The following is a 72,089-nucleotide window of genomic DNA, read 5'->3' as shown; positions in this document are numbered from 1 at the left end:
TAAGAAATCTTTTTAAAAGGGCGGTAAGATATTTCAGGTAGCTGATCGGAAGGCAGTTCTATTCCATAGTGGAAGAAATGTCTCTGTTCACAACCAGTTTGAAGGCGAGTATGCATTCGGGCTTTAAAATAAATTCGCCTTGCAAAACTGCGACAAAATAATTTATAGTGGATTATTTCAAAATCTAGAGACTGAACAGCTTTGTGCCTGCAATGTCAGTTCAGTACACATGAAGAGGCAGATACAAGAATCATTCTGCCATCTATATTTGCCAAAGAACAGATGTTAAATAGAAATTCCAATGGTTGTTATGTATTAACGTAATCAGATACTGCTGTTTTATCTGTCAAATGTTTGAACATGCCTGATGAAGGTAAAAAGCGCCTCTGACGCACGAAATTAGCAGTGTTATTTTCCTTTACCGATGTTAAAAATTCATAAATCAATTAGATAGACAAATGAAGGTAACAGACCCCAAAACTGAGGAAATCGAACTCTAAAAGGCGCAAGACCAGGTGTGTTGATTGGTAACTAAAGCCTATTCTGATATGTGTATCATACACCATGCGAATCCACACACCGTTAATATGTCACAATCCCGAATAGGTCACGATCGAAAAAAATGTCGATTACAGTAGATAACTATTCTTGTATTTAAAGACATAAGACTGCGAAAACATGTCGCTAGTGAGTTGAGAAACAGTTTAGTTGGAGCATTTTTGTGCATTAAGCACACCTCTGGTAATGTCCAGATAGTGAGAAAATGCAGGAGAATAACATATCAACTGTCGTATGTAAAGGCCATACGATGGGACAAAGGGTATGCTGCTGCTGAGAAATAGGGAGAGACGATTGGAGAGTTAAAAATAATCACGTTTGTCATAGATTCTAGTTTAAAGTCGTCCATCCGTGCCGATATCAAATAAAAGATGAAGATATGAAGCCAACCTTATATAATAAGTAGTATCCTTAACATCAAGTTCACGGGGATATATGAATTACAAGCACTCACGGAAATGTGGGTTATAAGCCCGGTGACCAGAGTGAACATTTTTAAAATTTAATCGTCAAAAATAGTACACGGCTGTATCATATATAATTCGATTCGAAAATATGTGTACTTTAAAATTAATTTGGTCGTCAAAACTAGATATGGTGCAGTTTTTCAGAAATTAAGATCAAAGATCAACCACCATTTTCATACAAAATTGCAATGGATATTTGATAACAACTAAAATACCATTATCGCAAAAAAAATAAGCAAATCAGCATGGATTCTGTTTTCTCGTTCAATTTTTCATCCAAAAAGTTAAAATTCATCATAAAATGAATTGTACCGATAAAGTGAAACATTTTTTTTTAAAAAAAGGAGGGTGGTTTTCATCATAAAAAGATGTACTTTTTTAAAACAATAAGTATTACGAGCATCAAAAACATAATAAATGAATAGAAAAGTACGAAAAAATATGTATGTCTTAAGATAAATATCTTTTATTGCCCAATATTAGTTGAACATTTTAGTTTTGTACACTTAGGGTATTACTAGGGTTGGTACACGCAAAAGTGGCAATACAACTTTCTAAACACAGACTGATATGTGCTTTAAAAAACTGTTTGTATGTAATAACATGCATTACAAGGAACGCAAGTCAGTACAGCACATACAAAAACTGTAAAAAGTATTTCGGAGTACTAGAACCGCATTTAACTGTGTGAAACTTTGAGATTTTTAATAAAGGTCTTAGTGATACAATATCAGGAATGCACATTCAATTTGCAAATCGCACCAAAAGCTTTACTGACAAATATAATTTAGTTTTCAAACCTCTTCTGTAAGGGCATGCGTATAAACGTTCTTGCAGGATTCTGATCCTTGGCAAGAACATAAGTCGGTACATGCAAGATTTTGGTCGACACAAACACAAGATTTTTTACATTGTGATTTTCCCTTACACGAGCACACGAGATCATGAAGAAAATCTGCTGACATGTTTCCTTCAAAGTAGACAGGATCTAAGAATCTTTGAATGATCTCCATCTGTATTCCAATGGTGAAGGCAAGGGTGGTTTTGCAAGACAGGAAGCATGCCAAATTTTGGTCTGAAATGAGGCACGAGGATATGCTGTCGAAGCGCCGCTTCAGAGGGTGGCAATCTGATCAGACTTGAATCTCTGCTTGTAGCAAGCTTAACTCGCAGTTTGTTAATGTCCTGATGGCAGGATGCATAATTCTTCTTTTGATCGTAAAGCCTTGCCACAAACCGTCTAGAGCATGATATGGCAGTCTCTCTGTCGGAATCTCCTACATTGTCCAAATCACTGAAATCCAGTACTGCATCTTTCAACACTTTATACACTGACTTTTTACCAATTCCAAATAAGGAAGATGTAGTGTCACACCCAGAGAGAGCATGTACGGCAGGAAGAACTCTGCAAATGATTTCAGGGAGAGAAGAGCACAGTTTGGGAATTGGCAAATACCTCCGATGATCTTTTATAGTACCAATATTTCCCATTTGGACCCAAAATTCACTCGTGTTTGTCATCTGCTTGAAAAAATGAATACAGAGAACAATTCCTTCAGTCTTCTGTCTGTAAAGCCTGAAGGATCATGCGGGTGTCTGCCTCTTCCTGAGTACAATTCAGGACATTCAACGACTTCCTGGTCAGAAATAACTTTAGCAATTTCAGGATCTTCAAAAGAACCTGCCATATAATAAGTATGTCCAGAGAGCACTAATAGAGGGTTGTTTTTAATGAACTTGACCAGGAAGTCACCAAAAAATTTAATGAGAGCCTGCTTGTTTTCTTTAACAGAAAGCAATTTCTTCCAGTCGGGGACATTTCTTCCTTCTATTACTTGAAAAACCTTTGCATCAGCAGTGACTTTGGTACGACGCTCTCTTTCAGCTGACTTGATGGAGTGTTTTACATCATATCGATCAAAAACATCGGCTACTGTGTGTGCTTTTGTAAAACAACTTGCTAAATAATTGCAATAGTCAAGTGCAAGATCTCCAAAGGTTTTTTGTTTCTTAGCACCCATCACTACTGGACGAAAAAACAACTGTCCATACCAGTAACAGTCGTTCTAAGACTGATAATGTTTGTTAAAGTTGTAACAGTTGTTAAATTTCACTGCTGCAGTTATTTTGTAACTGTCACAACTTTAAAAGTGTTTGTCTATAACATAATTCGACTGTAACAACGCTAGAAATAACTGTCACAGTCATTAAAGGACTGATACAACTATGTAAAAGTTGTAACAGTTGATTTACAACTGTCCCAACTCGAAAAACGTTGCAACAGTCATAAATAAACTGATTAAACGCCTAAAAGGTTGTCACAGTCATAATAAGACTGCTGCAACCATTTGAAAGTTGTAACAGTTATTTAATAACTGTCCCAACACGGAAAACGTTGAAACAGTCATAAATTAACTGTTTAAACGCTGAAAAGGTTGTAACAGTAAAAATATGATTGCTACAACCATTACATAGTCAAAGCTAATTTATAAGTGTAGCAACTTCCAAACATCGATCGTCATTAAGACTTTAAAGTCACGGATACAAAATTTCTGACAGTTAGGGATAGGTTAAATTATTTGTAAAACAATTTTACCGTGTGCAATATAAAGTTGTGACAAAGAGACACAACTATTACACCCATTTAATACATTAATTTTAGATAGAAATTGATTTAAAAAAAATAGTATTTTGAAATATTTGCCGCTTAACATTTTGTTATTCCCCGCTTATTTAGTTAATGTGCTAAATTTATATAATTATTTAACACTCCCTCGCCTCTCATCTCATCGAACAAAATCGGAACCAGCACTAGATACCTGCAATTTCACACAGGACGGTTTTATTCGCATTTAAAACTACTTACAGATAAATTGAAAAAGGTTGCCCAATATATTTGTAACCAAATGTATCGTTAACTGTATTAACAGTTGACAATTTTCAATATCATCTAAATAAAAACTTTTTAATTTTTTTAAATTAGTGAGGTGTGAAATCATTCATGCATACAATGTTGTCTTCAATACCCAGTTTTACGAATCACATTACTTCATAATAACGGTCAATATACATGATATATACTGTAAACCTAGCGGGGAACTCCGAATATACACACTTGTCAAACTTATCCCCATATTAAACTGCTTAATTTTTCCCCCGAGGGCTTATTTCACACACTTATTTTGAGATTTTATTTGGGGCTACATTTTTTTTTCTTGCAAAATTATAAATATTGCCGTATTAACCATTTTGATTTCTATACATATAAAAAAAATCAAAGCAATGATGAACATTTAACGCATCTTTTGCAGCAATGGAAAAAAAATACTCTTAAATCTATCTAAATTTAATTTATTTTACTGTATTTTAATTTTGAATAGTTCAATATTGACTCGACTTTGTACTGTATATTGTAACGAGTGGTCTATTTGAATTTCAAATGTCCTTGATAAATAGCACTTCGGCATTCATTCATGATTGATTGAGGTAAAAATATTATCACTCGAGATCATTCATATTTTCACCGGATTTTTCTCAACCAATTTACCAAAAGTATTTATAAATAGATGGACGTACTGTAAGACCGACAAAATAACTAGCGCCAGTGAAAGTTGAAATGTTCAAAACAAGAAAACTCGCATTGTTTCAGACAAGGAAATCAAATCTTCTTTTATTTATTCACATAACGGTTTTAAAAGAACTTGTTGTATTCTTTAGAATCCGGTCTTGTTAAATTCTACGGACTGACATCAGATTTCCTTTTGTGGTTTCAGTTGATCAGATGTCGTACTAACCATGCTAACGTTTATCCAATATTAAATATTATTTCCATTTTTTAAATTCAATTTATTAAATCATATAAATGCTTGTCCAATATTGATATATTATTCTGACAACCAGTAAAGAAAACTAACAATTTTACTAGATGTAATGGAATTTTTTAAAATGGTCACATTTATAAATTAGGCAAATGGGTCCATTATTCTAATTATATTCATCCTCAATCAGTGATGAAGACAGTACATATGTATTACCCGCAGAACTTATTTGGGCGCCCCTTAGAAAAAAAAATCATTGATTAATTAAATCATACAATTTTTTTGACTCGCTTTAATAGAAGGATGGACTGAAAATAAGTATTCTGGCCCTGGTCTGAGTGAAAATATATAATCTGGCTGCCTATATGTTGGAAATTAATATTCTGACCTTATCAAATTTGCCAATTCAGTTGCTAACTTCTATGTCATTGGGTTTTCGGTGAAAAATTGTCTTATTCTTAAACAAGTACCACATCATTTTATTTGTTAAATAATGATCTTATTAAAAAATTGCAGTTCTATTTAACATTGTTGTGTCGATATTTTGAGCAATTATGATTTCAGCCGTGTATCACCATCAATGATCACTTGTTCTCCAATGGATGAATCTGTCGTAAAGTTTTCACGTGTTTACGTAGACGTATAGATATGTGTTGACCTCTAGATTGTTATTAAGTTGTTGCTGGGTTGATGTCATATAGTAGCAGTTTACTCAATTTCACCAGTATATTATCATATGTTTTAGTCTATTTGTCATGTTTGTATTACATAGGCTTTTCACATCATGCTATATATATATGTATAATGTACAAACATAGTCGATACATTAATTCTAATTGTACAGCCACAAAAAAAATGTCCAATTCTCATCCCTTTCTTAAAACCACTTTTTGTATATTTTTTTTTCATTTCAGGTTGGTTTTTTTCTTTTGTTAAAAGTTTTTAAAATCATAGCAAATTAAAACCCCCAAAATATGCTTCCACATATAAATATTATAATTAAATTATAACAAACAGCTCACTAATAGTGCATAATACATGTATGCCTTTGAAATGCTTATTGTGTATATAGAAAATGTTGCTAATCATCTTGGGATATATATTTAGAAGGCATTTATTCAAAAGCAGATAGATTGGATTTGTAGAAAAACATGAATAAGGACAGAAGCCTGTTAATATTGGATCACCTATAAGTCTTTGGTAAACCATAATACATTTGTCATCACTCATGTTTCAATGGGTCTGTAGGTAAACATAATAAAAATGGGAGACATCAGAAATGATCATCCAGGAACTATTTTTTCAAATTCTAAACATGCTTAACTGTAATTTTGAGGCCCTATATAGCTTGCTGTTCGGTGTGAGCCAATGCTCTGTGTTGAAGACTGTACTTTGACCTATAATGGTCTACTTTTTCAAAATTTTTGACTTGGATGGAAAGTTGTCTCATTGGCAATCATACCACATCTTCTTATATCTATTAACTAACCCAATTTTATCGCCAACTGATTGTTTGTTGCTTTTGTATATAAATCAAACTTGGGTTTCTTATCTAAACTTGTTTACTTTGTGTTACATCATCCAATATGGCTAGGCTTGTTATAGGTTTCTCATTATCATGATTATGTGGTACTGATTTTGCTCATTGTTGAAGGATGTGCAGTTACTAACAATTACATCACTTGGTCTAGGGTTGAAGGTTGTCTCATTGAAAATCATACCACATCTCCTTATTCTGGTTATTGTACATTCATGACATTATACATGTTATCATGGTTATACAAGACTACAATATTATCAAATAAATTATAACAATTGTTAATAATTGTCCGACTTTTGTTAACAAAAAGCAGCTATAATCAACATGGGAGACATGCAGTCAGGGGTACTACTTGTACAAGTAATTTTTATTTACTTGAAGAAGTAATATTAATATACTTATATAAGTAAATTTGTAGGATACTTATACAAGTGTATTTTATTTACTTGGTACAGGTAAAAAAAAATTGGCTTAGTTATGTCCCTTAGACATTCAGATTTTTTTACTTATATAAGTGAAAAAGTCATCCTATCTTCTTTTCTTGAATTCTTAGGACTTCTTTGCTCTAATAGAATTTTAATTAGTCTGTCCTTTGCAGATGTCTTAACTAATCATTTAAGTGTAATTTCATGGACAATGAAAATATCATTTGTCTGTTATCTTCAGAACACTGCTCATTTACAAGCCCCCAAGGAGCAATTTTTGAAGGCCTTGCCCAAGTACTTAAGATCTTTGCCCAATCAGTTTCTTTGTTGAATTAATGAGATGAAACATTGAACTCAAATAAAAAATTATGAGCTAACCTGGGAAAAATCATTAAAGGCATGTTTTTACATCTCAAAACTTGAAAATTTTTGTGGGATTGTAAAAAAAATTTACTTATACAAGTGAATTTTTGAGAAAATTAAGGGGAGATTATTCAAATATTATAATTAACTTATATAAGTATATTTTTTTTTTACTTCTTCAAGTAAATAAAGATTACTTGTACAAGTAGTACCCCTGACTGACATGATCAATGTTGATGTAACAAGAGTGACTGTGCACATGCTGAAATGTCATATCTGCTTTACCTACATGTAAAATTGAATTTATGTTGAATGTAAAAAATTAAATACATGTATGAAGGTTTTACTATATGTACAAGTATCACATAAACTTTCCATTATCAATTACCTTTGAAAATGAAGTCATGGTCAAATTAACCATGCCAGACAGATGATGTACACCCTACAAACTGACATTCCATACCCAAAATTTAGTGGTTTATAGTATCTGTGAAATAGACTTAACATCCAAACCATGAAAACTAAACATTGCCCAATGAAACATGAAAATGAGGTCATGGTCAGATTTAAAACCTCCCAATCAACATGATCAAACTTGTACAATTTACAAAAATATCCAATACGCCAAAAATAGTGATCCTATACATGTCATGCATGTACATGTAGTTTATAGCATCTGAGAAACATTGGGAAATAGACCAAACCACAAAAACTAAACATTGTTCAATGAACCAATTTACCATGACATTTTCATTGAGGTCAAAGTCTGATGCAAGTCTTGCAGTCAGATATATTCACCTTACAATCATTTCATACACCAAATATAGTTGACCTACCATTCCTACAGCTTGTAGTATCTGAGAAACAAACTTGACAAAGTAACTGAAATAACCTTAATCACTGATCCATGAAATGAAGTCAAGGTCAGGTTAACCCTGCCTGACAGACAATGAGACATGTAGACCTTTTAAGATACCTATATATACATGATATATATATACCATATAAATTTATCCAATTACTCATTATACATGTTATACATGTAAGAGAGTATTTCACTGTATGACTGTTCAAACAGCAATATTTTTTTTTCAAACAGTCAGTGAACCATGAAAACAAGGTAAAGTGCAACGGACAAGTTACTAACAGAAACTTCATAACGTAAAGAAGTATCCAGGTCTTTAAGCTTCTAAAATGTACCTAGTGAAGCTTTAGACAAATATGTTGTGCTGTAGCCGCTGCCAGACTGTAATACCTATTTCTTGCATACTTCAACTTTTGTTGCAAGCGGGACAATAAAATTATACTTTGAAGTACATGGTTTATTTGTTTAATATGCTTGGGCACTAATTTAGATTTTTATTTAATTCTAATTCAGACTTAAAGTACAGCAAGCAGTCATTTGACACTAAACAATTGTGACGGACTACGAGAGACCCTCATGGGTGGTTAAGGTCTTTTTACACACCCTGGTGGTAGTTAACAATTGCAATGCCAACATACACTTCAGATGCGGTATACATGCACTGTTTCATAAATTTCACTGAAACTAGAAATTCACATTATCCAAATTGTTATTATATTAAAATGATTGATTATCCACTATGAATTCAGATATGATGCACTATTATTATTAATATTCACTGAAACTATGAATTTTCATTATTCCAAATGGCTATTTCAAATGAATAATTATCCAAGGTATTCATGGAATTCAGATACAATGTATGATTGCACTATAATATGCACTGAAACTATGAAATCTTGTTCATGTTGTTATTCCAAATTCATTATTGATATACCAAATGAATAATTATCATGATTATCCAAGTTGTTTAGTCATCCAGTACTGTGGTCCTCCTTTAATACAATTTGTAAGTTTCCTATTTGTACAATGCACAATTTTTTTCTTGTCCAATTTAATCCTAACATCACAAGTCACAAGTCATCATCACCATCATGGAATAATGCTGCAAGTGCTATTCATTATTTCCAAAAACAATAAATAACTAGCACAAAATAATGAATTAATCCACTGTTTCACAATTTGCAGCTATAAGAGTGACTCAGTGACATCTATATTTCCTATGCATCAAAGTGCACATGTAGCAGGCTTCATATTTTAAGTGGGAATCTTGAAAGCCAATATGAATCTACAAAAAAAATTATACATTGAGACTAAAGTACAGTAAAATTTTAACTGACATAATACTATATATATTGTACAGTACTTAGAAGAAAGTCAATTACAATAACTGTATTTACCTAGATGAAAACTAGCAATCCTCATTTGATTGACAAAAAAATTCTAGGACTTATACAATTATATTTTTAAGTCCCAATTTTAAACAAGAAGAATACATCTTTTTAGGGGGTCTAAATTCTATATATGGTGTTGTCTTTCTTCCTACATTAATGATTTTTTATGTGTGACTGTGTACTTTCATTGATGGGTTACTGTTTTATTGAGTCTCACACCATACTTTATTTCATCAATTCTTTAAAGTCAGACATCATGGACATAGTTATTCCTCTCTAAAACACAACAGGTTATTGCTTTTGTTCATGTTAATATGAAAAAGATTGATACTACAGAGAAAAGTTTAAAGAATGAAAAAAAAAAATTAAATAAATAAATGCACTGTTACTATATAGATGCTATTGACTTTCCCTTTGTCAAGTGCATATAATGAATAAACCTTTGTGATGTAAATGTAGAATCTTTGTCCTACGGTTAATCAGGATAATATATATACTATTACCTGTTAATGTTTTAAATCCTTGAGTTTAATTTTGTGTGTTACCCTGTATACTTTTTACTTATTACAGCTTGTATTAAATAATGCTTTGCAGCTCAGACAACACTTTCTTTATTGTATTTTAGTTATTTACCCAATTTTATTTTGATAAATCAATACTCAGATAACTTTTAAAATATGCATTTTTTTGTATCCAAAATAATATTATATCCTGCTGTTTCATATTATCAAAATTTTGAAGAGGACAATTATAATTTGTGAACATCATTATAAAATCATCTTCAATATATACCCATGAGTTTAAAATTCCTCCCAAAGGCAATAAACTATTGTGTGTCTTAATCTGTATATTAGCTATAGCATGTATATAAGAATTCCTGATTATTACCTATCCAGTGTTAACATCCTGATTATTACCTATATCCAGTGTTAACATCCTGATTATTACCTATTTTAATGTCACATTTGCATGGTCATGAATCATGTGAATTCATGTTCAGTAAATGCATATATTTTAATTATTTATTTTGAATTTGAATAAAAGGTATTTTTAAACTAAATTATTAGACATATTATGCAGTTAACACAGTAAATGTTATGACAACTTACTTGATAATACAATATCTATAAAAAAAAATTTGAGCTTCATAAAATACTTTAATAAAGTTTATACCATGTTTAGATAAAAAAAAATATGCTTACAGATAGATTTTTTGTTATGTTTTCCCCACATATTGAATATTAAACATAAAATAATTATGTAGAAAAGGCAAAACATCTGCAGTCAGATGTGAATGCACATGATGAAAGGAGATGTGGGATATAATTATATATCAATGATGCATCAACCCAACAGTAAGGCAACAATAAAGTAACCAAAACACAATTTAACACACAAATTTGACTCATGAAAAGTCCTTTAATCATTTTAATGGTGGAATAAATAAAAAGACCCTTGAATGTTACTACTAGATAACATTTATGGCATAAATGAATTTTGACTAACCATGCTACAGGGCACAATTTATATAAAAATTTCACATGAAAATATATAGTTTAGGTACAAAGTATTTACAAATGTATAGTGATTTAATATTCTATGTTAAATCTAAAAAGAATATAATTATGATGCTAACTTTGCTCTTTTAATATGTTTTTTATTTCTTTTTAACTTAAAACTATGTACATGTAGCAATTAACATGATGAAATATTTATGGATATTTTATTCATTGTAATTATTCATTTTGATAAAAGATGCAACAACCTCCACAACCCTTGTTCAATATGAATCCTTAAGTACATGATAAAAATTACTAATTGAATTAGCACATTTTGTTTAATCAACTGTGTTTAAATGGCAACTGTTATGACCATAATGACTCTGTGCATGGTTTCAGGAACATTAATTTAATAATATTGTTTTATTTTGATGATTAATGTTATTTTGAACCATCTAATACATATTCATTTTCAATGCCTTATATTATCAAATATATTCATGTTTTGTTGTCCATGATTTGGGAATTATTTAAAAATTGAATGAAAATGCATACTTGCTAAATAAGTTACTAAAATGAATAATTTTCATAAAATTTTATGGTCATATTAATTTGTACTACGCATGTTTTTTCAATGGAAATTCAATGTGACGTCACAATGCATTCTTAATAGAACGAAAACTATCAGCTGATAAAGCAAAACCAGGGAAATACTTGTAATCCAGCATTAGTAACACAATTATATGGATATGTACATGTAAAGATTGGTTGGTTGTTGGTTATAAAAAGTCCAGTGACAAGTATTTCATGCAAATTTAAGACCAGAGAGTTAACAATACATTAACATACAATATGTACATGACGTATAGTAGTCCAAATAATTATGACGTCTTGCAAGGCTATTTTAATTTTTTTCTGTGACGCCTTCCTACTTGCAAGACGTCATAATTATTTGGACTAGATGTATAGGTCCTGTAAAAGGCCATCCCGCACAACAAAAGTTAACCAATGCCCCACATTTTAGAGTTTAACAGTAAGACGATGAAGATCAAGAGTAACCTTTTTTTATTCCCTTGACCTTGTCACCCTTAGGGTGATGTATGCAAAGTAAATAAGGGATTAAATGACATACACATGATAAAAGGGGGAGGGGGAATGGTGTCATACATGAATTTCAAGGATGCACAACTTTTCCAAGCCCAAATCCTAACTTTGCCTTGGAACATGCAACTATGCACGAGTGTGGTGATACATATCGTCGATTCATGAGGGTAGTAATGCCCTTTACCGTCAGGCGTCAAACGGTCATTTTCGGCTAACGTTAGCTTCAAATTGGTTAAAATTTTACCGTGATTCGTAAAAATATCCTTATCGTGATTCGTCAGAGGTCTCAAATAATTATCGTTACCGTTATTTTTGGAAAAAATTTAACGTGATTCGTCAAAATCAGTCTATTTTTTTACCGTCTAAAAGAAAGTGTACATTTTATCGTCATGCACCAAAAATTACTGTTAACGTCATTTGGCAAGATTTTTTTATCGTTATTCGTCATGAAGGTACCCCCATTACGACCCTCATTCATAGCCTGTCTAGGAAGAACAAATGGGCACATTTTCCCTTCAAAATCTTGGATCCATGATTATTCGATAGACATGCTTTAAAATATTGTTCATTTCTACTCACCGATTGTAATTTCCAGCTCAGCTTATATTGTACATGTGGTCTAACATCTGTAGTTTCCTGTGTAAAATATAGTTTGCCGACCTGCAGGTCCAGTTTGCCGACAAGAAAATAAAGAGGGTAAATCGTTCACGGTGAAGAATTGTTTTCCGTTTTTAATGAAACTTGACAGATTTAATTAATTATTTTAATCATCATCGGAAATATCCCTCATGGACAGTAATTCAAATTAAAACTGTTTTATTATGCTGTACAATATTGGTCACTTAGTAATATTCTTTAAATTTACTTCAGGTACACCGACGGTACCGATTTTCTATTTCTCAGAATTTATCAAAACTTTTTCAAATATAAATTTGAATGAATTCATTAGCATCTTCTGCAATAATATTAAAACTCCATTTTTAAACGAAGGCTTCTGGTATGTAAAACCAGTTATGAACGAATCTGAATAGATAAAATAAAAAGTAAAGATACCTAAAGGAAAGTCAAACGCACATGTCAAAAATGAACGGACAATGCTATGGCAATAAACGGAAAACGACAAAAGACAAACAACGATCGCAAAATAAATAAATAAAAAAAAAAAAAAAACAAGTCAACAACCGCACAATAGATGATAATAGTATAAATTATGGGCTATTTCACAACTATATCAAATCTTGAGAGCCGGGTGAAACGTAATTTTTTTCTTACACTGAGTTGCTACCGTGACGCTAAAATGTTTGTCGACTGCAACAACCTATGAAATGTTTGTTTTAAACATTTAACGACTGTAGCAACCTATGAAATGTTTGTTTTAAACATTTAACGACTGTAGCAACCTTTTAAAATTTGTAATAAACATTTTATGACTGTAACAACCTTTTAAAAGTTGTAACAAACATTTTACAACTGTCCCAACTCTAAAAACGTTGTAACAAACATTTTTTGACTGCATCAACGTCTGAAAAGTTGACACAAACAAATTTCAACTGTCCCAACTATTAAAAGGTTGGGACAAACATTATACAACTGCCACAACTTTTGGAAAGACTGTAATACATAGTATTTGACTGTGACAACCCCGTAAACCACTGCAACAGTCCTTAAATGACTGTTGATAACATTTTTTGATTTTCACAACCCATAAAAGTGTTGGGACAGACATTAATCAACTGTATCAGTTTCTTTGACAGTCATCTTCAGTCTTCCACAGACTAAGACAGTCGTACAACAACTGTTACTGGTATGGACAGTTGTTTTTTCGTCCAGTAGTGCATGCACTGAACTATAGCCATACCGTCTCTAATGTAAGTTGTCAACGAAGGGTCAAAATCTGGCAAAGAAAGAACCGGCGATACTTCATATTCAAACTGTTTTACTAGATCTGATTCACAAGATTTCCTCATTTTTCCATCTTCATGGAACAAAGAAACCGGGAAAAGCCCAAGTGGAATTGAGAGAATACTGTCAATCGTGACATCATCTCTGCTGTTAGCCAAAACCAGAGCACACCTGAAAACAATTTCTTGATTGATTAAGCCGGTTATGATTTCGCAAGATTTACACTTAAGGGATGTCTTGGCGTTCATGTGTTCAAATGTTTTCAGTTTGGACTTGGTAATAGGGCTATAGAAGCTCCAGGAATGGTCTAAAGAAAGCGCACTGTTAACAACTTTTCGGCAAATATTTTCCCCTTCGTTGACAGCAGAAAGCAAAGAATCCTGTACTTCTCTAGTAGCATGCATGCCTGTAGAGATATTAATGAGACAAGGAGGGTGGGCATCTATATCAAAGGGATCAGTCATGGTTTGGTTCAAATGGTTAACTATTGCTTGTACTTGTTCTTCGTCTCGCTTCAAAGCTGTTTGTTTAATTTCTTCATGCGAATTGTCACTTTTGTTTGTAATACCTCCTCTGTCATTCATTGCATTACTGAATGACGCTAAGAAATGACGAGTCAGAGTCCACCTTACCAGAGCAGATTTCCGATTTGTTATTCCAACGATACCACCTGACCCTTTGAATCTTTTATGATGGATTTTTTTAGTGCCCATATCACTCCAAATACCATTGAATGTGCCTAGTTTGTGTCTGATAGAAAACTCTCCTTGTTTAAAAGATGATTCGATCTCTGCTGGTAGTTCGAGCATATCAAGAATATATACAGGCTTCCATTTAGAGTAATTTGTACGGTTGGTAATAAAAAATAGGGCAGTTTTTTTTATGAAGACATCAAATGTGCCAACCAATTACCTTTTCGTTCTAGTCGTACATTCGATAACATAATTTGGACGGCAACCAGGAACATGTCCCAATATTTGAAAGTAGGTGATGTATCGTGTCCCCATTCTCTAAACCTACCGATTAGAGGCTGTAAATGGTCTTCAAACAATTTTTCCAGTCTAGTTATAATTACTGAGGCTTCGTCCGTTTGATCACAGATACTTGTATGGAACTCTAACAACACATCCCAGAACGCAGATGGTATCTGATCGAAGTAATTAAAGGTCCTACACCAGTGTATGAATGCCGAGATAAAAAGAACTTCTAGGGCTTCAAACACAAGTGTGAACACTCTGGCAGCCCTGTTAAACTCTTTACTATTTAACATAAGTTCAGCTTTATTTCCAGCATATACACCAGAATCCACCAACATATCGCGAAGACCGCCATCGTCCCAAAGTTTCCCGATAGAGGATAAGAAACACGACAAGCCTGATAATATGGCGATTAAAAATATCCGGCTTCGACCATTTGACTTGTTGTGCAATTGCATAGAGTTGCTGGTCGAACGTTTGAATAGCGTAATCCTGTCCAGCATCATTAGACATGTCAAGACATTTCTTCATGGCAGTATACACTGTGGCCATATCATTCGGTTTAGCATCTATAATTGGAGGATATGCTACAACTGTAACATCGACACCCTTTTTTGACAAAAGACAATTGTACCCGGTTCAAAAAGGAATCTTTTGTTCAGTTGCTTTCATATCCATTGGGAGCTCTATAACATCCCTTGACAAAAGTCTGGAGAAAATCCATATCTGGTCAACATCATTACTCTTTTTATGATCACATAATTGAAGTTTATCGAAAGCATCCGATCGTCGTGATGGTTCTGATCTACATTTTGGTTTAAAGTAAGGAATCGCATCGGTCAATGATGCTGTGGTATCATCAATAGCCAAAGATCGCCCAATTCCTCGCTTGATTCATTCTGAACCATAGTCATAAACGCCAGCTGATTTAGTTTGAAATACAGCCCTAGCAAGAGAATGGAAGGTGTTTTTTCCATCTAATGTCTCGGCGTTAATGTCAATATTATCGGAACCCTCTTGAATCAACCGACCTCCTTCTGAAATGGATTGAATACCCCCTGGGATGTATCGATCGCCACTGATACGACTGATTTCATGGTTTGCAACACTGGTAAGGTATCTGCGCAATTCAGTGTATGTAACGCAAAACCCATGCGCATTCAGAATTTCAATAAGGCGCTTCGACCCAAACTCGTGGTAAACTTGAATTGCAAGACTAAGATGAAAAGGTGTAAGGATACTACGACTAGTTGCAACAATACATTCCGTTAAAGCCAACTTTTCCTCACACTTTCTGTTTTGATATTAGAAGGAACAGTGCAAGTGCTAAAAGCCTTTTCGTCCGTAATCCAACTAAGTAGTTTGACCAAAGAATCGGGCATTGACTGTAACGAATTTTCGAATGATACCTCCGTTGAAGTTGGGTAGTGTTCTTTAAAGAATCATACTTTGTCAATGTCTCTCCGAATTATACTTGCTACTGAATAAAGGAGTTGGTCATCCGTTTGTTCGCTATACATACGACTCATTTGTTTTTCTTTGGACCATTTTAACTCTGCTTTCAAATTACTGGCTGCCTTGATTGCATCCCCTAGTGTTATATTACTACTCATAATAATGTTGGACTTACCCTGTCCTTGTTGCGATTGAATGACAATAGAATCGCCATAATGATTTTCCAAATGTCGCTGCAGTTTCCACGTTGTAAAGCTTTTAGGCATATTTTCGGGTAGGTATGAAACAAACTTCTCAATTAAAGTGGATAATAGAAATGCTTTTTTATTTTTTAATAAATCATCATTTATATTAGTAATTAATTTGGAAAAAGCAGCTGTATTTATTGATTCGGATTTGAAGTTGAGTTAGCACTGACCTCAATATCTTTTTTTAAATACAGTAGATATTATATTATACACTGGTTATGGTAAAAAGCTTGTTCTTTAAAATTGTCTTGATTAATTTTATGTAGCAAGTTTGAATCACCATTATGGTTTGCAGCGTTTGTAAGGCGAGTAACCCTTTCATCTGATTCAATTTTCAAACGTTTTTTTTGTCTTGCTTGTAGCTCTTTTTATTGCAAAATATACAAGCACTCCAATTGGTAGGAGAAGACATAGATCGAGTTAAGATACTCGTGACTTGACTGTCCTGGTTTGAACAGTCCGCTAATTCATCATCTTGTCTCTTAGTAAACACCGCAATGTCATGTTCACTTGTATAAGATTTGTAGCAACTTTTATGATATACAATTTCCAAACTTTCCTTCGGTATATCTTTGAATGAATCATATTCACTTATCAATTTCAAGTAAATATCATCTTTACGCCTACCAACTGCAGCAAAAAAACCGCGATTTACTGTTATCAGTAAATAAAACAACTGTTTCATTACTGCTTCTCTGGCAAATTACACATTTTTTTCTAAGATTAAACTCGGTTTCAGCCGCTTTGCAGTACTAGGACTAAGTTTCAACGGACTTCCCAGTTGTGCCATCTTTTGGGATTTTGTCAGATCTCAATTTCTAAAAATAACTTCCAACTAAAAAAAATATTTTCTTCTTAAATTAATAAAACCTTATCAACACAACCTCAAAATGGAACAAACAACAAACAAAAGAATCAAAGAAACCAAGAACCTTGAACCAATACAAGTAAAATTAATTGATGATTGCTATATATTAATCGAACATGTGGTGCACTCGAAGTTCAAAATCAATAAGGTTAATAATATTCAGATCAGCCGGAGACCTGACAAGATTTTCCAGAAAATTAAGTAAGATTGTAATTTAATAGTGAATAATTATTTTAAGTCTTTTGAGAAATTTTGTAAGATCAAAAATTATGTTACTGAAAAGAGTTTTTGCTGAATTTTCACGTTGTATAAAACCAGGTTCAATCCACCATTTTCTACATTTGAAAATGCCTGTACCAAGTCAGGAATATGACAGTTGTTGTCCATTCGTTTGATGTGTTTTGTCATTTGATTTTGCCATGTGATTAGGGACTTTCCGATTGAATTTTCCTCGGAGTTAAGTATTTTTGTGATTTTACTTTTTAATTAATAATTTATAGATTAGTGCGTTCTTGCAAAGTATTAAAATCCGGTGAAGCGACAAAATGTTACAAGTTTCAGTGCTTTGTATCTTCAAATTTTTTTAACAAAAGACTTGTGATGTTAGTGTTTTTGCTTAATGGATACCATATTATATGTGATAATTGAATCCAGTACGAGTTACATATATTTGGCAGCAATTTTTAAATAACTGGTCAAAATTACATGCCTCGTAGAGTCCACATTTCAAGTCAGTTTTGCTAAACAAACGTCAAATTAAAAAAAAAAACTGCGCCATACGACTTTTTGACGACCAGTCTAAAATAAAAGTGAAATCATTTCTCTAGATGTATACCAATTTTTAGCCGTGTATTATAAAGTGAAATTGAACTCTGTTAATAATCGCCTTTTTACTAATCCGTCACCGCACTATATTGATTGAAAGGACATCATCAATATATCTGAAAGTTAAATCAAAGATTTTTTCCAAATGTTTTTTGTTCTTTTAGAAATTTTGCATGCACTCTTCTTTATATGGGTACAACATAAGTAAGCTAGTTGCTATTGGAAAACCGACTGTCTGTTGAAATGTCAATCAATCTAACTCAACAAAAATGTTGTCGATCAAACATTTCAGCATTGTGATGATATGGCGTATTTTTTTTTAATCAGTGCGGTTCTTCACCTGAAACACGAAATTTATGTTTAAGAATACCATTTTTGTAGGAAAACTCTGTTTAATTAGACTATATATTCAGAGGATTGTAGTAAATTTTAAAAAAAATATTGTTATGGGCCTTTTCTGCTGGAAAAAAAACTATGTTGTGTTTTATACCTGTTCATGAACTATGGAAATATTTTGGGCCAGTGGTGTACATACTACTACCAGTGCCGCACTGAAAAGGTGTGAAAAGACGTCTTTTTTCTTCGCTTTTGGCAAACAGGTAAAATTGAGAATGGAAATGGGGAATGTGTCAAAGAGACAACAACCCGATCATAGAGCAGACAACAGACGAAGGCCACCAATGGGTCTTCAATGCAGCGAGCAAGAAACTCCCGCACCCGGAGGCGTCCTTCAGCTGGCCCCTAAACAAATATGTATACTAGTTCAGTGATTAATGGATGTCATACTAAACTCAAAATTATACACAAGAAACTAAAATTAAAAATGATACAAGACCAACAAAGGCAAGAGGCTCCTGACTTGGGACAGGCGCAAAAATGCGGCGGGGTTAAACATGTTTTTTGAGATCCCAACCCTCCCCCTATACCTCTAGCCAATGTAGAAAAAACAAACGTACAACAGTACGCACAGTAAAACTCAGTTTAAGAGAAGTCCGAGTCCGATGTCAGAATAGGAAACAAAAGAAAATAAACAAAATGACAATAATACATAAATAACAACAGACTACTAGCAGTTATTGACATGCCAGCTCCAGACCTCAATTAAACTGATTGAAAGATTATGTCTTCATCATATGTGTTGATAATACGTAAGATCAAAAACAACAACGGTATCAGCATTTGTCAAATCTCGCTGGTTCAGATATTGACACAATTTGACAAGATCTGTATGACCAAAACGTAAGTTATATGGCGATCCTAATAACTTCAAAGCAAAGTTGGCATTGCATCAAGACTGTTATCATAGTTTCCATTTTCTTTTGTGTTTGAATGCTGCTACATCATTTTTCATTGGTACTTGGAACGGTTGTTATATTACTGTTCCCCTTCCCTCTTGTACATGTAATTCATTGGATGCTTACCAAACCATTTTTTTCAAAATTGTCTATAGTCGCCTTCAAGTACAATAGAAGCGGTTTTTGGTCAAATATTATCAAACAATCAATCATGTTTATACTAGATATATTTTTTCAATTAGCGGGACATAAAATATTTCCTTAAAAACCACTACTGTCCTACCTTTTATTGTGATTGCACTGTAGAATATGAACATTCCCATTATCCTAGACGATTTTTAATGGTGGAATTTGGCAATGTTTTCACCGGAAGTGTTGCCATGAATTTTCACATTCAATTTATTTACATATTTTTCGGACCCACTCGGATCTTTTGCTCAATTTCAAGGTGAGTCCAGAGAAATATTATGAAGCAGGCAACAAGCTACTAATACGCGGGAAACTGTACCACAACAATTACACGAACATTACCGGAAAGCAACGAATATTTCAATTACCTCATCGTGTCGAATCATAGTAAACTAAAAAAAAGCAAACAAATATCAAAACTTTCGTCACTAATATAACCGAATGAGTTATTTGAAGTTTGTCGGAAGTGCTCTGGGTGAATCAAATATACTTGACAGAAATTTTACGATTCAGAGGAAGTAAATAAATGGGAGAAAATAAAGTTGAACGCAAACAAATTTGTTGATTTTTTCGAACTTGCTAGATTTACATTATTTTCACAAATTGTGACTTGGATGGAGAGTTGTCTCATTGGCACTCATACCACATCTTCTTATATCTATCTACTTGCCTGCTAAGATATTTGAATAATAATATTTGCCTTGCTTTGGACGCGAACGATGCATGATTGTCATATAAATCAGGGACAGACCTGCCATTTCACCTATTTTAATGCATCCTTGTCAATTGAATGTAACTATAACCAATACAAAGTCCTAAGATAGCCGTCAATTGTTACTACCAACCTTAGCCAATATTAGTTAATAAATGATAAATGAGGACATTCATGCCATAGTATACAATATATAAAAGTATTTACCATTTATGTTAATATACTTTGATCATTATAATCTCAAAAGAGGGACGAAAGATACCAGAGGGACAGTCAAACTCATAGATCGAAAACAAACTGACAACGCCATGGCCAAAAATAAAAATACAAATAGACAAATAATAGTACAGACGACACAACATAGAAAACTAAAGACTAAGCAACACGAACCCCACCAAAAACGTGGGGTGATCTCAGGTGCTCGGGATGGGTAAGCAGATCCTGCTCCACATGTGGCACCCGTTGTTTTGCTCATGTACAAACCCGGTGATAAGTCTAATTCGGTGTTGCTTATGTAATTACAAATCCGGCTCAACATATTTATTCTATACAATATACATGTGTGTATTTATAAGAAGCTTAAATGTGAAGTATGATCATCTTCGGGCATCCAAATACCAGCGTCTATTTAATAAAGTCCTGCAAAAACAAAACAAAAATAATATGAATAATTGATATTATATATCAAATTGATAAGCAAAATGATAAAGATAAGAAACAACAATTAGGCGAAAAACGGCGTTGAACGTTGACATTGCACCAGTTATCTCATTTTAAGAAAATATCCATGTATTCAGTGATCATCGACTTAATTGTATTGATATAGTCCTTCACTTGCCAATGCATGTTGTTTTAACACCATTTAATTTTTAGGATATAAAAAGCAATATTTTTGGGAGTGCTTTGCTACAAATCATCTGAAAATTTTAAAATGTGAGAAGAAACGATATAAGAACTGCTGAGATCATAAGCTTTGAAAAAAAACCAGCGGAAACTTCTCGTAGCTATACAATTATTTCTGATATATGTTTATTTCTATTATTTATTTACTTTTGCTTTTCAGAGGTTGTCACAATGCATGGTATGGCATTGCTCCTGATTATAGTATTGACGGCTATTTTTTTCCAAATGAAAGCAAATGAAAAATACTATTAGTATGAAGTTTTGTAGCCTTTAGAAAACCAGTTCATGTATTAATATTAATCAAACACCTACTGTTAATATAGAAAACAACTCATTTTATCGAAAAGACATTCCATCGTCCATTTAATAGATGTTTCTTATTTATCTATCTGTTTACTTATGAGTTTGAATGTCCTTTTGTTATCTTTCGCCTGTATTTTACTTATTCATCAACTAATGTATACCAATCAGAATATTCTCGTAAAAAAGAAACTTGAAACGAGATTTCATAAAAAGAAACAAAAAAAAAAAACACAAGTAGTTATTAAAATTCTACAAATAATTATGTAGCTTATAATTTTGTACGCCAGGCACGCGTCTCCTATACACAAGACTCATCAGTGACGCTCAAATCAAAACAGTTCAAAGGCCAAACCAAGTACGAAGTTGGAGAGCATCTGAATCATTCTATTAACGTTATCATTCAACAATACTGTTATTGGGTTTCAAAATAAGTTTTGTTAAATGTCACTGTAAATTTGTTCGTGTCAAAAATTGATAATCCAGAGAGATATACTGCTGCAGTCAGCAGTCATTTTAACAATCTCTCAATACTTGCTAATCTGTCATATTTCTGTTGTTAATTTAAGTTTTACTATTCTCGAATTCAAAAACAGCTTTTCATTTACAATTGATATTTTATATTAACCTTTTCGACCATATCCGGAACCAACGCCCTATCCACCATAATTTTTGTATCCAGAACCAATACCATAACCATATCCGGAACCACTGCCATACCCATATCCAGAACCACTGCCATACCCATATCCGGAACCAATGCCATACCCATATCCGGAACCAATGCCATACCCACCATATCCAACATTTCTATACCCTCCGTATCCAGAACCAATACCATAACCATATCCGACACCGCCGATTCTGCCCCCAGATCCACCACCACCATTGAATCTGTGATAGGAATTACAGTCGCCAGAGAACCCACACTCTAACCACAATCCTCTACCTTCTATTGATCCATAATGTTTCAGATTGTGTCTTGGACTATATCCTCTTTGTCCTTTTTCAGCATAAATAAGTCCAAAGAGGACAAACAACAGACACAATGTAACCTTCATTCTGGAATAGTATCATGAAAAATGAAAATATAGGCCTCAAATATGATGTTTTGTAATAATTTAAAATCTCTAAATCTAAAATAAAAAAACTTGCTTAACGATTGTCTGCTAATGATTTTTATTTTGCTCAATTGATTGAAATTATATACAGACTGATAGGTGCTAGATGACACACCAACAAATCAATACAGATTAAAAGCATTGACTTTGAGAAAATTAGATCACATCAGTGGAATTTTTTTCCTAATAGATTTATATTTTACTTATATCTATCAAAAATTATAAATAAATTTTATGCCCAAAGCATATCTGTTATTGTTTGGTTCTTTAAACAGCGTTGCATGCTCAATCCGAAATATTCTTCAAATATCTCGACAATGTATATTAGTTGTTTATATCAAAATGTATTATTATTTTTTATTTGTTTAATTGAAAGAATTTAACCCAAATATGTGAAATCCGAAAATACATAACAACTTTTATGCTCGAGAAAGTATACAACCAAACTATACAAAGAATAGATATTTTGTTTAGATGGAGCGGCCAACATGAAAAACATGCGATAGATGAAAACCGGAATTTTGGTAAGTATTTCATAAACGTCATGGTTTTCTTGTCTGATTAGTTAATTTATTTTTTCTTTTTGTGTATGAAGGTATATATTCGTCGTTGAATCTTTTGTTATTTGTTCACCTATCTCTGTAGCGCGTGCTGCTTTGTTTTGCCACGTTTCGATTTTTCTAGGGTCTTTGATTCTAGTTACATTATTTCTACATTTCGTGGCCGAGACTTTAACCTAAGGTGTCACCTCGGACCGAAAATAAATTGAACATTTTACTTGTGATAGAAGTTAACTAAATAAACAATTTGAGAACAATATTAAGACTGTTGGGCAAGTATTTTATCATAACTTGTATAAGTAATTGTCAAGGTTAACATGACCTTCATGTCAAAATATTGCAAAAATGTTTGAATATTTGTTAAATACTAATTTTCATTTATGATCACTTTGATCGATGTGAACACTTATTTGAATTCTACAATATAGTATTCTAAAAGTATTTAATGGTATACCTATAGTTTAAAATCATCATGGCGTCAAAACTTCAATGTTCAAATGACGCTAAAAGGTTTAGATACATTATGATATTGCTAACGCACTGTTTACAGGATACAACAAAGGAAAAAGAACTTGATAAGAATTAGTATTTAGCTTATTGCTGCATATATTGTAAGAACCTTAGCTGTGCAAAATCATCAAATGCGCAGCACGTTTGATCTGTCGGCGCACCCGATGTGACTGCATCGATTCCCACACTTTATTTTACTTGGTTTGTATTTCCTGAATTGTTTGATAAAAATATTTGAAAATCAGAAAACAACTGCTCCCTCTTATTAACCTTGAATGGATTACAATAAAACTAGTATTAGAGGAACCCCGAGAAACTTCTTATTCGACAGCTTTTTCCTTCATATATACGCAAATTTAAAAACAATGAAAAAGGTGTCTAGTCTAGAGTTTAAGGAAATCATTCTGGAATCCCTTCTGTAAACAATGAACATATGAACAACAATGAAACGGATGGTATTATTATTAATAATAACGGACAAGTTACTATACTTTTGAAATACGCGGCAATACTTAATTAGATTTCGGCACAGCACAGATTCTCTAAACGTTTGAAAATAATCAAATCATATTGTTTATAATATATTTAAATGATGATCTGATGATGGAAAGTTACCCCTGGGGTTCATTTTATGCAACTCTGCAAACGAAGAAAGCACATTTGAAATATGATATTCGAAAACAAACATGTCAACAATTAAAGAAACCAAATAACCAGTTACTTTGTAATACAACCATCTGGTTCTATCTTTCCAATTACAATGTAGATTTATTGGTCATAGTTTTAAATCAAAAGGTTTAAAAAGTTATATATAATGTTAGTTTTTTTTTTTTTTTTTTTTTTTTGTGAAAGACTGTGCATTGCCTAAGCAAAAGAATTCAAAAAAGATTATTTCTGTGGTTTGAATATTTTTTTTAATGGTTAAAATGTATTGTTACGCAAGTTAAAGTAAACATCTGGCCAAGAGTTCTGCCCAACCCGTGATAGAGTCCGTCTTGCACTTGCAGTGAGGGAAAAGAATGTTACTCCATCCTGCAGATCTCACTGTAAAGAAGTAGGTTCAGTAAGACCCCTTTTTGGCCCCAAAATATATCAGTTTTACAAAGTTGTTATAATGTAAACTTTTAGCTATTTATTGGAAAGTAGAATACTTCTGCTACATAAATATGGGCTGTTTTTGACAATACAATGCACATATATCTGAAACTAGCATCATTAAGTCATGCTAAATTACTGAAATCTTCACAATTTTAGCATTTGAGTTAAATTTTAGACGGTTTTCGTCTTAAATGGAAGTGGCCGCATTCGTGTTCATTCTTAATATTTAAATGTAAGTTGTATTTGATGATAATACATAACATATATAAAGGTTGAGGGTGAACACGGATGCAGCCACTTTCATTTTTGACAAAAACTATCTGAAAAGTGACATATTACGGCATATTTGAAAGATTTTTCATATTTAAGCTTGAATATGAGCGTCTGAAATGACTTAATCAGTTCAAATCTTTCACACAAACTAATTGAATCGACTGAAATAGACACTTAAGTATTGAAAAAGTTTACAAAATCTTTCATCAGATGAACCTGAAATTTGAGGCCAAAATAGACCCTTACCGGACCTACTCCTTTGAGATGAAGAATGGCGATATAAACGCTGTTTCTTCTCTTTATTAGCTTTTTTAATGTGCACGTTGTGATTTTGTGTGATGAATTGATACCCTTATCCTTTCTTTTCTAATACGGTCAAGTCATGACTTAGTTGGTATTTTCGTAAAATCTGTTTTACAGATGACAACGAACATTTTCTATTCTTTTTTATCGAATGGCTTCTGAAAACAAATCAGTAAATTTGATTTATTGTTACTTTTTCAGCCAAAAAACATATAAAGTTTTTTTTTTGTCAAATCAATCAAAAGACTGCGACAGATTATGACGAGTCGAAAGTTTTCATTTTCTGAGTAACGCCAAAATTATACATTGTGTGATGATTAAGAAGTTAGCGAGTTAAGTTTTATAAAGTATTATTTGTTATAAATTGTATTTTTTTCAATTCAAAATATAATTAAATCAAGTGAAGCCCAAACATACATGTTGAGAAATGAACTTTTAGCTTTAATTTTAATTTTATTCTATTTGTGTTTTGAGCAAACAAAACTTATGCAATCAATATACTAGTGTTCAAATAACTTAAAGTAATTTTGCATACGCGTCATCTGAAACTGATGTTATAAAAATGCATGGACACTTACTTGTATTCTGCTGTAACGACTGCTTAAGTGGTAATGAAAGTTAAATGTTCCGATTCTTTTATATCCCGCCTTAAACAATGAATATATTTTATGTTAATAAAGATGCATTGCCACCACACATCAAAACATGACAAATCGTTTGGTAGTATGTCATCATTGGAAATGAAAAGGAAAAAGCCTTTAACAAGGTAGAATCATAGTTTACAACGTGATGGATGGGTGAAAAAAAATTAATGTTCGAATGTGGTTATATATATCATTTTCTCAAGCATTTCTGGGGTAAAACAATCTTTATAACTTTTGACCACAAAAAAAAAAAGAAAAAAAAAAAAAAAAGTATTGGAAGAAAAACCAGACCATATGTATCATGTTAATAGACAAGGACATGTTTAATTATTCATCAAATATTGCATCATACTTTCATAGCTGAAAAAAACTGCTTTACGTGATACTCAAATCGTATTTTAGGTGGTATATTAACCAAATGAAGTTTTATTTGACGTTGTGGAAAAAGGGCAGTAGAGAGGTGATAGACAACTTGTATTCTTGCGTCTATGGAAAGAGGAGTATCAATATATATCATCAGAAAAAAGTTATTACATTAATCTGCAGCAATTTTGTTATATTTAAAAATCTTTGGAATAAGTTTAACCCTTGTAAAATGCAGAGTTGTCTGAATTTTCAAGGAAGTGTTCTGATATTCTGACGACAACGTTATTTTAAACTGAAAGCTGTAATTTCAACTATTCATCAGGAGAGTACTGGCTGATCAATTTTTCGATCTAATATGGTAAAACCTTCTTTAAGTGAAATATGACAAAAAAAAAACTTATCCTTGACATTTTTATAGAAACATGTTTTACAAATTATGATGATGTTTTACCTGTCATTATAAAATAAATAATTCAATGTTTCTATCAATGGCAAACATGCGACAGGGTTAAACTTTTTCAAATGTATATTTGTATGTTCTTGATTTCGATTGTCTCCGAACATTGTATACTGTGGATTCATTATTATTTGTGGGAAAATAATGTAACTGGAATTCGTGGGTATTGGTTAACAACAAATTTAAATGTTCCACAAAGTACGAATGTTCTGTTTGTATTCAAACTTTGTCAAAAACGAAATCAAATATCCACGGAAGTACAAGTTTTCCTCAATCCACGAAAATGGGTACCCCTTAAAATGAATAAATCCATCGTATACGTTAATAACCTACACTGTTCAACCAAACACTTTTCGTTGTAAAAGTGATCTCTCCTAACACTGCTTTTTCTTCTTATAACTATTCCTTTGACATTTTACATATTGCTTTCTTTTTAAATTGCTTGTTACATCCTAAGGATGTCGCAATCAATTTTTAACGATACGATTTGGTTACGCCTTATTTGAATTATTCATCTCTCTGTATTTTACATAACTGAGATACAAGTGTACCTCATAAACCGTAAATGAAAGAGACATAGGATGTATTAGATTTGAAATCGTTCTTCCACTTTAGATACAATTGAGGTCAAGAACATGTCAAGGGCATGTTTTTTTTTCCTTTACATGTATATTACTTCTCCTCAATGACCGTAAAATATATCGAAAACAGATTTATCTCTCAATTTTAAGTTGCAGTATTTACTAATTACAATGCATTCGATCGAAGTGTTCTGCTGACATTATATAGGAGTAAGGTTATTATTATATTTAGAAAAATATTCATGGGGATATTCACATACCAAAACATTAATGTGAAGGATCAGTATAGAATAAGTTTTTTAACATCGGAAATTAATAATTGTAAACCCGAAGAAGCAAACTATAATGCTCTTCATCGTCCAGTCTATAAAACTCATAAAACCTATAGTAGAAAAACAAAGGATTATAATCTGGATACTAAGACGAGCGTTTCGTCTGCATACGACTCATCAACGGCAATCGAATCAGAAAAAAACACACAAAATTGAAAATGAAAACTTCAAAAAAAAAAAAATATACGGATAAGGCTATCTCTTCGCCGCTGGTAGAAACTCTTAATGACTATGAATAATATCATTCACTGTGCTTATTCAGTAGGCTCTGGTCTATTACTATTCCAATCGTTTAAATAATTTACCAAATTGCAGTTTGATTACATCTCTACAAACTCATCAATTGGTAAAATATTTCAAGTAATTGCTTCAGTGATAGGTTGTAAGTGTGAAATGAGTGCAGTAAAATAAGGTTATACTTACTATCAACTTCAGTTAATTATTGTCTATGTCATGAAATTCAAATTGTAATTTTGATGTTTTTATATAATCAAATTTCTTATCTGCTTATAATAAAGGGAAATAATTTACATGATAATCAGCAAAATTTTGTTCTGTCAACTGTCAACTGCCTTCATATTGATATTTCATCAGTATTTTGTTCTAAACATTATTTCCATGATTATTAGTCCCCTACTGACGAAGTTGAAGGGGTCTTTATGTTTGCACTCAATCCTTCTATCCGCCACTCTCAAATCAGTATTCCACACTTTTATTTTCATCGTGCTTGAAGATATTGACTTGATATTTGTTATATTGTTTACACCATGACAAGTTATAGATCAAGTTAGCATTTTGTTCCAGTAAAATGAATTTTTAACCGGTAGGGGACCACAGAATATGTGTTAAACTGTTAATCTATATATATATTTAAGCTGATTAAAATTTTGAAAAAAAGCTGTTGAAAAACATATTATGTGACACATTCAAAGTTGTGTAAATCATACAGATTCCTATGTAAATTAAGAGGGTATCACCAGCCCAGTAGTCAGCAATTCTGTGTTGACATGAATTATCATTCATATGGTCAAAATTATACATTAACTGTTTTGCAAAAATTTGAATTGTTCAAAATACTAAGGATTTTCTACCCCTGAGGATTAGATTTCTTGTGAGGAATATTTGGCCAAACTTTTTATAATTTTGTTTCCTCAATCTCAATGCTTTTCAACTTCGTACTTAATTTTGTATTCAAGCCTCACTGATGAGTCTTCTTACGATAAAACTTGTGTCTGGCATACAAAATCTTCAGCCTGGTATCTTTGAAATTTTTTGTTTACAATGAGTGAATAAAAATGATTTCCCTTTAATGCCAGCAGATAAGTAATTGTTGTAGAAAAAAGTATCCAACTGACAATTACGCAATAACTTCCTGTTAGAAAAACAAAGCAATACGTTATTGACACACCAAACAATTGTAAGAACTAATTATTTATAAAATGTCATTAGGATAGAAGTTTTCATATCAAAGTCAGTTTTTTTAAACCAGTGCCTTATATTATAGTAGGTGATTAGTTTATTTCTTTTTCAATACAGAGACATTAAGTAAATGAAGTTGAATGGTAAGCATTACTTTTATTTCACTGCACTCACTTCATACTGACAACCTTTCTCAGAAGCAGTTTGCTAAAATATTTTACCAATTGATTAGTTTGTTAAGATAAATTCAAACTGCAATTTGGTAAACTGTTTGAGCAATTGGTATTGTGATAGGCTAAAGCCTTCAGGATAAGCACAGTGATACGCAATTGATTTACAAAAGATTAACATATCAAAGATATTGAATATATTTCAGCACGAAATTACTGACATCTGAGTTAGTGATAACCTCGGGGACGAAACGTCTCACAACAGTGGCATAGACCCAGTGGTTCGAAAATTCTCAAAGATACGCGGTTTTAATTTGAAATGCCAAGCTGCCTTTTAAGTGGATGGACGGCCACACCTAATATATAGATGAAAGGCATTGAAAAATAAAAATTCCGAAAAATTGTGCTAAATACGGCTAAGGTATTTTATGCATGGTTGAGAAAAACCTTGGTGGTTTAAATAATTCAGCATTCTATATTCAGTTCATTTGAAGAAAACTAGTTCACCAATGATATTGCATGTCAACACCAAAGTGTTAACTTCTTGGCTGGTGATGTCATGTGTGAAATTAATCAAAGATCTTTAATGGACACCAAATTCTCCAAATAAACGGGTGTTTGCTATGGCTGTCTCTTGTAAAACGGATTTGTTATGGGCTCCCTGATAAAGCGATATTGGTATGTACTGCTCTTAAGGGAAGGGTGTTTGGTATGCGCCGTCCCTGTTAAAGAGGGTTTGGTATAAACTGTTCCTTTTAAAGCGGGTTTGTTATGGGCTCCCCGATAAACGGAATTGGTATCTACTGCCCTTAAAGGAAGGGTGTTTGGTATGGGCCGTCCCTGTTGAAGAGGGTTTGGAATAAACTGTTCCTTGTCAAGAGCATTTTGTTAAGGGATTTCCTGATAAACAGTGTTTGGTATGGGCTGTACTTGTTTAAAAGGATTTAATGTGGGATATCCCTGTTGAAGAGGGTTTGGTTTGGGCTTTCTTGATAAATGGTGTTTGATATGGGTTGTCCCTGATGAAGAAATTTAGATAAGGACTGTCCCGAATTAAGGGTGTTTGGTTTGGCTGTCCCCAGTCAGGAGGGTTTCGTATGGGCTGTCAATAAGTCGTATGCACACTGAAATCGTTGTTTTGCGTTTATAATCACACTTGATATAATATTATTATATAAGTATAAAAATATTAACATCATAGATATATTACAACGAAACAAACGACGAATCTGAAGTACAGTTTTTATATTTTTATAGTTTCAACACGCATGTATATTTCTAAAATTATATTTTTGTCAATGATTTAAAATATTTGATATTATGGAACATTTTACAAACTTACCAAACATATTCCTTATGAACTAATATGTTTTTAAGGATTTTAACATATTTGCACTCAAAATGAAACAATAACAAGAAATTTTAAAAACTTTTTATGTAATAATGTTTTTTGCAAGTTTCTTTCATAATATTGTTTTGTTGTTACATATATGAAAAGATGTTTAACATATGTACATTGCTATACAATAATGATTTACTGCAAAGGCGTCATTCGGTTTATCGAAGACTTAGTACATTGCTCTACATTTATATTGATTTGCATAACAGAATTGTCAGTTGATTTTAGTAGGATGAGACGGTCCGGTCCGTTGATGTGATTTATTCAATAAATAAACTTTGAAGATTAATGAAACTAATATATGTCTATATATATATATATAACTCGTCTCAAATTTAGCCCAACAATGTTAGATCTTCAAATTTGCGATAGCACATTTTTGTTCTTCCCTCAGCGGGATTCGAAACCTTGCTTTTGTGACATCCCTAGACCACTCGACTACCTAGGCTACATAAAAATATAGTTTTATCTAGGGTTGTAACACAGTACATGATGTATAGTGGCAAGAAGATGGTGTACCTTTTAGGTCAGCTATTTTGTCTGTCGTAAAGGAAGATAATGTTAATTACCATGCCGACGAAAAACGGGAATACATCGACCACCAAAACCTATATATTTATGTAGCCTAGGTGGTCAAGTGGTCTCGGGTACTTGACACGGTGCAGGAGGTGTTACCACGATGTCACAGAAGCAAGGGTTAAACTCCCGCTGAGGGGAAGAACACAAATTTGAAGATCTAACATCGCTGGGCTAAATTTGAGACGAGTTATATGTATATTATGGTGTTCTGTCATAAAGTTGTCCCAAGTTTAGACGTATACATATATATATATATAATAGATATATAAGTACGTCTGAACCAGTGACAACTCTACAACAGATTTATTCATCGGATCACCAGCAGTGATGGTGATACATGGCTGTTTACATTCTGTATATACAACTCGTCTAAACATCAGCTCAACAAAGTTAGATCTGTAAACTTGCTTTCGAAGGAAGAACTAAAAATATGCAAAAGCAAATTTACAGATCTAACATTGTTGGGCTGATGTTTAGACGAGTTGTATATATAATATATATATACAAGTCTAAATTGAAAACAACGTTCAAACCTATGATTGCGTTGGATAAAAACCGCAAATTTAATACGTGTGCATGCAAAACAAATTTCTTGGTAGAGGGGTCTAAATACAACACAAACTACATTTTCAAAAAGACCTAAAAAGTGATAAAGTACATTTTAACAAAATGCATTTGACTAGCAGGTCGAACAACGGATGTTCTTAAACCTTGCTGAATGCCATTGGTGATTGCGAAATATACGGATCACCAGATGTAACAAAATGGATCTTCACTATTAATCTAATACCAAACAGAAAACAATAAACTTGCACAAAAGATGGTTTACCGCAAACAAAAGGTGCAAAAATTAGTACACCATATCCGGATTTCGAAAATTAATGTCTCTTCAGTGATGTTTGGAATGGAAACGGTATTTGGAAGGCCATATAATATACCTCAATTTAGGATAGACTCTTGAATAAACATATAAGTACGTCTAAACAAGTGACAACTCTACGACAGATGCATCCATTGGATCACAAGTGAAGTGTGATACACGGCTGAAAACACATATTATATTCATAATTACTTAAATATCAACACAACAATGTTAAATCTGCAAATTTGCGGAAGCAAATTTTTGTTCTTCCCTCGCCGGGATTCAAACTCGTGCTATTGGGTTATCGAGACATATATATATGATGAGTTTATTTAGGACATATAGTTTTAATTTTGAAATTACAAACTTATACTTTGAGACGTGTGAATTTTGAAGAGTCGAAATAGGATGAACGGATCATATAAACCCGAAGACAAATATAATACAAGCCCAAACGGAAAAAATATAAACAAGTCTAAATTGAAAACAACGTTCAAGCCTATGATTGCGTTAAATAAAAACTGCAATTTTAATACGTGTGCATGCAAAACAAATTTCTTGGTAGAGGAGTTTAGATACAGCACGACAACATTTTCCAAAAGACCTAAAAAGTGAAAAAAAATATATATATTATGAAGAAATAATGAGTAGGTGATCGTTCCTGTACACTTACACATAATTCGTGTATTGTGATTAGACTTTATTCTTTAATACCTACTAGAAGGTAACATCTCCCGAAACGTAATCTGATTACTATCAGTTATAGTTAGAGTATTGGACTAGGCGTCTGTACAATGCTAGGCGGTGTTGCCGTAGGAGTGAGAAGTGAAACTTACGGGTTCAAGCTACAGTCGTGGAGGAAGTAAAAAATCGAATCTTTTCTAACATTGTTATATTGATTTTCTAGGCACTTTATGTATATATATATAGAGAGAGAGAGAGCCTAGGTGGTCGAGTGGTCTAGCGCTTAGGGCATAGTGCAAGGCGATTTGGTGCCTCGATATCTCAGTAGCATGGGTTCGAATCCCGGCCAGGGAAGAACAAAAAATTTGCTTCCGCAAATTTACAGATCTTACATTGTTGGGCTGTTGTTTAGACGAATTATATATATATATATATATATATATATATATATAATTATCGACTATCATACCCAGATATATTAGTCAGTTCAGCTCACAACTAACATTTTCTCCATTAATTGATTTGTTGTACTTGTTCTCGTAAAAGTTAACAATGTCTTAAAGTACAAGATTAGGGTCAATTTTCAACTTCACACTAGTAATAGGATTAACTTATGTTCTACGGTTTTCATGTATATTAGGCAATTTCAAAATGGAACAGAAAATGTTACAAGGAATCCCATAATGATTCAAAATTGATATCTTCATCGGACTACACAAACCTAATGCAATATAGTTTTACAATTGAAATTTACAATGCATAGACATTTTAAGTCAATATACTTTCTATTGTACCGATCACTACGAGACCGTTATTGGTCAATACAATGAGAATAACTTAAAGTGCATGCACTGAGTTATATGCGTATACATGTTTGTCATTGAATGATTGAAGAACTCAATTGAATTATTGCATATAAGATATCTGGACTCTTCCTATGCACTGGTTTATATATAGTTATTTCATATATACATATTTCATATATACTAATTCATATCTCTATACACTATAATATAATCACAAAGCTTAACAGATATATGTCGATTCACAATAACTATTTATACCATACTCTTCTCTATCATGTCTACATTATCATATTTTTTATTCTATTTACATCGGCTGCCTTCAACACTTTCTAACACCCATCAAAGTATCATTCCTCTCTTAACCATAACATTATGGGACAGAATATAAATAAACAACCACATAAAGTATACGATATAAAATGATCTGTTGAAAGTCACACCTGCATCATACACTCAATCTAACGGTCATTAGATTGTCTGCTTCAGTTCATAATAAAAATTTAACATGCAATTATTCAGCAAATATGACATTATCAATTCACTATCGGCAATTAAAAACGGATAACAGATGAGATAAAATGAAAAAAAACAGTTCTAAGACAAATGTTTTATGTATATATTTTAGAGTTAGATTGAGAGTGTATAAATGTAATTACAATTTTAGTTTTTCATATATTTTATATTTTAAATGTGTTTTATTGCATGTTTTAACTATAGAAGAAGAGTGCTAAGTCTGGTTTTCATGCAACTTGTACTCTACATAAGGGAATTTTCTTCAATTGAGGGCATTGCAAGAGAGTCAACTATATATACAATAAAGCATGATGTCAATAGTTTAGAAATTGATTTAAATATTAGATGTACGCCACAGTTAAGATGGAAAAATCATAAAAATGTTGATGGGTGGCTGTTCAGTCCCTAAAGTTTGTGTTGAATTGATTTATTATTGATATTGTCATAATAATAAAATAACTGTTTTATTACAAAATACTCAGGATTTTTAACCAGGAATATATTACCGGAGCTGTATTTGGAATAACCTTTTTGTAATTTTGGGTGCTCAATGCTCTTCAACTTCGTACTTAATTTGGCATTTTGTACTGTTTTGATTCGAACGTCACTAATAAGACTTTTGTAAACGAATCTCTCGTCTGGCGTATACAATTTTAATCCTGATATATAAAAGGTAATACTAGGCCACTGAAAGCTGAATTTTTAGTTCAGTCTAGGTGGCCGAATGGTCTAGACCGCTGGACACAGTGCAGGCGGTGTTGTCTCGATATCTCAATAGCATGAGTTCGAATCCCAGCGAGGGAAGAACAAAAATTTGCTTCCGCAAATTTGCAGATTTAACATTATTGTGCTGATATTTAGAGTAATTATGAATATAATATGTGTATTCAGCCGTGTATCACCTTCACTGGTGATCCAATGGATATAATATATATATATATATATATATATTGTTGTTTTTATCAAACGCAATCAGTATAGACTTGTTTATATTTTTTCGTTAGGGCTTGTATCATATTTTTCTTCGGGTTTATATGATCTGTTCATCCTATTTCGACTCTTTGAAATTCAAGAGTCTATCCTAAATTGAGGTAAATTATATGGCCTCCCAAATACCGTTTCGATCCTTAACATCACCGAAGAGACATTAATTGTCGAAATCCGGATATGGTGTACAAATTTTTGCACCTCATGTTTGTGGTATACCATCTTTTCCGTAAGTTTGTTGATTTCTGTTTTGAATTACATTCATATTAAGATCCATTTTGTAACATCTGGTGATCAATTTATTTGGCAATCGCCAATGGCAGTCAGCAGAGTTTAAGAACATCCGTTGTTCGACCTGTTAGTCAAATGCGTTTTGTTAAAATATACTTTTTCACTTTTTGGTCTTTTGGAAAATGTTGTTTGTGCTGTATTTAGACCCCTCTACCAAGAATTTTTTGTACATGCACACGTATAAAAATTGTGGTTTTTATCCAACGCAATCATAGTTTTGAATGTTGTTTTCAATTTAGACTTGTTTGTATATATATAAACAAGTCTCAATTGAAAACAACGTTCAAACCTATGATTTGTTTTCAATTTAGACTTCTTTATATATATATAAACAAGTCTAAATTGAAAACAACGTTCAAACCTATGATTGCGTTGGATAAAAACCACAATTCTTATACGTGTGCTTGCAAAACAAATTTCTTAGAAGAGGGGTCTAAATACAGCACAAACAACATTTTCCAAAAGACCAAATGAGTAAAAAAGTATATTTTAACAAAACACATTTGACAAGCAGGTCGAACAACTGATGTTCTTAAACCCTGCTGACTGCCATTGGCGATTGCCAAATAAACGCATCACCAGATGTAACAAAATAGATCTTATTATTAATTTATTACCAAACAGAAAACAATAAAATTGCAGAAAAGATGGTTTACCGCAAACAAAAAGTGCAAAAATTAGTACACCATATCCGGATTTCGACAATTAATGTCTCTTCAGTGATATTAGGATTCGAAACGGTATTTGGAAGGCTATATAATTTACCTCAATTTAGGATAGACTCTTTAATATACATATAAGTACGTCTAAACAAGTGACAACTCTACGACAGATGCATCCATTGGATTACAAGTGAAGTTTGGTACACGGCTGAAAACACATATTATATTCATAATTACTTAAATATCAACACAACACTGTTAAATCTGCAAATTTGCGGAAGCAAATTTTTGTTCTTCCCTCGCCGGGATTCAAACTCGTGCTATTGGGATATCGAGACATATATATATATGATGAGTTTATTTAAGACATATAGTTTTAATTTTGAAATTACAAATTTTATACTTTGAGACGTGTGAATCGTATCAACACACATCATTCACTAGCCAGAGTCTACTTCGTCAGCTAAATCAACAATTATTTACAACAGGTGTCTTCGATCACCATATGGATTTGATTTTTATTGTAGCAATAATAGTTTTTAAGGCTTTCTCTGTTGTTCAGAGTTTACATGTAAACAGTTCGTTGACCAGTCCTTAGATTTGAACGTGGATGATGTAATATGTGAATCTAATTGTCGTGTAATCTATAAAAGTGCGACATATTTTGTCAAGGAGTACCTGTTAACCTGTAATCAACAAATAATATTTGGCCATATCAACAATTATATGCTTACGTAAAGTTCAGAATATCTACGGTAAAACAATATCATAACCGATCAGTTATTTCATGATAAAAGCTTCAATACTGTCACACAAGGTCGAATTCAATACTGGTAATACAGTTGATATTCTTTAAAAGGATAAATACTACATATTAAAATTAACAGGTTATTTGTAATTAGTTTGTCGCGTTAATTATTAGATGCTTTACTACGTATTTCAAAATCATTTATATATGTTTTTTACACTTTCACTATCTCGGAATAGTTTGGAGACACTAAATTCGTTACAAGTGAATCACTTGTACAGGCAGTCTTTTTCTTTGGTGAACGTATGATTTGTTTTTTAGTTTGAAATCTCTTTTTGGAGACATGTTTAGTCTGCAAACGTTGTTTTTTTTTCACTCGCGGTTTGTTGTCTCAGATGGCCAAGTGAATACCCTATAAGCATGGGCTGTGCCAGTGCTCAACATGCCGATAAATGAATAAAAGTGAAGCGTAGGTATACTTGAGTCATCTATTGTCGAGCTACATGTCACGCATAGAGAGGTATTTCGAAGTTACGCAATATTTGAGATTGTTTCATTTTATACTCAAAAGTTCTGTTTCTGTTAGATGTATACTCAAGTGGCTCGTTACTGTTTTCTGAACTGCTATTCATAGTAAAAGGTTAACGTTATTTAAAGTTACAGTACTACATGTACACTCTGTCGTCATGTGCAAGTGTCGCGATATATGCTTGAATTATGAGTAAGGGCATTAAGGGCCAGTTTTGACCGAAGAAAATAAAGTTTCTGAGCACTTTAAAAATTTATGCAGTTTTCATAATGATGCCACTGCTGGTGGACGTTTTGTCCTCGGGGGTATCACCAGCCCAGTGATCAGCACTTCGGTGTTGACATGAATATCAATTATATGGTCAATTTTATAAATTTACCGTTTGCAAAAGTATGAATTATTCGGAATACTAAGGATTTTCTTATCCCAGGCATAGATTACTTTAGCCGTATTTGGCACAACTTTTTGGAATTTGGGGTTTTCAATGCTCTACAACTTTGTACTTATTTTGGCTTCCCGACTATTTTGATCAGAGCGTCAGTGATGAGTCTTATGAAGACGAAACGCGCGTCTGGCGTATCAAATTATAAGCCTGGTGGTACCTTTGATAGCCGAGAAACAACAAAATGATTAAAGAGAAGCTTTATAATAACTATTGACATAACCTCACAAATATGAAGTTGTTTCTTCAGTGCGCACATACTTTTCCAATCTAATATATATTTAAAGGTTGGTATAAAACAAGGCAAATACGCACACAAATTTCGTCATGGTTTGTTGCCATGGTAACTCGTTAAATCTGAAATTTGTTTTTATTTTCTGAACACCGTGTACCTGAGTGTAGGTCGGACAAATCGAAGATTATGTAAGGAAACTTTTTAATTTGCTCTAGTTGTTAGATATGTGTTTCAATAATTTGTGTTTTATTACAAAGAAACTTTCGCATGTTGCAAGTAAGGCAATTTTTTTTTATCAATTTGTATTGTGTTTATTATATTTTTAAAGATACTACAGATTCTGGATATTTGCAATAAAAATTATTCATTTCATATTACTTTGATAGTAAACTAATCATAAATATCAGGATTGAATTTTGAATTCAAAGCTTTTTTCGCGATGAATTTCTTTATATTAATACCTCTTCAGTCTTCCGTATTTAATACAGATGTGTAATGTTTTAGCATCGACTCTGATTTCAGCTGAGGAAAGCTCATCGCTCGTCAATTCTTTGTTTATTCAAACACGGCACATAAATGTAAATAAAGTGTCATAAAACGGCTGTCATTCGGTATATCGAGGAAAATGATCATTTAAGAATATATAACGGTGGTCAAGCATTGAATTTGATCTTGAGAGATCTGGTATCGGATCGTGAAAGGTATTAACTACTATACTGCTAAATTGTGAAAATATTTGTTGTGTTATCAACAGGCGGATAATCCGAAAAAAGAAACATGCCCGTCATAAAGATTTAATGTTCTTAATAATACTATGCACTAAGGTAAAGAAAAATGCATTACTTCGGCGACAAATAACCTTATGGGAATCATTAAAGCAAATCACGTTTTCGATCTACAATGTCACATTCCAATAAAACAATTAAATATTTTGTTGATTTTTAATCAAAATTGATCGTGAAAGATCAGGCATCGCCTTATTTTTATCGTGAAAGCAATGCGTGATCAGACAACACTATATAGGTTTTGCTTACATTTAATCAAAAAATTAATACAGCTCGGCGTGTCTTATACTACATGTATAAAGACAGGAGTTTTTTTTTTAAATCGTATCATTTATTGTTTCCACCACCGCTATTTAGATATTGCGTTGCATCGAAACGTTTTATGATGTGGATACTAAAAAAATGCAAAAAACAAATCGTTAAAGTACATACAATCTAATGTCTTTCCTCTTGCAATAAACTCAAATGATTTGACTTTTCTACCCTTTAAACAAGTATTCCCCATTCCAAACTAAAATATTAATTGAAATAATTGGTCCTACTTTGTTTCATAAAAAAGAAAGGACAACGTAGATTCAAGTATCTTGTCTTAGAAAGTGATGAACCGCACTTAGTGAAAATATCACTCTGATTAAAACAAAAAATCTTTTTAAATTTATATTATCAAGATGCTTGATTTCTTGATTGACCACATGTTTGTAACGTTTGGAGGACGTGTTTAAAAAAAATGTATTTCCCATTGGAACTAGCTGTGTTCATCTTCCTCCCTACTTGTTCCTTTATTCATATAAGTCTAACTTTATGGACTTGCTGCTAACAAGGAAGCTTTTAAACCAAGAATTTCAAGTGGTGAAGTTGAAATCGTCCCTTCATAAATTTTACGGACACCATCACGAGTTGGTTGACCGTTACGTCATATCCGTTTCACAGGTGACAACGGATATGTTCCAATTGCCGTAATTACAATCCCGTCCCCATTTCCCGAATGTGACCTACCGAATTAGACTTATCACCGGGTTTGTACTAACATGAACAAAACAACGGGTGCAACATGTTAAGCAGGATCTGCTTACCCTTAAAAGCATGTCCCTTTTGTATCCCTCGCCTCTCTTTTTATACACGAGCTTTTTAAGAAGAATGAAAAAGGATGCTATCATTATCCTTTCACTTCAAATTCCGCTATATAGACGATGTCTTCTCACTAAATAATTCAAAGTTTGGTGACTATATTGAACGGTGGACCTGAGATCACCCCTAGTTTTCGGTGGGGTTCGTGTTGCTAAGTCTTTAGCTTTTTATTTTGTTTATTGTTTGTATTTTGGTCATCTTTAGTTTTTGTCATGACGTTGTCAGTTCGTTTTCAACTTATGAGTTATGTCCTTTTGGTATCTTTCGACTCTGTTGTTCTCTCAATGGTCAAAGCTACGAACTGATAATGATAACTAATCAAAAGACCATTTTTAAATTACAATAATTATTTTGAAATATATTCAATTTAAAAGTAAATATAATACTTCTTGTATGAAATTAATCATACATTTTGACGGTCATTTCGAAAATTACAGCCAGCGGATAGGTTTTGACACCACGAATCAATTCAAAATGTTATATAAATTCAAATTCGATAAGATGCTTCTCAATCTTTGTGATTTTGTTGTTGATAAAATCTGTATTACCGCAGTTCGTACACCGATAATCAACTTACAATAGCTTAATATGCTTAATCTAATTTTCATCAGATCCAAAAAGAAAAAGTGTTTCTTCAAATTTGTGATTTGGTTTTTTTTTCAAAACTATCTCTAATCGAAAATTTGACTCTGAGAAACAATCTGGAATTAATCATAATTTGTTAATTTTTGAAGAAAAATACGTTTTGTCTTAATGCTTTCAAGAGACCATGTGTAATTCGGTTATTTTGTATGAATTCTGATTTATTTTGTACATCGTCGACATCGCAAAGTCTGAAATATACTTTCAGTGGTGTGGTTACACACATTTTATAAAATCTCACGTATTGTTGAAATCGTCGACATTGCAAAGTTTACAATGTAATTTCAACTTGCGAATAGTCTTTTGACCAGTTAATTTACCGTTTGAGTCCTTTTCCCGACTGTGACATTTTGACTGAGTCAAGATTTGCATGACAGGTGATGCACTCATAGCAGGAGACGTTTATCCTGTTGATGTTTCCGGTCTAACTCCTTTCAGGAGTTCATGCGATTTCCTCAGATTTTTTCTTTGCATCACGTTGCAAAATTACCTATAAGTTTCATTCGATATTCACGCCATCTTAAAATTATTACGTAACAAATATCGGTTTTCATTGGATGCCTGTTGATGAGGGAAAGATTATATGGGCTAGATTGAGATTTATAATTGGGAACACGTTCCCGAAAGGAGAAGATATTAAATACGGACATAGTCACAGTAATGGTATTCAAGATTCGATCTGATACCCGATCAATGAATAATTTTGCCTGTACTTGTTTACCTTGCTATATAATGTTGAATCAATTTCTGTTGATAAATTAGAAGAGGGACAAGTTTCAAAATGCACATCTGACTATTTATGCATATACACCAACACTTAAAGTACATATAACCGCCAGTAATTTCAAGAAGGTTGTCAGAATATGTGTATACAATTTTATAAAAACCCGTAAAATATCGTTTCATCTCGGCCTCTATTAAGTGTACTACTACTAATATTTCAGTGCTTTTAACGAGTTCTTTACTATTACAAAGAACTTATCATTTTGTGGAATTAACCATTTTCTAAGTGCAAAATATTTTTTGCTTTTGATGGTTCCTTTGATTCGGTTGACAGTTTTGACTTTTCAACTCTTTATACTACACTTCCACACAATCTTATCAAACAAAAGTTTTCCTATTCAATTTTAATTTAAAAATGGCCGTTTGATAAATCCGATTGCAAATTTATTTGCTGTTACTCATATATAAAGCTTTTTCCTCAAATGAAAACGGTAAATATGCTAGATATACTTACTAGAGGTGTGATAAGATGATTAAAGTCATATATTTTCTCCTTGACAACATTTATGTACGTTTCGACAATAACGTTTATCGACAGATTGTATGTATCCCTATGGACACCAATTGTGCCCCTCTAATAGACAGTTCCTGTATTGTAATGAATCACAGTTTATGGTGAAACTCAATAAAGACCTGTCTAAATTCCATTTAATTGATAAATTCAACAACACTTACAATAAGGATTATCTTGATGATATTTTGTCGCCAGACAATCGAGAATTCTCTAAATACACTGCCGACATTTACCCAAAGGAACGTAGCTTAAATAAATCAAATATTAACAGCAATAAGTGTCCTTTCCTAGATTTAGACATTTCAGTTTTACACCAGAAACTCCACACATAAATTTACGACAAATGGGATGATTTTTCTTTCCCTATTGTTAATTTTACTTTTTTTGGATGGTGATGTTCCTTTCGCACCATCATAAATGTCTGTAGTGACGTTTAGGATTTCAATGAGCGTTATCTATGTATTACACTGATAAATTATTAAGGAACGTTACCACAAATTACTTAAAATTCTTCCACAGATGCAACGATTTGGTTTGCAAGTTTGCAACCGACTGTACCTGTAAACAACTTATTTTAGACGGGAAAGCACATTCTTAATTTTACGGTGATGTTGTTAACCGAACCCGGAAATTTATAAACGATCCGGGTAAACTTATCCATCCTTAAAAAATACTTATTCTAAAAGATTTCCAATTCAACACTGTAATTAGATCTTTGAATATTTTTTTTATGGTATAAATATTGATTCTGTTATCAGTAAATTAAAACCATACCAAATGGTATTGTTATACACATATGCACTTTCACGGTACTACAATCTGTCGATTCCCATATTTCGGCGTCGCACAAGGTCATGTTTTTCTCTGACTGTTAATGAAGTCTTTAAACTAAATCCATTGTATGTTGGATGTGTACTGATTGGTATATTAGTCTTAGATACATGATTTCTTTTATAAGTTGTTAACACTAATTAGTTTGTTTAACAATCAATATTTTCACCATTTAGACAATTGTTCATTAGTTAAGGTCTATGTTTATTTTATAATTAGGGAAGTAATTCACAGTAATTAAATATTTCGTTTAAAATTAAAAAAAACAACAACAAAAAATATATTTATAAAAGTAAAGTCAACATTAAGTTAAAATAATTAAAAATTGTAAAAGTCAAATTAAATGGACTTTTTACATGTATACTTATATTTAATTCATGGAACAGTTACTGCATATGCTAGAATCTTTTGTGACTTCTAGTTGTTTTTCAAAATGTTTAATTTTTCTATTCACCAATAAAATTTTCAAATGTAATGTGTAATTCAAGGCATTACTTTGCAAAAGTAATTGTAATATAATGCATTACTTTGATAAATGCATGTAATTGTAATTGTAATATAATGCATGGTTTGGTCAAAGTAATTGTAATATAATGCATTACATTGCAATGTAATTCGCCCCATGCCTGCTTTGAGCTAGCTGTCAGTTACTGCGAGTACTCTCAGATCTGTACTTTGTGTCTTTTTTGTTGTTAGGGATGTTTAAATACTCTGTCACGTCTGGTTTGTGTTTTTGTTAGATGTTTTTCTGCTTTGTATAGATCTGATGAGATAAGCCATTTTCAACTGATTTTTATAGTTTGTTCTTATATTGTGCTGTAACACCACTGTCCCAGGTTATGGGAGGGTTGAGCGCTCACAAAAATGTTTAACCCCGCTACATTATTTAGTGCCTGTCCCAAGTCAGAAGCCTGTAGTTCAGTAGGTGTCGTTGGTTTATGTCTGTCATACTTGTTTTGCGTAAATTGTTTTGTTATTAATTAAGCCGTTAGTTTTCTTAATTGAATTGTTTCATATTTTTGATGTCGGGGTCTTTTTTATCCGACTATACGGTATGGGTTTTTCTCATCGTTGAAACAAATAAATATAAAAGAGAATGATATATAAAGTAAACAGCTACGTCAAGACCACATGATACACCCGAATCGTTCATTAGAATAATTGTGAGAAAATCTGAACTATCTATACATCTAATAATAACTTAATTGCATTGATGTATAAGAAAACATGCATGAGGATATCCACATACAAATAAATATTGCGTCAAAATTAACTGTTAAAACTCCCTTTACTTTATGGAACGAAAAACTTTAACATTTTCAAATACAAAGTGTTTCTAGATTCACCAATACCAACAACAGTGTAAAGTGTGTAGTTAATCCAAACATTCTGGATCTAGAGTATGCCATGTAGAATATTACCATAAGTCTCATAACTGTGGAATGACATCAAAATCAAACGGTATCTCTGGAATGACGACATATAAGAATTTTAAAATCAAAAGGATGTTTTCGTCTATCAATTCTAATGTTTCGTTTTAGTTTTGTGGGCATTGGTTAAATCCAATTTAGGTATTCATGGACATACTACAGTATACCATAATACACCCATCTAAGACGAGCTTATACGGCCACACTTATGAATATATGCACAAAGGGGATAATTAACATCTTTCTCGTACTTAAACAACCATATAATCCACATCTTACTTAAAATTATGATATAGCGAAGCACTCCGACGCTTTTTAGAAAGCTAAAACTTGTTTGTATTACCTTGATCGGTATTCTTAGTCAGTTTATGAATTTTTAACATCAGTAAACTAATATTGCTTTAATTTACATCTTCGACATCTCGGTGTCTGAATGTACTCTTGATATCGTATTTACATCGTGTTTTCGTTGTTTAAACGCTCATGTATTGTTAAAACCTTCGAATTTTCAAAGAAAGTCTACAATGTACTTTCAGAGGAACTGACTACCACGAGGGAGCAATATAATCGTGCATCAATTGAAATACTTAAAGTTATTAGTCGGTAGCATATTTTTTCCCATTTGCAGACTAGTTTTACAAAATGATGTATAATTGCTGTAGCTTACAAATAAGATGTATGGTTTTGACACTTTATTCAATTTAAACATTGTGAATGATGATCCTCTTAAATATGTTCGATTTTTATAATTCTGTCTCAATTAAACTTGTCACAGACTTTCAGCATGAATAAATTATATTCTCCATGTAAAACGTTTGTCTTGTACATTTGTACTTAAATAAATTGTTATAAGTTTGTAAGCACTCTCATGTGTTAAAGTTGTTGAACTCGTCATCTGTGTAGGAGTTAGATTTGTCTAGTACATGGTTAGTAAAGTACATGTTATCATCCACAATTCTAAATACGCCTTATGAGTAAACATTTCCTATAAGACATACATGTTTCTCATAAAGTCAATCTTATGGACAAAGGGCAATCTTTCGTCATTCAGGACACTCGACACAATTAAGTCAAGTAAGATGTCTTAGGGTTTCTGGAAAATTGTACATGCAAACAGAAATTGTACCATGGAAAAATTAAAGACATAGAGCTTGTCGTACAGGTTTATTATTAAGCTGTTACTGCCAAAAATGGGAAGCGGGAGTAGGTAAGACGCAGACTTGTAAATGGTGTCATGGTCTCTTTTTTTTTTATAAACGAGATACTTGCAATCCGTTCTCTTTTCCTCGAATGGTACCTACTGAATTGTACTTATCACCGTGTTTGTATTTACATGTGCAACATGACGGATGTCACATGTGGAGCAGGAATGGTTTACCCTTCCGAAGCACATGAAATCACCCCCGGTTTTTGGTGGGATTCATTTTGCTCAGCCTTTAGTTTTCTAAGTTGTGTTTTGTGTACTGTTGTGTTTCTTTTCGTCGTTTTTGTTTTTTTGTCCATGGCATTATCAGTTTACCTTTTACTTATGAGTTTGAATATCCCCTTTGTATCTTTCGTCTCTGTTTTGCTTAGTTACATAACATTACCTAAATCAAATCAAATATAAAGAGTATATGGAATTGACTACCACGAGGGAGCTCCCCCCCACCCCATCCTCCCACTGTAAACACGATAAATGTTTGTTAATAAGACATGGCATTCAATGCACACATGATATTAGCAGGACATTGTTTACATCACGGTGTCGACGATATGAATGATGTAATAGTACTGGTAATAGACTCGGTATAATACATAAACACGATTTTAAAACGACTTTGCAACATCGCGATATCGACAATATGAATGATGTTAACGCAAGAGTGCATACTCGATATAAAATATAATCACGATGTTGACACTATATTGTTATGACATTGTCAGCATCGCGATTTCGACGTTGATATGGTATAGACTTGGTATACAATATAAACACAATTTAAAAAATTACGATATTGACAACATCGCGATGTCGACAATTTCCACGGTGAAAATACGAAGGTATAGACTATGTATGCGATAAAAAAAAACACCTCCATTTTGACACAATATTGTTTATATCAAGGTATAAACGATGTAAACACAAGGGTGTAGACTAGTTATACAATATAATAACGATATAGTCAACATTGCTCTGTCGACGGTGTGAAGGATGTTAACACTAGGGTGTAACTAAGTATTCAATATAAACAAAGTGTTAACACGATATCGTTGAAGATGTTATTATGTTTACACTATGCCGAAGACTGGGTTTACAAAATAAACACACGATGTTGACACGATATTATCAACCTTGTGAGTGATTAAAACATTTTACAAGACACGGTGTTGGCGTTATCGTAAAATCATTGCCAACAGACATACTGCCCGACGAGAACAAAGATTTTAGCATGCATTGGTTAAAATATTGCCAAGAATTAAATTAACACCTAAAAAAAATTTCTTTTTTCTAACAAAGAAATAACGAAAATTCCAAACTCCAAGGTAAATTTAAAAAGGGAAAGTCCGTAAAACTTAATAAAACCAAACGCTTGACTGTATCAACCAGGTGTAAAAATGAAAACAACTATCATATTCCTGACTTGGTACAGGGATTTTTCTAATAAAATGGTAGGTGTTACAGCTAGCCACTTACACTTACACTTCCAACTTGAATGAAGATCGACTGCAGTTCCGTTATATTGACAAAAAAAATATGAGCAGTTTACACAGACATAATTGGTTAACGTGACAATAATTTAAATCCAGCATTTATATTTGTAAAAGCATACAATATAGATGTATAACATAAATACATTGAATAAAATAAAACAACAAACAAAACAATGCATACAAATATGACCAAGACGCCAACAAAAAGATTTTGTAATTGATAGTAAATATAAATATAAATATAAATATAAAAATAAAATAGCATAGTAAACAATTTCTGACATACACCAACTATCCAGATAAAATACAAAAGTAACAATTAAATACGAGGGTACACAACCGTCAAAGATATATAAAAGGAAAACACATAAGTAAACAAAATTATACAGAACTTCAGTACCTAGAATTTATAATTCAAAATTATCCTGTATTACAGTTTATTCGACTCTGAATATGTATATATTAGATCTTGGTATTTTCAGATGAACTTGATGAGAAAAAGGACAAAACGTTCTTCTACAAAACCCTAGGTCATTAACTTTCTGCTAAGACACCGATGACGTTTTACTAAGTTTGCGTAGTAGCTGGGACATGATGCGCAATTTATTTCTGGTAGTCTTTTCCTCAATTCCTCTGCTCATATCGTAAACTTGGATATGTATGATTTAGCATACCCCGAAAAGCCCTTTGTGATGCGTCTTTTCGTGGTAAAAAATCTCTTTTTTTACACAATATGTTCTTTGAAAATTTACTACTTTGCATAACTCAATAATGATTACACATTTATTTCATTTGGCCCCCTGCACTTGAAATCATCACAAATTGTTAAGCACTGTCACTTGTTAAACATTGAAACATATCCAATATCACTACACAGAGATTTTTTGTTTACGTATTTTTTTGGTTCATCAGTTTGAGGCGCATTAGGGATATTCACCCAGCTGCAAGCTCTAGGATATTGTATGCATTGAGAAATGTATACTAAATACGCGGGTGAAGTGGAAAATTGCTGTAAAGCTGAGTCAAATTTATAGTTTCAAAATTGAAATCGTATTGTTTTTCGTAGACTCTGGTACTGAATTGACCGCTGTTGTCAAATTCGAGGTATATGTCTAAAAATGAGCCGGAGGAAGCTGTATCTGTGGTTCATTTAATCAATTTTCTGGAGGATATATATAGGAACAAATCAGAAATGTTTGGATTGTTATTGTTATAACATCATCAATTTACCTGTATGTGAAATTAAATGAAATTAAATGATCTAGCTTCTTTGATCTTTTTGTTTTCACAAGTGTTTGATGGAACTCCGACTCATATAAAAAGGGAAAAAAGGCCGACAAGGAGAGGCGCACAGATGGTACCCATAGGAATACTGACAAACTGCTGGAAAATTCTACATACAAATTCAACAAATATGTTGTCGATGAGAATCTCCAGCATATTGATCACTTGTTCTTTTGTGTAGTATATTTTATTCTCATGTCTCTTTGGTGTCTATCGCCTCTTCTTAATTTTTTATCTTATATGCAATACAATAACTTTGTATCGTATGGTTTTTTTTAGGTAGAAGAACATTGTGGATTATTTCCTTTACACAGATACTGATGGTTTACAGAAACACGTGTCATAAACACTGAAAGTGAAAGAAAAGTATTGCATTTGTCTACCGAAACTCTTGTCGTAACCACTAAAAGTGACAGATAATGATTGGGTTAAAGAAACTCGTGTAGTAAACACTATAAGTGACAGAATATTATTGCATTTGTTTACCGAAACATGTGTCGTAACCACTGAAAGTGACTGATAGTGATTGGTTTAATTTAACAAGTGTCATAACCACTTATAATGATAGATAATAATTGGTTTAAAGTCAAGAAAATTAAAGTATTTCAAGCGTATCAGGAGGAGTACATGACTGTTATTCATAAAGTGGTAGTTAAGAAATTTACTTAGTTGGAATATATGTATCAATTTTAACCGCCACGTTGGTCTCGTGTTGACGTATTCGCTTTGAGGGCAGGATTTTGCAGGCTCGATCTTAATACCGGCCAAACCAAAGATTGAAAATTAGTTTTTGCTGATTTCCCCCTTAACAACACATGTTTTTATTGAGTGAAGGCAAAGTATGACCAGCTCAAAGTCAGAATGATGTGTCCGGGTATTGCGGTCCTAATGATCTTGTGAACTAATACACTAAACATTTTTGATACGTGTCAGTCTTGTATAAAGCAGGGTTTATATTTATATCACATTAAAATGTTCTTGTCCTGAATATGCATTTAGTTTGTGACTGAACATTAAGCATTCAAACTTCATTATCATGCATCAATATTGTCCATTGATTCCAAATAGCAAAGTTCTCAATCTAATTAAAATATAGAACTCGGATTTCGTTGTACTGCATACGAGATCTAACGATGACCCTAATCTCTTTCACTTTTGTGACCTTTTCAGGGGCGGATCCAGGATTTTGTAAAGGGGGGGCGTAGTATTAAAGTTTTTTTATACCTTTTTTTGGCTAAAAAACATAAAATAAGTGTTAAATGCATTTTAAAGTTAAAGTGTAGGGGTTGGACATTTTTGGTGCCGTATTCTCTCCATTAATTGTCTATTATAAAATGATTGGATGGATCCAAAGCTATGTACTAATTAATATATTTGATGTGGGATTTGTCAGTAAAAAATGGACATGGAAAATTCTCGTTTAAAATGGACATGGAAAATTCTCGTTTGTTGTATGGTTAGTTAGCATAATCTCACAGATTTCTTGTTGTAAACAAGATATACGGCTATTCAATGAAATTTACAATACGACCGACACGAAGAAAGACAAACAAGCAATGTTTATCCAAATGTTTGGTTGAAATGTTTCAACCAACAAAGGAAGTGAGGGGTTCCAAATCAACCAAAGGCTACGAATGAGTCGGAAATGACAATGAAGTTGTGAATGACGGTCGACACATGGAGACATACAGGCCACACCCACCAGGCAGGTTGCTGTCGGGCCTTGAAAAAAGTATTCAGTATATCAGTTCGGCGAAACAGACATTCCGGTCAGATATGGGATTCACATGCAACCCCCCAAAAAATAATTACGCCCGTTTTTTATTCATCATGTTCATTTAATGCTAAATAATTTTGCTGAAAATACTTTTTTCTAATAGCAAAAAAGTGGACAAGATTATTGTTTTCAATCCAGATACGGCCAGAATTTTTGTTTAAGGCAAAAATCAGGGTCAGAATTTTTTCTCTAAAATAGCTCAGACTGCCCCCTCAAATCAAATAGTCCGTACCTTAGACTTTAAATTTATATCTAGAGCTTACTGACTGGGGATCACTATTCAGCAATGTTATTAATGGGCTGGGGCGTGCTCAATATTTTGTCGCTTTGAAGGCGTCATGCTTGTCATCCTCAGCCTAAGCAATGTGTTACTGTAATTTGAATTTCAAAATGACTGAGTGACGTTTTTTTTCGACGTACTGGTCAACTCCACCGTAGCGAATCACATGACTTTGACATAATCAATAATATATTACAGTAAATACGAGCGAAAAATATCTTTATAAGTAAAGAATTATCGCATAAAAATTAAATACACGGGAAATGGCAAAGTTCGCGAAGTCTAGTCTGATTAATCATTCTACAAAAAAAAAAAAAAAAAAGAGCAAGCAAAGGGGGGGCGTACGCCCTCTACGCCCCCCTCTGGATCCGCCACTGCTTTTTTTACGTAATATTTGACCCCAGAAAGAATTTATATCGACCAATCAGAATGCTCCTTATGAACGCATCCTAGGAATATTTTGAAGATGGCGACACAGAAATGGAAAAACAACTTAGAAAATGTATTAACTGAAATTTTGCCTTTGTACAAAGTGAAAGAATTGAAATTTGAGGAGGGACAAATTTTGGAGATCAAAGATTGCATGGTCTGGCTTCCAACATGCTTCAAACGGGCTATGGAAAGAGTTTACATCCAGATATCTGCTACCTGTTCGCTGTTGCAAGGAAAATGAAGGAACACGGTACAGACACTAGGACCGATGGTAAAATCGTAGTCTGCGGTCCAAGTTTCCAAACTTAAGTCTGTACCGATAATCAAGTCCGCAGTCAAAGGTAAATTCTCGAAAATAGAGTATTAAAGGTTGACATTTTTCTATCATTGGGCAACTTCTCAAGTGTTTATAAAAAAATGATTGTGGAGGATTTCACAGTGTACTTTAAAAAACATGACAATATCCCAGAAAATACATTTCAAGTCTTCCAATGCATTCTCCTACCAAAAAATTATAATTTACAATGTCAATGAAGATATGGGATCAGATAAATCTAAATTCATTAGTAAATATAGTATATAGATCATAATGATATTCTACTGTGTACTTGCAAAGATATACATGTATACCTACGCCGGCACATGCAGAAGAATTTTTTAATATCAGCATACTTTTTTACTTCTGTCACACACTGATGTATACATGTAGATATCATGCATGTCATGTGGTGCTCCAGATAACTGTTAGGAGAAATTTTCTGGCAAGAAAGAAATTAATTGTTCACTATTCTTGGACTCAGCCACAGTGGGTCAGAATGGCAATTAGTGTTTCAGTGTTCATTAAATATTAGTTAAATGCTTTGTGAGAAAAATAACTTTATCCTGTTCATGTACATGTATGTTAACCAGATATCTGAAATTACAGAAAGTACATTGTTATGCCCCCGCAGTATACGTAGCTGAGGGGGCATTAAGTTTTACCCTTGTCCATCTGACCATGCGTCCGTGACGTCCGTACATCCCAAAGTTGGTTTCCTTTCTCTAACTTTAGTTTGCATCAACCAAATGTTATGAAACTGATACACAATGCTTATTACTACAAAACACAGACGAAGTTTGAATTTTAATGGCGTCACTTTAACCTTTCCAGAGTTATGCCCCTTTACAAATGGTAAAATTGCTGAATTTTTCGTTTCCATTCTCTAACTTTAGTTTGCCTACACCACATGAAACTTATACACAATACGTATTACCACAAAACTCAGACCAAGCACAAATTTGGGTAGCATCACTTTTACCGTTCTTCGGTTACGTCTGTTTATAACTTTATATGATCTGCAAGAGTGGGCATCATTTGTGTCCTATGGACACATTCCCCATTAATTGTAGTCTTTCATGCATAAATATTTAGCTTTAACTACACGAGTAACTTTGCAGGGCGGATTTAGAGGGGGAGCCCAGGGGGCCCAGGCCCCCTTTTTTGGGAAAAATTTGGTTGATTATATAGGGAATCACTGAAGCATGGCTGTACAGGCCCCCCTTATGAAAATTTCTGGGTCCGCCACTGCTTTGTTTTCATTCGTAACATTACTAGTATAAATAATTTTGAAGACTTGTTTAAGTAATTATGCTCTTGACTGATAGAATACTCTCTCTTTACTTTCAACATGTCCAATACATATACTTGATCAATATATAGAAGAACAAGACAGATGAGGCTACCTCTATCATAGAACATGCATGTATGTTAAATTGTTCAGAAAACAACAAACCATCAAACAAAATCAATAGGTATCTTACACATGTCTTATAAAATTAATGTCTGCAAATGATGATGCTAAACAAAAAGTAAAAATGTGAAATGAAATGAAATACAAGTTTAAAGATTTGTGTACTGGCTCTGATAATAAATACGTACAAATTTGATTAGGGAATCCACACCTCAAGAACTAATCCCATAAAGGATTACTCAAGGGCCAGTGTTTTTATTTCCCCAAAAAATGTTCATAGATAAGAAGATGTGGGTCCTAGAAATGGATTCACAATGTCAATTTATAAATTTACTTTAGATAACCTATCTCTATAAGAAACATTTATTTAAGGACAATAAAACATTCTGTCATTAACCAGAGGAACATATCAATTAAAATGTGTTTGAATAAACACTGGTATTAAGTAATAGGGTATGTACATGTAGGTAGGGAAACCCTAAACAAACATGCATGTACATTTTTTCTTCACCTTTTTGTCTGGAAAAGCTAGTAATAATTATTAAAGAAAAAAAATAAATGAGATCCTTTGAAATGGATGTTAAATAATCTTAAATAAGCTTTATAATAGAGTCAGCATTGTTTTGAATATTCCATAAATATATTTAAATTGATATTTCAGGAGCAGACATTCTTCCCTGGTCTATATAGCTTCATGGAAAGGAATCAGACATAGAAAGTTTGGGGAAATGAAATTGAGAGTCACTGTGAATAATTCACACACATGCCAGACATAAAGAAATGGACAGACACAGGCTCAGCTATAGAATCTGTATCAACTGGAAGCAACAGCATTTTCATCAGAAGACATGAAATATGCATTTGGAAATGTTCAGCCACCAAACAAATAGATATGCCAGGATGTAAATTGTTTGCTTATATAAATGTGAATGATGTCTGTACAAAAGCAAAGATATAAAAGCCTTTTTCATTTATACATGTAACAGTCATATACAATCAACAGACATTCTTTAAATCTTTGGTAGCCACGGAACCTAGTCGTAGACATTCCATATTTTCAACTCGTTATGAAGACATATTTGACCAATCTGGTTTCCAATAGAAGTTTAAAAATAAGTTCAACATGTACATGACATGATGATCACCAGATATGAAGGTGATATAGGATTTAATATTCAAAGTAATGTTGAGAAGTATAAAGTGAAGTTGAACCTCCCACCATAATAGCATTCTGCACATTTTGGATCACATATGGATCAAGCTGTTGTACTTGTGAACTAAAAGATTGTTGCTTGTCAGGTACATTGTACATGTTGACAGTGCTATAAGTTCATTAAATAAAATGCAGTTCAGAACAGTTAGTAATAGATAGATTTCTTCTGTCTTTGTTTGAACAGATAAACCAGATAATTAAAAAATATTTTTTCTGACAACTATGTCTGTTCTGGAACTGAAGACTACATGCACTTATTGTATCTTCCTTGTTCATTTTCCTCCAGATAAATGTACCTTTTTTTACTGACTTTCACAATGAGGCTTATAAGGAAGCTTAATTCTTCCAAGGTCTCCAGTTTTGTCCTGCCTGTGACAAAAATTTCAGAATAGAAGAGATGCAACACATGAAATGCTAATCGGACAACAACATTTACTATTTATATAAAGTTTTATATTTCAGAGGGTAGAAATCATGGATTTTTCATACTTAAAATCATAATGTATAAAGAATCCTTATGTTTAGAAGTTTCTGTCAAGTCATATGTTCATTGTCCTTATCCTCATTTTCATTGTTCAGCGACTCCTTAAAACACTACATGTGTAGTGATTTTATCAAGTGAATTTGTGGCATATTATAAGTAATATGATAACAAAATTTGGTATACATGTGATCCAAGGTTTACATGTGTTGTCAGACAGGGTTCAACTTGTCTCTCAATTTTTTTCAACTTATAAGTCTACAGATATCTAAATAAAACATTAAGGTATATATATTAGGTAAAAAAAAAATAAAATCAAACAAAAGCAGGTGTTCATGTGACCCAAACCTCATTTCGCCCATCAGTGATTAAGGTTAATTTTTTGTGCAAATTGTGGTTAACTCCATTTCTCAGATTCTACAAAAATTTATATAAAGCAGTAGGTCAAAATTTACATATGAACAAGAAGAGATACTATACATGAAACGTTTATATATATGTCAATGATGATAATGATGGATAGCTGCTTACAGTCCAGTGGCAAATTAATATGCATATTCAGGACGAGAATATGTTAATGTGATATGAATATTAACCCTGCTTTGTAGTAGACTGACAGCAACTGAAATAGCAAAAAATAATTAAATGACACCTAGAATGAAACCTACATGTATATATAAGGCTTCAATAGAAGGAAAGGCAATTGTCTATGCAATATGTCAAGCTCTAGTCTTTAATGTGTCTATAAAAGTAGTGAATAAATTTTGCAGAAATATCTTGTTCATTGTGTCTGTGATAATCATTCATGTACATGTACATCACTACATGTACCACGTCTATTTTATATAGATCTGTCATATGCATTTAATACACAATTCTAAAAATAAAAAAATAAAAACTATATGCCATGCAACATGCATGTACTACAAGTCTACAACAGGGTTTATGCTTGGTACAGGCACATGAAATGTGATTGAAATAGTTTTTGTGTCACCTGATCATGAGACCATTGTTTCAAATGTGACACTTAGGGTTTACAATCAGCATAATCATGCAGCAGCATAAACTATTTGAATAAAGTTTGATATTTCAGAAGATAGATGACCTGGATGTTTGATACCTTGAATTGTACACAGATACATTTTTGTGTACCTTATGTGTGGTCACTAAGTTTGTCCATCAAATGTCCATTGTCCTTGACCTAATTTTTATGGTTCAGTGACTGCTTGAATAAAAATCATGCTTTTTTTCTCATGTGAAATGTTCACTTACAAATGTATTATGGTCAAGACTGTATCTCAGATTCTATAAGCAATAGGTCAACTATATTTGGTGTATGGAATAATTGTTAGATGTACATGTGCATGTTGGACTAGCAGTTTTCATCCAACCTTGACCTCTTTTTCATGGTTCAATCTTTAGTTGTTGTGGTTTAGTCTATTTCTCAGAGACTAGCAATTAGGCGTACATTTGGTGTATGGAATGATTTTAAGGTGAACATGTCCGACACAGGCATTTTTTTTCTGACCTTGACCTTTTTCATGATTCATTATAAGACATTTATTATTTATGATTTTGGTCTATTTTGCAGACATTTGAAGCAATAGGGCCACTATATTCTGCATATGGAATGATTATAAGGTGTTCATGTCTTGTCCGGCAAGTTTCATTTGACCTATCCCTCATTTTCATGCCAGGTTCATTTGTCAGTGCTAATTTTTTGTTTTTTTTAATCAGTTTATCAGATTAGGTATATGAAATGAATGGTACCGGTATATATTGAATACGTTTGTTTGGCAGAATCATATGACTGTGACCTCATTTTCATGGTTCATTTGTCAATGGTAAGTGTTGATTTGGTCTTTTTTCCAACATTGTGTCCAAGTACTCAAAAATATAGAACCACTATGTTTGGTGTATGCAATGAATGTAAGGTGAACATGTTTGTCTGGCATGCACTAGAAACTGCTCAGAGTCTGAAAAGACCATATTTTGTACTCAACCAAAAAGGTCAAGCACAGATTTTACTTGACAAGACTCAACAGTACTTAAATGTAGTTGACCTTTGTCTAGACTTACTTAAGTCAGATTGAGTACTTGATAATCTTGGTAAATATAAAAATAAGAGGATGTGGTACAATGTATGATTGCCAACATGACCAATGAGGCAACTCTCCACAAGAGACCAAATGACAGAAATGAACAACTATAGGTCACCATATGGCCTTCAACAATGAGCAAAGCCCATACCGCATAGCAATAAAAGGCCCCGAAATGACAAATGTAAAACAATTCAAACTAGAAAACTAATGGCCTAATTTATGTCTGAATATATATAAGTCTCCACAAATGCTTGACCAGTCTTGACCAATGCTCGAATCAGTTTTGAACTTTTCATTTAATCTCAACTGGTCTTGACCCAGCCTGAATCAGCCCATCTATGTCAATTATATATTGATCTTATAAAATGACAGGTTATTGATAATTTGGTTTATTGCTTTCAAATTTAAAAATTTTATTTAAAGGTAAAAAAAGCTAGAATTTTCATTTTGGACTAAATTCAGATAGTCACCTTTAAAAATGTCTATAACTTTTTCAAATTAACTTGGATCTTAATAAAACTCCACAGCTATCTCAATCATATATTGATCTTACAAAATACAAGGTTACATGGAAGTCTGGTTTATTGCTGTAGGTGTAAGGATTTATTTGAAAGGTAAAAAAGCAAGAATTTTCAGTTCGAGCTAAATTCACAGCTACAGATAGATGGGCTGATTCAGACCAAGTCAAGACTGGTCCAGACCATATTCAGACTAGACCAAGATTATCAAGTACTCATATAGACTGATTAAGTAAAGTCTAGACTAAAATCAAGTACAGTTAACTGTCCTGATTATGTTTAGTTGTGACAAGTAACATCTGTGCTCTACCTTACTGGTTGTGCACAAAATATGGTCCTTTTGAATTCAGACTCAGCAGTTTATAGTGATGGTTCATCTGACCTTGACCTCATAACCATGGATAATGTTAAGTTTATATGATGCTTGTAGTGAAACCTTCATATAACAGACTTTCAACATACATTCAATCATATGTAAAGCAGGCGAGCATTTCAGCTTATACACTCTTGTTAAAGTATAGATCTTAAAAAAGAGGGACGAAAGATACCAGAGGGACAGTCAAACTCATAGATCGAAAACAAACTGACAACGCCATGGCCAAAAATAAAAAGACAAACAGTCGAATAATAGTACAGATGACAAAACATAGAAAACCAAAGACTAAGCAACACGAACCCCACCAAAAACTGGGGGTGATCTCAGGTGCTCTGGAAGGGTAAGCAGATCCTGCTCCACATGTGGCACCCGTCGTGTTGCTTATGTTATTACAAATCCGGTAAATAGTAACCTTGCCACTTTTTTAATCTAGATTTTAAGATTAATAAAAGGTACATATAAGAAAAAATAATAAAATTTAGTTTTATTTATGAATTTTTGAATGGATGTATTCTAATGAAGGAAGGTGTCTAGCAAACAAGCAGTAAAAATATCAATTATTATGTCAATGATAGGCTAGGATTGGTTTTTGGTATATATGTATCCGCTACAGCATGGGAATTGTATAGGAAATACACGTGTATTCAAATATATAGCCAACTACCTAAGATTTTTTTCTTACTAGATACAAAATAAAAGAGCCCCCCCCCCTGACAGTTCACAAAAATAGGACAGTAAGGCACCTCTCTAGTAGACTCTACCAACTGAGCTAAAAAAAACTTCACCAGAGTAGCTACTAGAGGACAGTTTTTTTCTTGTATGCAAGCCGAGGTTGGGGGAGGGGGGTGCTTGTGGCGCTTCACATATATATGTATGGTTTATCAATGCTTAGACTTTTTACATGTCCCATTCAAGCTATGCATAGTTTGCACCCCCTTATCAAAATCCTTGATCCACATCTGGCAGAGGGAAGCACCGCTATAGTGTACAGTTTAACAGTGTTTCCTGTACTCTATAATTTCCACGATTACGATCCGACCTCAAGTCATAAAGCATATGAGGCACATCTGAAAACCAAGACAAACATCACATATTTCAAATATTCATGTCTATAGTTACAAAATGAAAGAGATTTTAAAACTATTTCCAAACGATTAACAATCGAAGCGATAAATTTTAAGTCCCATTGTTTATATTTTTGGATTCCCTCGGGACCTTTCAATGAACCTCATTCAAGTATATATGTTCCGCGTTCGCTGTTTAGATTCGATAACTAGAATTCTGATTGGTTAAAAAAGTCACATGCAAAATCCGTCAGAAGTGAAACCTTATACGGGTAGTTGTTAGATCTCGTATGCAGTATAACGAAATCCGAGTTCTATATTTTAATTAGATTGCAAAGTTCTATGAAAATTGCAATACAAACCACATAAAAAAGTAATGCCATGCTTGAACAGTCAGGTGCTACTTCTCTTTTTTGGATTTCATATTCAAATTTTAACGGATGGATATATGGGGGGTGGGGGGTAGAGAAATATAAATAACAATATTATACAATATTTCACATTTTAAGTTTTTCGAATTTGTCAAACTCCATGAGAAAACATTTGGTTATAATTTTCTGTCGAGATATAAAGTGTTTGGAAGGGTGCAACATACAAATCTATCATTTTTTGAAATAAATACTTTGACTTAACCTTTAAACATCATGTTTGCTTGTTTATTTAAACGTGATATATATTAGCAAAACATTGAAGATAAATCGCTGTACCGGAAAATTCGGCATACATTAAATGTAAAAATGACAAAAATGCGAATTATCATATATAAATCACACTTTTCATTAAATCAAAAGATATTGTATTTGAATGTAGATCACTGGTTTTACCACAAAAGACTATTATATTCAGTTTAAACTTGAAAAAAAACTCCATTCCCTTTCATGAAATTACCGTTATATTACCAATGATTAAGGTAATTTTCCTTTTTATTTAGTGATATCGCTATATTTTGTAAAAAAAAAGTTGTTGAGTATTCTATTATCGTAACGTTGTTCAATGCGTGACGGCAGCTAAAAAGCATTTAAAAAATACATGTAATATAAATTTACGATAATGACAACACGAACTGAAGTAGAAAATACATGTTTGATAAAATACATCACTATAAATCCAAAAAGCAAAGATATATAACAATTACAATGTTAATCATCCCAAAAAATGTCATGCTTGAAAAGACAGCTATTCTCATGGCCTTGGATATCATATTCAAATTCTGTCGTTTGTGAAGGAGGGATATATATATATATATATATATATATCAATTTTGATTTTAGAAATATTATTCAGGATTGGGTCAAACTAGACAAAATTTCCATATAATAGTATCATTTCCCTCCTAAAATGGGAGGATATGGAGCTTTGTGTAAAATTAATTTTAAGCTTTGGTATGTGAAAAAATTCCTGGAGTACTAACTTCAATTTATTTTTCAATTATCAGTGTATGCAGCTAGACTAGAGAAATTTAAGAAAAAATACCAGAAGAATTGATTGATATGCAGCAAAGATTAACACTTTTGAATTGAGTTATTCAACAAATTAAAAAAACACTCATCTCAATGTAAACATTGATACAAGTACACCGATAAGACCGCAAAAAACATGAACAAAAATCGAGACGACCAATTCTTGAAATTGTAAAATATTTAATATCTTTTAACGGAATTCCTCGGAAAATGCCTGTACCAAGTAAGAAATATGACAGTTGTTTTTCCCTCGTTCCGTTGGTTGATTACGTTTGACTTTGTCAGTTTTAATGGGCTTCCCATTTTTGAATTTACCTTCGACTTTTGTATTTAGTTATACTTTTTTTAACAAATACAGTATTCGAATTTGTAAAAATATTGTTTTTCATTTTTTTTTTCAACTTGTACAGTCACAACAAGAAAATATTTTTTTATTGATAGAATGTTCACGTAGCAAGAGCAGACCGGTTTATTTGAAAACTCAGACGTCGAAAACAGATATGTTTTTGGAAATAGTAACATGCTTAGGACTATTGAAAGAGCTTTATTTGATTCTGTATGTACATTTTTTTTCACATTTTTTTATTACATCAACATGCAATACAATTAACATTTTTCTAATTTCATGTTCATAAGCTTCTAATACAATTATATCGATAAATAATAAAATGAAACTTCATGTATTTACATGTTTTTATTTAATAACACATTTACAATGACTAGAGGAGAACAAACTGTCCTCAAAATTAACCAAAAGTTTACCAAAAATACATTTGTAACATTAAATGGTATCTAATTTTCTGCACTGGGTGCATATGTCGCAATTAATTATGTCTATTCTTTATTCTTAATGCAAAAATATATTAAAACCAAAACCACACACAAACGTTGACGAAATGATATAACCGAAATAGTCATAAAAGTAGCCGAAACCCGATGCATGAGGGAGATATTTTTCTTAATTTCAAATAAATTTCTAGTTTTATAACACCAAATTTAAATATATGACACAATATAAGTTTTTTTCATGCCAGTACCGAAGTATTGAGCTCATGGCCTTGTGTACTTATACATCTAGTCTACCAGCAAAGGTATCGATCCAATGATATTAATGCAATCAAACGGGACAAATATTAAAACACCAAAAACGCATTCGATAAGACTTTTTTTTTTTGTACTTAACCTATGAAAAGACATTTGGAATATTTCAGTTTAAATTTGCTTACTACTTAGCTGAAAATACCCTCGTGAACTAACAGTCTATCAGCAGAGGTATTGAGCCAGTGCTATGAAGTCAAGATAACACTTTACAAATGGCATGCGTTTGACTAGCTTTTCTGAATTTACCTTCATGTGGAACACTCATACATCAACATTGGCAAGCCAATGATGCATAAATACATGAAAACTTTATGTGACCAAAAAAAACCCTAATAGAATAGCCAAATTAATTTAACATCAACTTTGTGTAAAGGAGTTGAAACCTTAGATTCTGAAAAAAATTCTTAATAAATCAACGGAGTTTTTGACAAAAGTTATTATGTTATAAATCATGTCAGTACGACATACGGAGTACTGGGCTGACGGGAACTAGCAGTCTATTAGAAAATGTATGGATAAATGGGTGTCTAACGTCCAGTGGCAAATACAATGCATAGTCAGAACGAGAACATGATAATGTGATACGAGTATAAACCCTGCTTTGTACTAGACCGACACGCTGAGTCGGCTTTTTAACGTGCTAGTTTTACAAGGTAAAAGGCCGCTAGATGACAAGTTACCCTAACCGGACATATTATAAAGAATCCGAGCTGACTAGTCTCCAATGCCAAATGCTCAGCGGAGAAGTAACAAGCATTTGATTTGACCCGGCTAGGGTTCGAACCCACGACCTCCGTACTAGAGGCGAGCACGCTATCACGAGACCACCGAGGCGGTTATTTACCAGCAGAGGGATCGACATTGTGCTAGTAATAAAAACCACACTGTGTTTTAAAGGTTAAAACAAGGTCTTTTCCGAAATGCATGTTTCTCCCATTGTTTCAATACTTAACTGAAATAAAACATTTAGTTCTATAAATTCTGTATCGGAGGAAAATCTGGTATCGAAAATATCTAAATCACCACCTTTTTGTTACCTTTTATATAGAAAAAAAAATATAAATATGCGTGCATTTGTATTCTGTAGATAAAAATGTACAATTATTTCGGAGATGTCATCAGAATGAAATAGAAAACATGAATATAGCCATCAAGGTTAAAATGCAAAACAAGCTAAACATAAAACGCACTCAACAATAGAAGATAAAAAATAATTTTGACATATACAGTAGTTGAAATTACTGTAAACAGGGAAAAAAAACAGAATTTATGACGGCAGATCGACAATTAATTGAAAAAGAAATATTAAGGTTAGGACGTTTAATACAATGTGAATGACCACACTAATTGAATAAGTGATGTTCAAAGTCAAACAGACTATTTCTTAAAAAGTGAAGACCAAGGCCTTCTAGACAGAACTACTTTTTTGACAGAATGGTCACAGATTTAAAATTGCACAGGAAGCCCCAAAAAAATATCATTACGGCACACGCGCTAAGAACTTGAAGCATAATTGTATATTACAAGTTCAAATCTTTTCTGTTTATATTTTGATATATTTTGTTTATCTATTTTTATTTTCTTTCTACATATCTCATATTCACAATAAAATACTTCAGAATAATTTCTTATAAGTTTAAATATCCCTTTGGTTGATTATTTCATTCTTATTCAACTTTATTAAAACAACAAACAACAACCAACAACAATGCAAAAAAAAAAAATCAAAAGTCGGAAGAGACCAATGGGACATTCAAAACATTAAAGTCGAAATAAAAACTGACAATGCCATGAAAAAAGGCCGAAGAGACGAGCACGTCTACAAAACACTACACAGAAAACTAAAGACTCATGAACAGTGACAGCATCACGGGGATAAACATAGATGATCTTGAAGGGTAAGCAGATTCTCTTCCATATGTGCACTGGCCCACATGTGAAAACTTGATGACAAATGAACATTTAATGGAAAACCAACAGTGAGTGTAAGACAATTTCTAGCTGTGCATATCCATAACAGACAAATGAGTATATATAGCTGAAAAAATCACTGATGGTGAACATAGCTTTCAGGCAAACTAATTTTGAATTGCTTCTTATGTTCGGTATTCATTGCATCTATCGAGTAACGGTAAAACAAATTTCTAACGTTGCATAAGATATCAGACGACTAAAAATGGACTGCAATACAGTTTAATCTATTTTATCGTAGATTCTGCAAACAAAATAAGCAGGAATTTAATATGAATGTTGAATGAAACCTGAGTGGGAACACAGGTTTAAATATGACTTAAATAACATTGAGACGCTTAAAATCATATTCTTTAGTATGATTCACAATTAAGCGGTACACAAATAATGGAATGCACTGTAGGGGTTCTCTTTGGTCTTTGTTATTGTGGCTATTGTTAACTTACCTTACATCGTCGTTAAATATTCAAACCGCTTACCTTAAATAACTGTTATAGTTTAAAAGTGTAGTCAGATTTGTTTCACCGTCTTCCCCGTCCCATTTTGTGTTTGCAATTTGACTCAAATACTTTTCATTTAAAAAAACCCTGCTGCATAATTGTCCAAAAGGTTTTCCTGATTATTATTTCAATGCCCTTGGAGTTTCATAATAATGATTTCTAAACACTAAGTAGACACACCTGACAAGATAATACATTGATAAAGTTCAGACAATGAACTCATTATGTTATTACTCTTCGACAAAGTATTAACAAAAATTAAACTTTAAATACAAATTGCGAAGAAAAAAAATATAACAATATGACACGTGCTTTTTCGATTACGCAATCATCACGAGTGTAAGTATTCCCCTTTTTTAATGGGTACCAAATAAGACGCATCAAAATGCGAAATAATTCCATATCAAATTACACGAGTACAACAATTGTCAGTCAAATCAAATTGGATTAATTTTGCAAGTACATGTATGGTACGAAATATTAGTATTATTGACAACCACTCCATAATCTGAGGGAGTCCAGCATTGTAATCCTAATCCATTCGAAGTTTACACCCTGTTTATATTTATTGTTTTATAATCGAAAGATGTTTGGTCTATTCCTGAGGAACTGGTTAATATATAAATATTGACACAGATGGACGACTTTACACTAAAATCTATGACAAACGGGACGATTTCAACTTCCCAATTATCAATTTCCCATTTATCAGCAGTTACATACCTTCTGCCCCATCGTATGGTGTTTACATATCTCAGTTGATACGTTATGCTCGTGCATTTTCACACTATAAGGACCTCATATACAGGAGTGTGCTTCTTACGCAGACACTGCTCAAACAGAGTTATGAGGAGGAAAGTTTAAAAATGACACTCCGTAAATTTTATGGACACCATCACGAATTGATTGATCTATACGATGCGTCTATGTCTAAACCAACTAACGACATTTTTACCACGTCTTAGATTGTGGTTTACCATCTACGTCGTCTGGTCTTCTAAGTACCGAACGTGACCTATTCCCGATTATGACTGTTTTCCCGAGTGTGAATTCGCATTGCTATTAAACGTGTCTCGGTATTTATACATCCAACATTCATGTTTTTAGTTATGATGTTTCGTTTGTAATTCTGCTTGGATATTGTGTTATGCCTTATCGTTTGTGGTATGAGTTCTATTTTTATTTTCTACATGTATGTTAAAGTTAAGCCAATTAATTAGCTAGTTCATTTATATGATTTTTAGTTTAAAGCTACTATATGCACAGGATTTATTTGTTTTTACAGTTTTGATTTAGAAGAAAAAATCGACATGGTTAGAAAATACAAAAAATTACACCATTACTAACACAATTCTATATTCATATTCTTGTAATGTTTAGAAAATACATAAAATAACACCATTACAAATTCAATCCCAATTTTATATTCTATTTTTAGAAATTTACTTGTGTCGTCACTTTTTGTGGCGTCGCATATCCAGAAATCAACGCCACTTTGCTTATTTGAATATTATACTAAAGAAATCTGATACGGGCCACGGAAATTACATTAAAATGATAGGGAATTTTGAAAACAAATGTCTGTTTTAACTTTAATTTGGGTGACAGACATGTTGCGGGGACAGAAAAAAAATATACACAACAATATACACCATTTGAACGGAACATAATGACTGTCGTTGCAAAAATCAAGGTTCCTGAGCTATTTTAAAAATCGAAGCGAGAGGCTTTTAACATTGCAGTATAAAATACAGGCTTAAATGGCTGAAACATCAAATTCGCAAACTTTGTGTTGAAAATTGGCTAACAAGGTCATTACAAAAACAGGTTGCGGGGATGAAACTTGAAACTTGAATGTCCAAAGAATAAGCAAGTCCAAACCTTGTATGTGTAGTCGTTGAACTCTAGGTTCCCACGTAAAGTTAAAATGCCCCTATTTCAAGAAGAATAAACTCACGAAAACACGAAAAAATCATTAAATTCGCGTTCAATGTTTTGATTTAGACCGCCTGACAACTTTACGGAAATATCAGAGTGATTATAAACAAGGACTCTGTGACGGGCAATTTATAATATCCGTGTTTTAAAGATTTTAATGACATCAAGCCAGTCCAGTTCAAAATATTATCACGTGGTACAATTCTCAATTACATATTATGAATATTAATTAGCAAAAGTACTACTAATATCTGGCTATGGATACATTCGTAAGACGCACAGTTCATAATTCTATTGTGGTCTAAATGGGAGGTGTCCGTTGTTATTCTGTGGTTTACATGTTGTAATGTACTATTATATTTATTTATGTATGTCTCTGTCCTGAGTGTTCTTGCGTTTAGTTGTAATGTATTGCTATCACGTAATGTTGTCATTTTAGCGGTATTTTCAACATTGCCATATAAGCGAGAGGTTTGGCTAGCCATAAAACCAGGTTCAACCCACCATTTTTTCTTAAAATGTCCTGTACAAAGTTAGGAATATGACAGTTGTTATCAAATAGTCCGTTTCTATGTATGTTGGCTTTTGTTTTTGTAGCAGTTCAGTATTTATGTTGTTCCGTTGTTGTTTTTTCTTTCTTATAGTTGATGTTTTTCCCTCGTTTTTAGTCAGTGAGCCGGATTTGTTTCAGTTAAATCGATTTATGGCTATTGAACAGTGGTATACTACTGTTGTCTTTACTTAATTAATTAGAATTATTACAATTTTTCATTAGAATCATTTCAATATCAAACTGTTGTCATCCACTTATCTTAAATCATCATTTTACAAAAGCTGGTAGGACGTTTTTTGCTGTCCATGCTGAAATGTGTTCGTTTTTATATTCCATGACTTCTGAATTGAATTGGTCAGTCACAAAATGGACACTATTTAAAGAATAGTGCTACTGAAAGTCCGATGATACCAAAGGGAGAATGCAAACTCATATGTCAAAGAGAGAACGGCAAAAATCATGACATAACACAAAACCCTACATAAATAATCTTAATATCCCTAAGAACCCTATTACAAATGGAGGTTATCTGGTTCTCTGAAAAGGTCGGCATATCCTGCTTCACATGTTGTGTCCGTCATGTTGCCTATAATAAGTATGAATTCGGTGTTTGATTTGGTTATGTCATAATCTAGCAATCGAAGAAGGTAGAATGGCTACGCCATTTTGATTCATTGAGATCCTTATCACCGACTGTCCATTTTAAACAAAATTACCAAGAGGTGTATCCTAAACGCAATCAATGTGATAAAGACTACTGAAATGTATATATATAAACATTATGCTTAACATTTTGATTTGGTGATTGAATCTTTTACAAGTGCATTGCATCTAATTCCCTATTTACATAATCCTGCAGTGTTTGAGAGAACAATATGAATATAATAAGATAAGGGAAAAAATCAACACTATAATTCCCAATCTACAATAAAAAACACAGAAGACATCTATTAAGGAACAAAGGGTCTTTAACAGCATCATCATACTTATGTCGTATATGGCAAACACTAGACAATAAAAGAAATAAAATAGATTCCAAAAAATCAAAACAACACAGTATAAATTTCATGCGTTCGAAGCGCTTTTCTAGATTTACTTTCATCGGGAAAGCACATAGCCGAATATTTAAAAACCAAATGATTGGGAAACACAAACCCCTGCAATATCCGCGAGTAACTCGTGTATTTCGTAAGGATAAGTAGCTCCTGATTAACTAGTGGCACTGTCGTATTGCCCATGGTAAGTAAAAACATGATAAAACGTCGCATTCACTATCGATGAAAAATTACAGATCATTTCGTAGATTTGACAACTGGAACATAAATCTGTTTTCATCTATGACATAGAATTTCGAAAACTTTCAACAGAAACATGATATCGTCCGTAAAACTTTCAAAAAGATGATTTCAACTTCAAGAAACTTTTATCTGATTCCTTGTTAGACGCAACTCTCTATCAGGGAAAACAAGATAAAAGAAAAAAGCCACGGGTTACAAACACTTCAATATGCAGGTGTTGCTGTAATATTGATACATAGAAATAAGTAATGGAAAATAAATTATTGCATGAGTCGTAACGTTCTTTAGAGACCCTTATTGTTAATATGAAGATGTATATCAATATATGGAGAAGACTTAGTTGTATCGGTGATGTCCATTTTGCAAGTTCTACGTTCAACATAGTCAAAAAACTTTGAATCATTCAGTGAGAAATAAAGGCGACAGTAGTGTACCGCTGTTCAATAGTCATAATTCGATTAAACAAAAACAAACTCGGGTAACAAACTAAAACCGAGGGAAACAACGGAACAAAACACTGAACTACAACAAAAACAAACGCCAACATACATAGAAACGGATTGTTGGATAACAACTGCCATATTCCTGATTTGGTACAGGACATTTTAAGAATAGATGGTGGGTTGAACCTGGTTTTATAGCTAGCCAAACCTCCCGAATATATTGCAATGTGACAAATACGGCTGAAATGACAATACTTCATGACAGGAATAAAGTACAAACAAGCGCAAGAACTCTCAGCACAGAGAAATACACGAATAAATAAAATAATAGTACATTGGAACATACTCTATTGCAAAAGTTACATGATGATACTAGTTTCTGTGCTTGAAAATTGATGCTTTTTCGCCTTGAAATGAATTTAAATGACATAATGAAATTTTATTATTCTAGTCAAATGTGATCTTATCAATCAGGTTTATATAACAACAACAACAAAAAAACAGAGCGTTATATTATCTCAAATTGTTTGCGTTGTTCAAAAAAAGGAACATTGTTTGTTAATTCGTCATCTTTGACGTGCATAGTTAAGACTATAAACCATGCAAACTAAAGTTTAAAAAACAATGGGAATTCCTGTTGTAAATATACCTTTGAAAATTGTATTCAGTAGAACTATCGTATTTTGAAATGTATATGTTTTTTTTATTAATTCATTGACTTATTTTAATTTCAATAAATCTATGAATTCAACCCCTCTTTCTACTTTTTTTCTTTTTAATTTTAAAACAAGTTTTAGAAATTTTCGTTTTATAAAATATCAAATCTAGCTATCAATATTTTTCTTTGCATGTTTATTTTTTTTTTTTTTTTTGCTGTCTTTTATTTTACACGGACTTAAAGCAATGTATGCATGTCATACGAATTGTTTTATGAGTTTGGACAAAAGTAAATTGCTTGCTGACATTTAATGTCGTAAAATGGCTTGAAAACTTTATTGATTTGCGCGCTTCTGATGAGTTTGATGGAGACAAAACGCTCATCTGGCGTTCATAATTTCAAGCCTTGTGTATTTTTTGAGTTTTTACAACCACTGAATTGACGCCACTGCTGAAATACGGGTTTTCCCAAAGGGTATCAGTCCAGCAGACAAAATGTTTAAGTTATTCCAAAATATCATTGACATGTAAATTTTATGTACATATTCAAACAAACAAAAAAACGAATTATCAAAAACACAAAGCTTTCATATTCCAGGCTCTATAAGAAAGCCTTCCCTGTATTTGTTACAACTTTTCAAACGTTTTGGTTTTCAATACTCTTCAACTTTGTATATGATTTGGCTTCCCAACTGTTATGCTTAAAGTGCCACTGATTACTTTTATAACAACCGGGCTGAAGCCAATGCTGGTGAATGTTTTGAAAACGAGGGAATCACATGCCCAGTAGTCAGGAATTCATGTTGACCATTTTTCCATTGCTCAGTTCATTTTCTGTATATTAAGTGATATTTAGTACAGGAAAATAATAAATGTGGCGCGGAAAATCATTTTAAAGACTGCTCATTCTTCCTCCTAGCCCGTGACAGTGGTTTGAAAGCACAACATAAGAACAAACTGTAAAAATCAATTGAATGTGGCTTGGCTCATCAAATAGGTATGAAGCACATATACAATTAATATAAAGACAAAAGACATATAAATAGTACTCTTTCTTTAAGTACTAGCAATAACTGAAAACTAGTCCAAAGCTAATTACTACTTAGACTGTAAACAATTAACAATATTGATCTCTTGTGACTAGCAAAAAAGGGGGTTCATGCTTCTGTTGTTAGTCACCAATTGTGACAATTGGTTCACGCTAGAAATTTAATTTTGCCCAAACAACTGAAATGTAGGTCATCAATTTTGCGCCCCTAAATGACATGAAAAAATATAACAGAAATGTGATAGTTAAATAGTTTTACCCCAACTAATAATAAAACCTAAATACCTTTATACGAAAACAATTAAACTAAAGCTATGTATTTTGTGAATTTAAAATGCTTCTCGTTCATTCTCTCTCTTTTTTGTATTGATCATACACTCTGACAAGATGTGGTATACTATTTTGGCATAGTCACACTTAATTATCCTAGTTGAACTGTATCAGTTTTCCTACCGAAGGTCGGTGGTTCTCTCCGGTCACTCTGGCTTCCTCCACCAATAAGAACTGACTGCCACGAAATAGCACAATAGTGTTGAACGTGGCGTTAACACCAATCAATCAATTAATAAATCGTTGAACTGTAGCATTAAAAAGCATATGTCAACAATGTTAGACATTGAAAATGAAGGCTACTGTTATCAAAATTCCTTTACATATATAACAACTCTTGCAATGTTGTAATTGAACCCTTAAGCAATAAAAGGACCATAAAAGTTACCAGCAGCTGTGCATTTTGTAGAATTGATTGGGACATTAAAAATAATGTCGAGGTCAGCCATTCTTTAAATGAATAAATCTTAGAAACGATTATTATTGCAACAATTGGTGCTTGACTTGTATATTGTTAACATGAAACAGACACTTTCTAAATGACAGTGGTGAATTGAACTTGGGTTTGCGGCGCTACGCCTCTAACTTGTTTAAAAGTTATTTACGAACAGAGTAAATATGAGTCTTGGAACCAACTTTATAGTTTTTGATATTCGGATGTGTTCTTAGAGCTGTTCAATATCACAATATACATTTGCACAGCATATCCTGGAGATATCTTATAGATAATATTAACTGAATACATTTTGATTTATTGTGATATTACCCCTTGTATCTTCTCTACTTTCGTTTAAATTTCATAACTTGAAAAAAAATATTTTTGGTATAGAATAACTTATATATAAAGCCCCAAACAAAATTGTTTTTGTGTGTAAATCACATTACATAAACTGTTTGGTAAATGAATAAGGTATCGCCAATTAACTTGGAAACTCAATAAATACACTCACCAAGGAGGATATCCTGGGTAATCATAAGTCTGTTCTATGTTCTTTTGTAATTTCAACCAAATATGAAGAATTTGATCTTCCTTCACTGTATTGGATACCTAAACTACATCAGTGTCCTAACAAACAACGTTATATAAGTGGGTCTTTTAAGTGCTCCACGAAACTTTTTTCTAAATTATTAACATCGATTTTATCATCAACCAAAGCCGGGCTTCAGAGTTATTGTGAAACTACCTATTCTAGAGGTGGCGTGGATCAGATGTGGATACTAAAAAAAATCAAAAGATCTTTCAGCGTAAATACAGTCTAAAACTTTTCATCTTGCAATATTATTACAACAGTGACTTCTTTACACTTTACACAAGTATTCCCCACTCCAAACTAAAAGACAAATTAAAAGAGTTGGTCCTGCTTTGTTTCATAAAAAAGCATGGCCAACGTAGATACAAGTATCTTGTCTTAGGAAGGGATAAATCTTACTTTGTAAAAAATCATTCCGATTCAAACAAAAGTTCTCTGAATAATCAAGATGCTTGATTTCTTGATTGACAACATACATTTTATTTGTTAACTTTGGAGGACGTGTTTTTCAACAAACAATCGGCATTTCCATGTAAACCAACTCTTCTTGCCGACTTGTTCCTTTATTCATATATGGCTATCTTCATACAGAAACTTCTGCGGAAGAAAGAAAGGAAAGTAGCAGTATCCTTTAACTTCACTATCCGCTACATGGATGATGTTCTCTAACTAAATAATTCAAAATTTGGTGACTATGTTGAACGCATCTATCTCATTTAATTTGAGATAAAGGATACAACAGATACAGTTAAGTCTGCCTCATATCTTGAATTACATCTAGAAATTGACAATGAGGGTCGGTTGAAAACAAAACTTTACGACAAAACAGATGATTTCAGCTTCTCGATTGTGAACTTTCCATTTATATGTAGCACATTCCAGCAACAACTGCATACGGAGTATATATCTCCCAGTTAATACGATATCCAGGGCCTGTATTTCCTTGAAAGAGTGGTTGTTGTTAACAAGGAAGCTATTAAACCAAGAGTTCTAAGTGGTGAAGTTGAAATAATCGCCTCTCTTATATTCTAATATGACGTTTTTCAAACGCTTTGAGTATATACCCGTGGTAAAATACAAATATATTGTTATGTCAGTTGTAAGTTTGTAAAATTCCAAATCGGCAGTATAACTAAGTTTTCCTGAAGACAACACGAAATGTGTAAACCAAAGGACCGACATACCTTTAGCCTGAATCCATAAACTGAAACTTTAGGATACTAACGGATTCAGTCGAGGATTGTACAAGATAAGAAGCTTATCGCGAATAGACGAAGACAATCTTTCCGAATAATCATATTGCATCTATCTTCAAAAACCTTAAAACTGTCCTAAATTCATGACATATTTTATTGCCACCGTAAACACAGCTTGAATAATATCTGTTTTCTGTTCCTTCAAAATTTCAACAAAATAT

General features: G+C 32.7%; 1 long non-coding RNA gene across 7 annotated transcripts; it reads right to left on the bottom strand.

Moving 5' to 3' along the window:
- Window positions 1-21,029: 21,029 nt before the first annotated feature.
- On the bottom strand, window positions 21,030-63,569 carry LOC127735970 (uncharacterized). Of its 7 annotated transcripts, XR_007998672.1 has the most exons (4): window positions 26,151-26,165; window positions 24,008-24,110; window positions 22,336-22,769; window positions 21,030-21,143 (listed from the first exon to the last, which is right to left on the bottom strand). It is a non-coding gene; the product is annotated as an uncharacterized LOC127735970 (long non-coding RNA). The 7 variants fall into 7 exon arrangements; XR_007998673.1 differs by lacking the exons at window positions 24,008-24,110; window positions 26,151-26,165 and adding an exon at window positions 63,555-63,569; XR_007998671.1 differs by lacking the exons at window positions 24,008-24,110; window positions 26,151-26,165 and adding an exon at window positions 63,354-63,368.
- Window positions 63,570-72,089: the final 8,520 nt, after the last annotated feature.

This window comes from Mytilus californianus, unplaced genomic scaffold, assembly GCF_021869535.1.
Source record: "Mytilus californianus isolate M0D057914Y unplaced genomic scaffold, xbMytCali1.0.p SCAF_3, whole genome shotgun sequence".
NCBI classification, from domain to species: Eukaryota; Metazoa; Mollusca; class Bivalvia; order Mytilida; family Mytilidae; genus Mytilus; species Mytilus californianus.
The sequence above is the reverse complement of the archived record's forward strand: the minus strand, read 5'-3'. Positions and strand labels throughout refer to the sequence as shown.